The sequence below is a fragment of the Camellia sinensis genome, chromosome 3 (assembly GCF_055761805.1).
Source record: "Camellia sinensis isolate YWXY chromosome 3, ASM5576180v1, whole genome shotgun sequence".
NCBI classification, from domain to species: Eukaryota; Viridiplantae; Streptophyta; class Magnoliopsida; order Ericales; family Theaceae; genus Camellia; species Camellia sinensis.
The window spans coordinates 136,225,139-136,297,227 of NC_138963.1; the positions used below are offsets into that span (position 1 = coordinate 136,225,139).

General features: G+C 37.3%; 1 protein-coding gene across 7 annotated transcripts; it reads left to right on the forward strand.

Moving 5' to 3' along the window:
* Positions 1–27,089: 27,089 nt before the first annotated feature.
* Positions 27,090–57,370, forward strand: LOC114279193 (ARM repeat superfamily protein). Of its 7 annotated transcripts, none has more exons than XM_082920901.1 (8): positions 27,090–27,182; positions 28,350–29,163; positions 29,610–29,804; positions 29,895–29,997; positions 40,371–41,005; positions 45,617–46,318; positions 51,760–51,925; positions 56,288–56,708. In XM_082920901.1, exons 2-8 carry the CDS (start codon positions 28,513–28,515, stop codon positions 56,302–56,304), a joined length of 2,469 nt encoding a protein of 822 aa, XP_082777027.1. In that variant the 5' UTR covers positions 27,090–27,182; positions 28,350–28,512; the 3' UTR covers positions 56,305–56,708. The 7 variants fall into 7 exon arrangements, with proteins under 7 accessions (XP_082777027.1, XP_082777024.1, XP_082777026.1 ...); XM_082920898.1 differs by lacking the exon at positions 56,288–56,708 and adding an exon at positions 57,049–57,370 and having other exon boundaries at positions 27,095–27,182; XM_082920900.1 differs by lacking the exon at positions 56,288–56,708 and adding an exon at positions 57,049–57,215 and having other exon boundaries at positions 27,112–27,177.
* The last annotated feature ends 14,719 nt before the right edge of the window (positions 57,371–72,089 follow it).

The following is a 72,089-nucleotide window of genomic DNA, read 5'->3' on the forward strand; positions in this document are numbered from 1 at the left end:
CCGAACACGGGAACAATTTCTATGTTCATTCGGATAAAGTCGAAGAACTCTTGACCGAAATACACGAAGGTAGTTGTGGTGCCCATTTTGGTGGGCGTTCTTTAGCTCATCGAGCTGTAACACAGGGATATTACTGGCCAACCATGAGAGCTGATGCCGAGTGCTACGTCAAGAAATGTGAATAATGCCAGAAGTTTTCCCCTTTACCCATTTGCCCGCTGAGGAGTTGAGCTCAATCACCAGTCCTTGGTCGTTCGCTCAATGGGGGCTTGATATCATCAGACCATTTTCACGAGGCCCAGGTAACAAGCGATTGTTAATTGTCGGGACAGATTACTTCACAAAATGGGTCGAAGCAGAGGCACTAACATGCATCCGAGATTCTGATGTTAGGCATTTTGTATGGAAAAATATCATAGCACGATTCGGTATTCCAAGAGCACTCATTTTAGACAACGGCACCCAGTTTGATTGTGGCGTATACCGAGAATTGTGCAGCACGTATGGTATTTGGCCCTATTTCTCCACCCCAGCTTATCCACAGAGCAATGGTCAAGCTGAAGCCTCCAACAAAGCCATCTTGGACGGCATTAAGGAGAGGCTGGAGAAAGCTAAAGGCAAATGGGTCAAAAAATTGTCCAGTGTGTTGTGGGCTCATCGCACTACTCCGAGGCAATCCACTGGGGAAACGCTGTTTGCTTTATGCTTTGGAACCCAGGCAATCATCCCCCTAGAGATCGGCCTCCCAACCCTGAAATCGAAAGTTTTTGATATGGGCCAAAATGACAAGATGTTGGCCTTGGATTTGACTCTGATTGAAGAACGATGAGATTATGCCCTTGCATCCATGGCTCGGTACCAGCAACAGCTTGGTAAGTCGTATAATCAACGCGTTCAGCTACGCCGTTATACACCAGGAGAATTGTTCCTCAAGAAAGTACTTCCCGCTGCCAGGAATTCGGCTGACGGAAAATTGGGTCCTAACTGGGACAGCCCCTATCAGATTAATTGGATCGCAGGAACAGGGGCATATCGACTCAAAGACATAGATGGAAGGAGCTTGCCGCGCCTATGGAACTCTACACACTTGCGCAAGTTTTATCATTAACTTGTACGGCGTGACAGCCTGTTTTGATTTTACGTCGTATGTATCTTTATTCTTTTCAATATAATGTCCTCTTTCTCAATGAGTTCTAATTGTTTGAAAAAGCCTCCGAAATTGAACCGCCCTTCGTGAATGACACGTTTGGGCCGAATAAAGCCTCCGAAGTTGGAGCGCCCTTCGTGAATGACACGATCGGCCAACAAAAAAAGCCTCCGAATTTAGAGCACCCTTCGCAACACGAACGGCCAACACAAAAAGCCTCCGAATTCGAAGCGCCCTTCGTAAATGACACGTTTGGGCCGAATAAAGCCTCCGAATTCAGAGCGCCCTTCGTGAATGACACGATCGGCCAACACAAAAAGCCTCTGAATTCGAAGCGCCCTTTGTGAATAACACGTTTGGCCAATACAAAAAGCCTCCAAATTCGGAGCGCCCTTCGTGAATGATGCGATCGGCTAACACAAAAAGCCTCCGAATTCAGAGCGCCCTTCGTGAATGACACATTTGGGCCGTGTAAAGCCTCTGAATTCGAAACGCCCTGCGTGAATGACACGATCGGCCAACACAAAAAGCCTCTGAATTCAGAGCACCCTTGGTGAATGACACGATTGGCCAACACAAAAAGCCTCCGAATTTGGAGTGCCCTTCGTGAATGACGTGATCGGCCAACACAAAAAGCCTTTGAATTCGGAGCACCCTTCATGAATGACACATTTGGGCTGAATAAAGCCTCCGAATTCAGAGCGCCTTTCGGGAATGACATTCAGACCAAAAAAGTTACCGAATTCGGAGCGCCCTTCGCGAATGACGTTAGGGCCAACACAAAAAAGCCTCTGAATTCAGAGCACCCTACATGAATGACACATCTGGGCCGAATCCGAAGCGCCTTTTGTGGATACCGTGAACGACGTGAAGTAGTAAATCTGCAAGCATTAATCGAAATAACGTGTTTTATTCAACAGATCATAAGTACAAGCTTTACATTTAAAATAAATAAATAAATAAAAATAAAAATACATCAAAATTATTCGACGCCGCCCTCATCCTCAGTCTTCTCGGCTTCAAAAGCCTCGAACAGAAATGTGTAACTCTGATATAAGGGTGATGCCGGATCAAGACCCGCAGCCTAGAGTGCTTTTGTCCATCCTTGTTTAAATCTGCGATTTTCGCATCGATAGACCTCCTCGGCTAGCTTTTTCTTCGTCTTGTCTATTTCAATTTTGCGACCGTCATGGAAGCCTTTTTCGTTGGACCTAGCCTTCACCGATTCAATTGCGAACATGCTGGCCATGTCTCGGTCAGCGATCGCGCGATCCAAAATTCGACGATTTACTCGCTCCGCAACAATCGGATTCATTTTACTTGCCGAATGAGTCTCAGAGGTGCTAATCTTCTTCAACTCATTTTTGGCCCTCTCTGCGTGGGCTTGCAAGCTCTAAATGCAAGCATCTCTTTGCTCTATCTCTCTTCGCGCGGTACGTAGGCGCATGTCAATTTCATATGCAGTGTAAAGTCCCTTCACCACTCCATGGACGCCTTCCCGAAAAACTTCGAAATCAGGTCGCCCAACCATTGACTGCTGGACTTCCAGTGGAAAAATCTATTGGGCGAATTCCACTGCCACGTTTGGGTCGCGAATGATCGAATCCACCTCCGTCATCGATTTGTTCCCTACGAAGACTGAAAAGCTCAATGGGCGCGATGCCCTACTGGTCTCACTTCGCAATCAAGGGGAGTTCCCCCACTGTTGCCTTTCTTTCCTAGGTGAATTGCTTCGACGACGCGGAGAGTGGCGCCTTTTGCGCCCTCCCGACATCCTACTTCCCGTTCGCAATGATTCGCCACCTCGATTCATCGCTGAATCTAGTTCAGCTAGTGTCTTACCCTCTTATTTGCTATCAAAAAATAGCCTTCTAGACATCTAGTTCAAAAGCACTACTCTTCTCCCTCCTGTGATTTGCCAAATTTTGACACCAATATGGACCCTAAATGAACGCAGCCCCACCCATCTTATTAATCGCGGGTGCAGCGTTCCCAAAGCATTCCCTTCGAACGTAGCCCCCACCCATCTTATTAATCGCAGGTGCAACGTTCCCAAAGCATTCCCTTCAATGCCCTGCGCCACAAACTGACGTGGATAAGCAGTCTTGTTCATTAATTCGGCGGCCGTGTTTATCCGCTTACTGGCTAAAGGGCAGATTCATCAATTTATTCGGCCTAAATATCGGAGCTCCTAGCCGAATTGTCATGGTGCCCCAACAAATTCTTAAACTATCGTTTTCAGGCGGTCCTGTTCAATTTTGCCTAGGGTAGATTTATCAATCTATTCGGCCTAATTACCAGAGCTCCTAGCCGAATTGCCATTGTGCCCTAGCAAACTCCTGAACTGCCATTTTTAGGCGGTCATGTTCATTAACTTGTTGGGGCAAGGGCAGATTCATCAATCTATTCGACCTAAATATCGGAGCTCTGAGCCGAATTGTCATGGTGCCCCAGCAAATTCTTGAACTGTCGTTTTTAGGCGGTTCTATTCAATTTTGCTGAGGCAAGGGCAGATTTATCAATCTATTCGGCCTAGATATTAGTGTTATGCGTTAAGATGTTCCTATGCCCCAGAAAATCCTGAACTGCCGTTTTTCGGCGGTCTTGTTCATCAACTTGCTGAGGTAAGGGAATATTCACTAATATATTCGGCTAAGTTGCAGCATTAATTCAGTAGTTTGTTCTATTCATCACATTTCATGTTTTTACATCTTACTTAGCCGTTAACAAGCACATGCATCAGGCAGAATGGCAAAAGCAATTTTTATTCATAAATTGGGCACAAACAAAAGTCATTTTACAAATGAAAACTACCTTACGTTAGCTTCTGACAAAAATAAATAGTCAAAACTCTAACAAAATCTCACAAAATCTGTGGTTGCCTTTCATTAATATTTTCATTATATGTGTTGGGGGGGTTATTGGTTTATGCTGTGGTTGTCTTTTATTAATATTTTCATTATACCCCTAATTGTGAAGCTAAGTCAAGATGTATGTGTGCACATTTTCTGTATATTATTTATTTAGTGTAATGTTGTGATCTTGGCATGTTAGTAATAGCTCAATGGATGTTTTTCTATGTATTTCATATTATTGAACGCTTCCGTTCAGGTCCCGTATGATATGTATAACAGGTTTGGTGTCCATTTTCGATTGGGTCATGCCCAAACTTTTAGGGGGCGGGTTTGGGGGGTGACATTGGGTTTCTACCCTAAGTATGTTCATGGACTCCCTCAATGCCCCCGCCATTTCTCGGGCTAGGGCCCCCATTGCGGCTTCACCCGCTTGCCCCACTTGCTCGGCCATGTCAGCTTGACCTAAACCCTCTTCTTGCACCGGAGCCTCATGGACCGGTACCCCATGCAGGCCCTGGCGGCCCCTACCACGCTGTCTACCTCTACCTCCACCTCCACGAGTTTGAACCCTTCCTGACATCCTAATTAATGAACAAGATAAATAAATTAGCACATTATTCCAATTGTGCTCGCAACTTGCCTTACACGTTAAACAACATCAATCACTATATTCTACCACACAAACAATTCAATTCACTCCATATAAGCACTTAGTCACATAAACACATACGAATTACCCTTTAGTGATGAGATTCGTCCCATGAAAAACCAAGAATTCTTAGTAGAACAAGTATTGATCAAGTACCCTTCTAATAAGACCTCAAGGAATCTAATAGGCGCAAATAACCTCCCTAAAGTCTAATCCCATACCCATATAGTCACATAAGCATGCTATCACATAATCACAAATAAACAAAACATTTCCTAATTATGCAAAATGAACTCATTGGGGCATAAGAACTACTTCCCGCGAGCCCCAAGTATTCAAACTTGGTAGCTCTGATACCAAGTTGTAACGCCCCGAAATATCCAACATACATATAGTACATCAATCCACAATCACTAATAATAACCCCAATACACAAGAGATACCGAAAGGTCATAATCACCATATTCTATTACATAACTTCAAATGCTTATACAAAAGTAATCTCACATGCAATTATACATTCATTGAAAGCTAGAACATGAATCTATAGCATGTAAAATCATTTAACCAAAACGAATAAAAGCCCTCAAGGGCTTACAAATTTCAAGGCATGAGCCCGGTTACACCAAAATGATCCATCGGACCCATACACGTTAGCCCTTGGCTTTACAAAAATTTATAACAAAATAAAAAAGTAATGTACTCTTCACAAACATATCCACGCCCTCAGCTCGGCGGGATCACTACATCCTTACCTGCACCAATATCCCATAGGGGTGGGCACATAGCCTAGTAGAGAACCCTTCACAAAGTATATACATTTATGCAAGATCTTCAACGTCTAATGTAAATGCAAATGCCATGCAGTGCCATTTCGAAAATCACCATGTTTTCAATAATATTTTTCAGTCTCATCAATTCCAAACTTCTAATTTTAATCATTAGGGGCGATAAATACGACTCAGGTAATTCCCTAGGTTGGTGTCTGCAAGTAGGGTCAACAAGCACTACCAATAAACCCACTTTACCGGTTGCTAATCGGAAGGGAAGTGGTACCTCCTCTGCACGTGTTTTTCGTCTTTCACCCTTGGACACTCAGGCCAACTTATCAAATCCATCTACACCACCTAATCAGACTTACCAACGTATTTACCCCATAACATTTCCATGGTTTCATTCACAATATTACATTCTCAACGGGAGTCCAATTCTCAATCTAGTGTTCATGATATGCAAGGTTTTAGAAAGATCAATGCAATGATTATCAATATTATGTCATATTTCTCCACTTTCAACATGGTTTCAACAAGCATTATATGATGATCAAAACTCCCCTTTCTCCTTTCAATGTCATTCCACAATTAACCAAAAACTTACTACCATTTATCAATGACATAATAACATGTCCCCAATTCATGTACTTCCCTCATTTTCATCATTTCAAGTTTGTAATAACATTTTGGACAAACAATCTACAATCTCAACAATTCTCATGTAGGAATAAACTCATCATCAATATATATATACACATTTGTAACAAAACAAGAAAAAAACTCTACACTTCCTTTACTTATCACGACATACACTATGAATTCATGTATAAGTACATATATATGTGTATATATATATATATACACCACCCAAAAACCCTCATCTTTCTTTATTCAAGAAAAATTCTCCAAAATTCTAGGTTTTCACAAAAACCCTAACATTTTCCATCTCTTTTGTAAAACCTCATTGTGCACCTCAATCTCAACCCATGTTGTCCAATATTTCAAGAAAAATCCTTAGAAGAATAAAAGATAGAGTTTACTCTACAAGTCATCAATTTCATGAACCACAAACCCATTTTTGAAATAACAATGAAGAGCCCCTAAAATCAATTAGTTACTTACACAAACATATATATAACTCAAAGGAAACCATACCTCAAGCTTGATGAAGAGATTGAGGAAACCCTAGGATCAAGGATGAGAGATCTTTGGCTTTCACTACACAATGTGAAGCTCTAGCTTGATCTTCAAGATTTGTGAGACATGATGATGGATCTAGACCCAATGGATAGCAAGAATCAAGGATTTTTAGTGTTTGATGAGGGTTTTTAGAGAGAAGGGGTAGCAAAAGTGTTTTTAGAGAGAGAGAGAGAGATGCAAAAGAAATGAGATACATTCAGCCCTAAAAGAGAAAAAAAAAAAAAAACAGAGCCCTTTGACTGCCCAGATTGCCACATGTGCGGCGTCTATCCCCGCACGTGCTTAGCGCCTTCCCTGCACGTGCGGCCCTCACCTCCGCACGTGCGGTGGTCCTCCCGCACCTCAATCCGTACATGCCTTTTAGGCAGTGTGCAGCCCTCAGAACTCACCCCCTATCCGCACGTGCTGCCTCTCTCCCCCGCACGTACGGCCCCACCTCGCACGTGCTGCCTAGGGCCCCGCACGTGCAGCCCTGGTCCAACAGGGCAAAATTTCCTACTTCAATCCCCGGGCACTCCGGACCTGACCCCGTACTCTCCGAAACAAGTGAAGATCAATCACAAAAAGGACAAGAACAAGATTTTTGTTTAAGAACCGAAACTTTCGGATACCACAACCCAATGAGAAACAAAAGAGAACAGAGCGAATAATTATTCCCGGCCATCACACCCATTATGTGGATTGGCCATAAGGACTAGTAGTAATGCCAAAAAAGGAAAAAAACACAACAACAACAAGTGAGCTTGTCTCAAAATAATAATCTTAATGCCCGTATATATAAGTTTACTGAAGAAGACGGAGGTGATTTGAGGTTGTGTGATGATCTTTAACTTTTCAAGGTTTTGTGTGATCCTCCGTTGTGTGATCCCTCCCCCATTGTGTGATCTCCATTGTGGACCATATGAAAAAAGATGGTGTTTATGCCTCTATATTTAAGTTTACTGAAGAAGACGAAGGTGATTTAAGATTGTGTGATGATCTTAACTTTTCAAGGTCTTGTGTGATCCCTCATTGTGTGAGGATCATTACTGTTCATGGTCTTGAAATTTGTAAGATCCTCATCAAATGAATTATGTAATGTACCCTTTCTAAAATTTGTGGGATGAATTAAAACTGGTCAATCTCTTCCTCTTATTTTACTTTTCACATCCCACATTTTGTTGAAATTTTAAATAAACGGATAAATTAGAAATACAATCTCTAAAATTTATTTAAAATATGAATTATTTTTTACGATTTTAAAAATTATAAATATCATTCTCTTATTAGAATTTTTTATTTAATTAAATTAACCGAAAAAATAAATTTTTGGGCGAATTACACTAACAGTCCCTATAGTTTGGGACTAGTGTAACTTTGGTCTATAACTTTTAAATTATGACACATTTGACCTTAAATTTTAAATTTTGTTTCAAATAAGGATAATTGAAGATATCATTGCTCAATTTCAATGGTAAAGTTGTAAATTTGATAAAATATAAACTAATTTGACAAAAATAAATGTCAAAAAAATATTTTTGAATTTTTAAAAATAATTTGTACCCACTAAAGATAAAATTATGTCAAATTAATAAATCTTTTAGACATTTATTTATTTATTTATTTACCATATTAATTTTTATTATGTGTTTAGATGATGATCATGTAATGAGTGGTTGTAAGACTTTTAATGTGTAATCGATATATTTAATATATGAAATATTTTTAGTTTTGAATTTTTTGATTTAATAGATTGGTTTAATAATGATATCAAAATTGTCGTCATATTTGACTTTTGGAAAAATAGAAACAAATTTAATAAAAAGTCAAATATGAAAAAATGGAAATATCGATTCATGCGTAAAATCCATTACGACACACATGGAAATCAGGGGAAAATCATAGTATAGGAAAACATGAAAAAATGCATTACAGCACACAAGTAAAATTCACGCGTGAAATCCATTACGCCATACAAGGAAATACAGTACGACCACATGTAAATATCGATTCACACGTGAAATCCATTACTCTTCTATGGGACCAAAGTGACACAACACTCAAACTATGGAGACCGTTAGTGTAATTCGCCCTAAATTTTTATATACTCTCCTGTATAACAATAAAATTATTTGAATTGTTTTTTAGTACCTAGTTTCTATGCCAAGGGATAACATAGCCAAAAGAACTTTACTAACAGAGCTTTTGACCTTAGAAGGTTTAGATTTTTAGTACCTTTGAATTGTTTATTGTTAATTGAAATACATTTCTGATATTTTTAAAAATTATTAATTGATTTGATGATACATTAATAAAAAGAGTTATTTATTATATGATTAGAAACTTAAAGGAGTAAGATGTAATTTTCAAAATCATAAGGAACAATATGTAAGGAGATGTTGTTGTGACAAGATAAACATAGTTCGTTATGTTCACGTAATAGTGAATGTGAACGAGGTTGCTATTGTGTGAACCGGGTAAAATGAGATGGATAATCTAATGGCGGAGTTGGGGAAGACTGTGGTTGTTGCGGCGTTCTGTGGGAGGTTGTCACACATAAAATCCATAACGGCACATATGGAAATCGATTATGACAAACATGGAAAGCAAGAAAAAATGTATTACGGCACACAGGTAAAATCCATGCGTGAAATCCATTACGCCACACAAGGAAATACAGTACAACCTACATGTAAATATCGATTCACGGGTAAAATCCATTACGACACACATGGAAATCAGGGGAAAATCATAGTATAGGTAAACATCAGTACAAGAAAAGTGGGCTTAAAAGACGGAAGCATTTGCGACGACACACTTGCCGTCTCAAAAAGTGACTTGTTGATACGACACAACTTGCCATTGCAAAAAAAGTGAGTTTTTGCGACGACACAACTTGCCGTCGCGAAAAAGGTGAGTTTTTGCGATGGCACTATTTGTCGTCGCAGAAAAATAGAGTATTTGTGATGGCAGAAATTACTGTCGCAAAAAATGAGAGTATTTGCGACGGCAAAGATTGTTGTCGCAAAAAAATAGAGTTTTTGCGACGGCACCAACTACCGTCGCAAAAAAAAAAAGAAAAAAAAAAGAGGCTTTGAGACAACTTCATAAACATATAGTCATAAAATGGTTTGAATAAATTCAACGGTATTTTTCCGTCACAAAAAAATTAAAAAAAAACATCGTCGTCTTACTCTTTTGATATAACATTTCTCTTTTCACTCATTTTTCATCTTCATGTCTCTCTGTCTCTGTCTCTTCTCTTTCTCTCTTTCACTCATCACTCTTCTTTCTCTGTCTGTCTGTTTGTCTCTCTGTCTATCTCTCTGTCTCTGTGTCTTTCGCTCATCTCTCTTCTCTCTATCTCTCTCATCTGTCTTCTCTCTCTGTCTTTCTCGCTCATCTCTTTTCTCTTTATCTCTCTCATCTCTTTTCTCTCTCTGTCTCTCTCGCTAATCTTTTTATCTCTATCTCTCTATCTCTCTCACTCATCTCTCTCTTCTCGTTTATCTCTCTTCTCTATCTGTCTTTCTCGCTCGTCTCTCTTCTCTCTTTTTCTATGTCTCTCTCTCATTAATCTCTTTTCACTATCTTTCTCTATCTTTTTGTCTATCTCTCGCTCATCTCTTGTTTCTTTCTCTCTCTGTCTCTGTCTCTCATTCATCACTCTTCTTTCTCTCTTTCTCTCTCTGTCTGCTTGTCTATTTACTGTATGTTTGTCTCTCTCTTATTGTGTTCGTTTTGCTCACTCTCTCCCCTCTTCTCTTCTCTATTTACCGAGCTCCCTCTCTTTTTTTAATTCCTGCTCGGGTGCCCCTCTCCCCAATCTCTTGAACCAAAATCCCCAATCTCAAAAACCAAAACCCCCCTTCAACCCAAAATTCCTAATATCTTCTTACGACTCTCTTTCTCTCTTCGGTGAGCGGCGGCAGACGACGACAACGATCGACAGACGACGACGAATGGCAAACGACGGCGTCGAGCAGCCTCCTCGCCTTCCAAGTTCATACAAAATGTCACGGTGTCATCCGAATACGAGCAAGAAGAGGACCTATTGAGTGATGCAGAGGAACCCAGTTTCTCTCCTGCTCTCAAACTCTTCGTTAGAAACTTACCTTTCAATGTTGACAGTGCTACTCTTGCTGGGTTGTTCAAACGAGCTGGAAATGTGGAGATGGTTGAGGTATGAATTTACATTTTCATCTATCTATGAAATATATATATATATATATATATATATATATGGGTTTAGGGTTTAGTGAGATTTTAATTTTCTAGATAATGTTTTGTTTGATGTAAAATTTATGTTATTTGGTGTGAAGGGTTATTTTCATTTTCATATTTATTTATTTATTCTTGTGAACTTTTGTTAATTTTCAAGTTTTGCTTGTGAAAATTCTTTGACTGAAATATGAATTTCTGTGGGGTTCAGAATTGAGTTTCTGTGGGGTTCAAAATTCTTCAATGTGGGTTTCTTGGGTTATTGGTACTAGTCTTAACTATGCACTTTATGTGTTTGTTTAATTGACTGAATGGTGTGTTTGTTGGAATTACAAAATAAATTTGTCATTTAGTGGTTTAAATGTATTATAATACATATTTAGCAAGAAATGGCTGCTTAAAATTAATTATCCAATGCATTGCATGAGTCCAACACTAGTTTTTAAGACTCTACAAATTGTTCTTTTGGTGTGTTCCATAGATTTGTGATCAAATTAGGGAAAAAGAACATCTTTACACGTTTGTTTTGCATTGGCTCAAAGTGTGAAAGTGAGACAATGGTTTGACTTCATTTTTTTTGTTGTTTATACTATTTGCCAAATATGTACATTGTAGATTCCTTCCAGAGGGAAATATATACATATATATTGTAAGCTATAATGAATAATATCTAATTGTCATCAGTGTTAGATGCAATCACTTGGTATTTTCTGTTATTAAGGTTTAGGAGGTAGTATAAACTTATTGTAGTTCCTTGTTATATCACGGGAACCACTCCGTGCAAGGATGTGCAAAATCTTTTAAAACTGATCCTGAAAGCATTTTAAATATTTAGAACTGGTTTGAAGTTGTTATTGTTTGGTTTTTAAATTGTTAATGATTTCTCCTCAAATACCTTATTTCAATGTTTCAATTAAAAGGCATTTAATTGGGTTCCATTAGGTATACACAGAAGCGTGTGTTTTATGATTAAAGTCATGGGTTCATAAAATAATTCAATGAGTGAACAAGGCTGAAAAACCTGATGTTGATGAATTTTGTTTGAGTTTAAGTTGGCTGGTCTATGTTCCATTGGCACAATTGTTTCTCCCATCCAAGCCTCTTAATCAGTTTCTTACTCACTTGAAGATATTAGTCATTATTACTGGAACATGTTCACATAATTGTAATATTAACTATATACCATGAAATTTTGCTTCTGTAGTTCCTGAAAATAATTGGCATTCCTGCAATGTTATTAATTTATATGTCAGATGGCATCCATCATAATCATAACCAAAAATTAATTTCGACATTCTTGAACCTCATAAAAACATTTCAGCACATTCATGATAACTGCAAGTTGATGTGAAACTTTTTCTTTATTAACTTACCCCAATTTATGTCATCTTTAATATGTTGGTCAATCTTTCAAGGTTGTAGCCACTGCTGTTGCGTACATGAGACGTGTATGTACCAGGTATATCGAACAATTTCCTAACATGGGGAAAAAAATGCTCTATTAGTGGCCAAACACTACTAGCCTTTGCTTCATATTAACTTTTCTTGCATTTTGTCTCAGTTATTTGTGAATTTGTGATGCTTATATGTCATGCATGCATTTAATTGTTTCAGAACCCATGCTATGTAAACACGTACAAGTGGGAATTATCTTGAGATGGAAATGAAGATTTTGGAAGCACTTAACTATTATCTAGTTGTATTCTATCCTTATTGTGCATTACCTCAGCAAGTATTTCGTCATGTTGCAAGATTGCATTGCAACACTTTGCTTGACAAACATGTTACAAGCTTGCATTTGTTTAAAATGGTTTGACCATCCCCATTTTGATGTTTTCTCCCAAAATTTAACACTTCACTTAACGAAATAGCATGCTTGATTTCCCCACTTTGGTACATTCTAGTATTTATCACATATGGTTCCTACTCATTTCTTCTATAAGCATATGGATTCTTGAAACCCATAAGAGATGTTTTGGAAACACTTGAAACATTGTGTTGCTGTTATAATTTTTATGAATCTAGAAAAAAACGTTATGAAGTTGTTTATAAGGAGAAAAGACCTATCCCAATACATGAAGGCGGGTCTTAATTAGATTTGTTTATGAAAATGTGAGAGCAATGTTGATATCAATTAATGTCTCTTTGTCTATGGTCTTTAGTTATCCATATCTGATAAGATGTGGAGGAGAAGATTTTCTTATATATGCTAGGCACACACGGTTTGGGAGTTAGAGCCGGATTTCGATCTAGGCAAACTAGTTCCTTAAGAAATTTAGAATTCGAGGTGTTAACATCCCAAAATCACTAAACGATGTTGAATTAGCACGAAACTTGGCACACATGACCGCATAGGCACGAGAGACTTGTGGGAGAAGAAGGGACCCGAATCAGGTTCCTGGTTTGGGTGTTAGAGCCGGATTTCACTCTAGGCAAACTAATTCCTTAAGGAACTTAGAATTCGAGGTGTTAACATCCCAAAATCACCAAACGGCATCGGAATAGCACGAAACTTGGAACATACGACTGCCTAGGCACGAGTGACTTATGGGAGAAGACGAGAATCGAATTGGGTTCCCGGTTTGGGAGTTAGAATCGGATTTCACTCTAGACAAACTAGTTTCTTAAGAAACTTAGAATTCGTGGTGTTAATGCCCCAAAATCACCAAACGGCATCGGAGTAGCACGAAACTTGGCACACATGACTGGCTAGGCACGAGAGACTTGTGGGAGAAGACGGGACTTGAATCGAGTTTCCAGTTTGGGAGTTAAGAGTCGAATTTCACTCTAGACAAACTAGTTTCTTAAGAAACTTAGAATTCGTGGTGTAAACGGCCCAAAATCACCAAACAGCGTCGGAGTAGTACGAAACTTGGCACACATGACCACCTAGGCATGAAAGACTTGTGGGAGAAGATGGGACTCGAATTGGGTTCCCGGTTTGGGAGTTAGAGTTAGATTTCACTCTACACAAACTAGTTTCTTAAGAAATTTAGAATTTGAGGTGTTAACTCTCCAAAATCACCAAATGGTGTTGGAGTAGCACGAAACTTACACACACGACCGCCTAGGCACGGAAGACTTCTGGGATAAGACGGGACAGGAATCGGGTTCTTGGCTTGGGAGTTAAAGCTGGATTTCACTCTAGGCAAACTAGTTTCTTAAAAAACTTAGAATTCGAGGTGTTGACCCCCTAAAATCATCAAACGACGTTAGATTAGCACGAAACTTGGCACACACGATTGACTAGGCACGAGAGACTTGTGGGAGAAGATGAGACTCGAATCGGGCTCCCGATTTGGGAGTTAGAGTTGGATTTCGGTCTAGGCAAACTAGTTTCTTAAGAAATTTAGAATTCGAGGTGTTGACGCTCCAAAATCACCAATCGGCGTCAGATTAGCACGAAACTTGGCACACACGACCGCCTAGGCACGAGAGACTTGTGGGAGAAGATGGGACTTGAACCAGGTTCCCGGTTTGGGAGTTAGAGCTGGATTTCACTCTAGACAAACTAGTTCCTTAAGAAACTTAGAATTCGAGTTGTTGGCGCCCCAAAATCACCAAACAGTGTCGGATTAGCACGAAACTTGGCACACTCGACTACCTAGGCACGAGAGACTTGTGGGAGAAGACGAGACTCAAATTAGGTTCCCAGTTTGGGAGTTATAGCTGGATTTCACTCTTAAGAAACAAACTACTTTCTTAAGAAACTTAGAATTTGAGGTGTTAATGCCCCAAAATACCAAACGGCGTCGTAGTAGCACGAAACTTGGCACACACAACCGCCTAGGCACGAGAGACTTGTGGGAGAAGATGGGACTCAAATCGGGTTCTCGGTTTGGGAGTTAGGGCCGGATTTCACTTTAGGCAAACTAGTTTCTTAAGAAACATAAAATTCGAGGTGTTAATGCTCCAAAATCACCAAACGGCATCGGAGTAGCACAAAACTTGGCACATACGACCACCTAGGCACGAGAGACTTGTGGGAGAAGATGGGACTCGAATCGGATTTCCGGTTTGGGAGTTAGGGTCGATTGCACTCTAGACAAACTAGTTTCTTAAGAAATTTAGAATTCGAGGTGTTAACGCCCTAAAATCACCAAACGACGTCGAAGTAGCATGAAACTTGGCACACACGACCGCCTAGGCACGAGAGACTTGTGGGAGAAGACGGGACTCGAATCGGGTTCCCGATTTGGGAGTTAGAGCTGGATTTCGGTCTAGGCAAAATTATTTACTTAATTATCTTTGTAATTGTGTAGTAGTTAAATTTTTATGTTTTTTTGTAATTAACATATTAACACATAATTATATTGTCATTAATTATATTAATTTTTTGTTTTCAAATATTTCCCGAGTTGGAGTTTGCTTCTTGTGGAATGTATGTCTGTGAAGAATGCAACTAATTTTTGTTTTTGTTACCCACGGAGAATGATGAGCAAAACTTGTAATTTTGGTTTATGTTATATTGAATTATGAACAACAGTATGTATTTAAACATTATATATATATTATGGAACATTATGTAGTGGGGTAATTTTGTTGATGTGTAGTAATGAATGCAATAATATTTTTATTATGGACAAATTGTTTTTTTCTATACAGGAATTTTTATATTATTATGCAATTATTGGTTTCTTTTTCAATTATTTTTCATTTAATACGGGTAATTTTAATATTTTTAATTTTTTTTTGCGACGACACCACCACATTGTCTCAAAAAACAAGTAATTTTAATATTTTTAATAATTATATTGTAGTTTATTTATTTATTTATTTATTTTTGCGACGGCACCACACCGTCGCAAAAAACAGGTAATTTTAATATTCTTAATAATTATATTGCACTTTTTTTTTTGTGACGACACCATACCATCGCGACAAATATTAGAACTATTGGCGACAGTGTGCATGCCGTTACAAAAAAACAAAACCATTCGCGACAGCATTTTTTGCCGTCTAAAAAAAAAAAAACTTTTAGTGACGGTAAAATGGTGCTGTTGCAAAAGGTTTGACTTTTTTACATATTATATGCGATACTAAATTGCTGTCGCAAAAGGTAACAGTTGTTGTCGCTAAAAAAAGGCTCGCTAAAAGGTTTTTGCAATGCCCTCTGTTGTGACCTTCCATTTGCCGTCGCTAAAACTTTTTTAAGACGACATTAAGAGTATTAGCGACGGCACTGTGCCATCTCAAAAAACTGAAATTTTTGTAGTGCATAAAAAAATGCATTATGGCACACAAGTAAAATCCACGCGTGAAATCCATTACGCCACACAAGGAAATACAGTATGACCCACATGTAAATATCGATTCACGCGTGAAATCCATTACTCTCCTATGGGACCAAAGTGACACAACACTCAAATTATGGGGACTGTTAGTGTAATTCGCCCTAAATTTTTATTTACTCTCCTATATAACAATAAAATTATTTGAATTGTTTTTTAGTACCTAGTTTCTATGCCAAGGGATAACATGGCCAAAGGAACTTTGCTAACAGAGCCTTTGACCTTGGAAGGTTCAGAGTTTTAGTACCTTTGAATTGTTAATTGTTAATTGAAATACATTTATGATATTTTTAAAAACTATTAATTGATTTGATGATACATTAATAAAAAGAGTTATTTATTATATGATTAGGAACTTGAAGGAGTTGGATGTAATTTTCAAAATCATAAGGAACAATATGTAAGGAGATGTTGTTGTGACAAGATAAACATAGTCCGTTATGTTCACGTAATAGTGAATGTGAACGAGGTTGCTATTGTGTGAAAAGGGTAAAATGAGATGGATAATCCAATGGTGGAGTTGGGGAAGACTGTGGTTGTTGTGGTGTTCTGTGGGAGGTTGTCACACATAAAATTAGGGATGCAACTCGGGCGGGTTCGGTCGGGTTGAGAGGTTGTCCAAGCCCAGCCCAAGTTGTGCTGAGACCTGCCCAAGCCCGCCAAAACCCGAATTGTAACCCGAGGTTGTCTGCCCAAGCCCGACCCGAGCTAAACCCGAATTTCCCGAGTTGCCCGAATTATAAATGAATTTCAGTTTTTTTTTTAATTTTTTTAATTTTTTTATTATAGAAAATCATTAATACCATCAAAACAAATAATTTATATAATGTAAGAGAGATGCCACTATAGTAGTCCTTATAATTTATGAGTGAAAATAAAAAGAAAAAAAATAAGATTTTATATTATTTGTATATATAATATATATTCAATATGATTTAATAACATAAATTACTTTAATATCATGTAATGGCTAATAATTTATATTCATATTTATATTTAATATTTTTATATATCTATATATGTATAATTCGGGCTTCGGGTTGCTCGGGTTGTTTGACATCTTTGCCCATGCCCGTCCAAATTTAATTTGGGCTTCTGAATTTTTGCCCAAGCTCGTACCGAATTTGAAAATATTTTGTCCTAGCCCTAAAAAAATTCGGGCTGGGCTCGGGTTGCTCGGGTTGAGCCCGCCCAAGTTGCACCCCTACATAAAATCGATAACGACACATATGGAAATCGATTATGACAAACATGGAAAGTAGGAAAAAAATGCATTACGGGTAAAATCCACTCGTGAAATCCATTACGCCACAGAAGGAAATACAATACAACCTATATGTAAAGATTGATTCACGTATAAAATCCATTACGACACACATGGAAATCAGGGGAAAATCATAGCATAGGCAAACATGAAAAAATGCATTATGGCACACAAGTAAAATTCACGCGTGAAATCCATTACGCCACACAAGGAAATACAGTTACGACCCACATGTAAATATCGATTCATGCGTGAAATCCATTACTCTCCTATGGGACCAAAGTGACACAAGACTCAAACTATGGGGATCATTAGTGTAATTCACCCTAAATTTTTATTTACTCTCCTATATAACAATAAAATTATTTGAATTGTTTTTTAGTACCTAGTTTCTATGCCAAGGGATAGCATAGCCAAAGGAACTTTACTAACAGAGCTTTTGACCTTGGAAGGTTTAGATTTTTTGTACCTTTAAATTGTTAATTGTTAATTGAAATAAAGTTATGATATTTTTAAAAACTATTAATTGATTTGATGATACATTAATAAAAAGAGTTATTTATTATATGATTAGAAACTTGAAGGAGTAGGATGTAATTTTCAAAATCATAAGGAACAATATGTAAATTAAATAAATTTTAGAGATATATTTGTAGCTTAACCTAAATAAAATATATATTTGAAATACATTTATATTAAGTATTGGTTTTTATTCACTAGCTGGTCGAATTTAATCTTGTCTGACTAACACTTTCATCAATATCATTTATACGAGAGTTTTGATTGATTTAATTGAGACATCTTACTGAATGTTACAAATTGTTTGAGAATAGCTATTAAGCTTATCGGGAACACATTTATGGCATGTTTGTTTAGGATTGGACTATTAGTGAGGTTATACCTATAATGGACGAATTGTTTGGACAGCGAATAATGGACGAATTGATAGTCTAGAAGGATTAATAATCATTTACAGCATTCGGATTAACGTATGGAATTTAAGGATTTGTCCACGGATTGTTGGCGGAGAAGATATGAAATTGCATAAATGCCCCATTCTCTTTACCCTTTATCAAATCATCATCAGCATGAAATGAAAAAATGCAAGGGCAAGACACAAGACACCCCACCTGGGTTGTCTCCCATATTGATTTTTTTGTTATATATATATATATATATATATATTGTAATTATTCTAACATTGGTTAGGTTGAGGGGATTTATGTAATTTCATAATTATATACATACAAACAAACACTCTTTATCCTCTTCAAATTAATATCACCACATTACTAATCTCCTTATTCACTCACACCGTACTCATAATTTCATTCAACTTAATTCGCCAAACAAACATTGCCTTATATATTAGTACTTATGTTTTAGATGGAGATATCTGTAAGCATATCAACAATGAGTTTTCTTATTGTATTCCTCATCTTATCCCTCATTTTTTGTAATTAAAAAAAGAAATTATTTTGATAATGTAGACACCCCATTTTTGACCGTCCTCAAGATTTGGATGCTCTTGCAGGTACATCCAGTGACAAGTTTTGTGGCTCGTCGAGTACTCGAATTTCGCGGCGGAACGTCACAGGTTTGAGCTTTCCAAACCCTGTATCATTTCTACCCTATTTTTGGACCATGCTTTGGTCCCTCCAGAATGCTTCTCTTGGTGCACTGCCGGCCATGCACTTGGTCTGCCGGCCATCAATGAGCCCTTGCCGGCCATCACTGATGGCCGGCCAGCCACCAATGTTTCAACAGATATTTTTCTGATATTTTTGAGCTAGTTATTTGCAAGATGGACCATCTGCACCCACGTGGATGACTGGATCTCTTCAAGAGGATTTTGCATCCTCTATATATAAAGGCCCCCTCTTGCATGGAGGGGGTTACAAAATTTGTGAGCAAATTTTTCTCTCTCTCTCTCTAGAATTCTCTCTCTCTAAATATATTGCCTTGAAGCTTGAATTCTCTACACTTTTACTTGGGTGTTCTTGATCAAACTTGATCATCTTGGTGTGGAGGTTGCTTGAGATCTTGTTTGAGTTCTAGAAGAGAGTTTTAGCTTGGTTTTGGCCTGTCTTTGTTGCTGATTTGCTGCTGTGCTTCAAGGGTGAGAAGTTACCCCTTTTAAGCTTATTTTTGTACATTAGTTTGGGCACTCTTGCATGCTATTTTTGGCCTAGTTGTCAACTGCAAAAATCTCTATTTTTAAGTGTTGAAAATGGCAGTTTGAGGCCCTTTTGAGGTTAGGGGTGTTCCCCCCTTCTTTTGAGGCTTATTTTCTAAGCTTTGTGCCATCTTTTAAAGCCTTTAAAGCAATCTTCTTTTGGCCCTTTAACCACTAAATTCCTAAGGAATTTCAGTGGTAGAAACCTGATTTTGAGGTCTAAAATAGTAGGGGGTGGTCCCCCCTCTTTGTATCTTGTTTGCATGTGTTGATGGCCTACTAGTTGAGCATGTTTTTCTACCATCTCATGGCTTGATCTTAGCATGTTTTTGGGCTTATTTTAACATGTTATAACTCTGTTTTTGGCTGGTTAGGTCACCTCTTGCTTGCTTCTTACACTTGTAGTGTAATCATGCTTACTAGCTTAACTTGCTTAATGAGTTAGCCTATCATGTTAGCTTGTATTAGCTCCATTCTAGCATGTTTTTGCTCATGTTTAGTCATGCTTTAACTTTGTTTTGAGTGGTCTTGAGCATATGACGCTTGCTTTGTATAGCTATAGTGTAAATGGCCTTGACTAGCTTGGAGTTTCAAGGTCATTAACATGCCATGCTTGAGTTGTTTGCATGTCATAGCATCATTTCACACATGATTTCAGTGCATATACCTCTGTCATACTCTCACATACTTCACTTCTTCATTGCTTTTGAGGGTGATGTATTATGCCTTGTTTGTAAGCCAATGCATGAGCATGATTTTCTTGCTTTTCATGCTATCATCTCAGCACATTTTGGCCACTGTTTTGGCATGTTTGAGGTCTGTCCATAGCTGGTTTGGCAATTTGCATTTGATATTGCATGGTTCTAGTGTAAAGCTCTTCACTAGTTTTAATGCTTAAGCCTTCTAACATGGTGTACATGAGTTGTTTACATGTTAGAGTCTTGTTTTTCATGCCATATCAGCACTGAAATATCTGCCATCTCCCTCATTTCTTCACTTTTGATTTGTTTTGAGGGTTAGTTGGTCCTAAAGTTGTGTTTAAACTTGGGATTGAGGCTTATGCCTAAATGGCTTTAACCCTCTTTTGAGGGTTCCTCCTAGTCAAAGGCATGGTTTTTCTCATGGCTTAAATCATCTTTTTGATTGACCTCTTTCTCATTAGAGGACTTTCACATTGGACAAATTGGTTAATGAATGGCTTGGTAATGCTAAAATGAGTAATTAAAATGAACCAAGTAAAACATGCCAAGATAAGCATTGTTGTTTGCATTGCATTGTGTTCAATCGGACGTTATATTGAACACAAGGTGGATTGGCCCATTTCATACTCAAAGTGATGAAAATGAGCCAATTCCCATCGTCTCCATTGCCTTTGATCATCCATGATAAGGTAGTGGTCCTAGAGTCTTGTTTGTTTAGCATTTATTGAATATGTACAAGTTGGATCTTTGGCCATCATGCACTCAAAATACTTGATTGGTGGTCTTGGATTCAATGGTGCCTCTCCCTTGATGTTTTAAGCTGATAAGAAGTGGCATAGTACATACATATCCTTGGGAGATCCTCAATTTTTCTCTAGTTTGTGCTCTGTTACAGAATAGTGATGCAGCACACCAGTGGCCGGCATGCCTCACAGATGGCCGGCACTGCTTCATCCTTGGCCGGCAATGCACATCCTTGGCTGGCAGATGGCCGGTAGCATCTTTCCATGGCCAGCAAGCCACTGGTGCACTCCCCAGCAGCGGTTTGGTAAAATGGTGCAGAAAGTTCTTGGAGACACCCTGCAAACAGAGCCTCTCAAGAGCAAACCGGAAGGCTTTTCGGTGCGAGAAACTGAAAGCATGCATCTTCTAATTTCCAAGTAGAGCTAAGGCAGTGGAGTTAGCATTTTACATGTTTAGTTAGTATACATTGGTTTTGTAATTTAATTAGTGTGCTAATTAGTTAAGTGTTGTAATAATTAGGTGTCGTTTGGTAACACTTACGTTTTCAATTTATATTTACAAAAATTTAAAAAACTCAAATAAAAACTTGTTTGGTAAATTTTTGATTTATAAATCAGTGGTCTCAGTTTATGAATTTGGCCAAAAAATGTAAACTCAAAAAATGTGTTTCCGTTTTGAGTTTTGAGTTTTTTTTTTTTTACCACCCAACACTAGCTACTACCCGCCACCATTTTCCGCCACCATCTTCCGCCACCACCACCCACCACCCACCTCCCACCACCACTCACCACCCACCCACCTGCCATCACCACCCGCCTGCCACCACCACCCGCCACCACCACCACCACCACCATCACCACCCACCTGCCACCCACCCGCTACCACCACCCATCCCCCGCCACTACCACCACCATCCACCACCTACCACCCGCCACCGCTACCCACCATCATCACCCGCCACCACCACCACCCGCCATCCACCACCCACCTGCCACCACCATCCACCTACCCATCACCACTTTCCACCACCGTCTTCCGCAGCCACCACCCGCCACTTGCCACCACTTTCCAACACCGTCTTTCACCACCACCACCCACCCACCCGCCGCTTGCTATCACTTTCCACCACTGTCTTCTGCCACCATCACCCACCACCTGCCACCGTTTTCCACCACCGTCTTCCGCCATCACCACCCGTCATCATTTTCCACCACCGTCTTCCGCTGCCACCACTCGTCACCACCCACCACCCGCCACCCGCCACCACTTGCCATTGCTCACTCTTTTTTATATTTTTAATTTTTTTAAACATTTTGTTTAAACCAAACGCGTTTGTAGTTTATGTTTTTCTAAAAATAAACAAAAAATAAACAAAAACCAGTTTATAAAATTTTTGTAAATATAAACTGAAAACGTAAACGTTACCAAACAGGCCCTTAGTAAGTAGTTTATTAGTTATTCAATTTGTTGTGTAATAATTAGACTAATTAGTTTAATTAGATTAGTTAGGTTAGCTTAGCTTAGATTAGCTTAGCTCATTTATTCGGACTCTCCTTCGCGAGGGCGTATTGTTGTAATAAGTGTGCGTGTGCGTGTGCGTGTATGTGTGTGTGTGCATGTCTTCCAATCCCATTTCTTTCTCCCTTTTACTTAACCGCTTTTGATGGTTAGTTTTAGGATCATTTTCGATTAGCATACCTTATGCTTTGCATGCGTGCATCATTCATTTGTCTTGCATGCACTGGACTTGGCGCATCATTCAAACTGCATTGTATTTCAATATCTATTTGAATACGTGTATCAAACTGTTGCATTTATATACCATCTTAGATAGCTAAGCCTATTTAATTGCATTATTGCATGTGTTGCATTAGACATCTTAAACATAGTTAGGATCATACATTGTTTCTAACTAGTTTTCTGTTTTGGCTCAGAGTACACTATAAGTGTTACGCTTTAGCATACTTGCATGAGTATGAGTGTTGCCATGATAACATGCTTGTCATGAGGCTATTTGCTTAAATGCTAAACTACATGAATGCCCATGGGTGAAGGCTTGATTGCCTGAATTGGAACAACTTGATGATTGTGAGTTTTAAGCCCACTTTGTGAAGTGGCAAAATCATGTTTTTAAGCCCACTTGAGGGTAGCAAATCCGCGCTTTAGCCTACTTGCGAGTAGCACTTTCAAATTATTTTCAAAAACAAACATGAGTTGTTTTGTTTCAAAAACAAACATCGTGTTCAAGTCTATACTTGTATGCTGTGCGTATCACATAGTAAAGTTAACTAATAACCGGAATAAGACTGTATTGCCCTATATGTATGTAGTTGATTTTGAGGATCCTGTTTTGGATAAGAAGTCAAGCTAGAAGTCTTTTTATCTATTTATTTATTTTTCTACTTTTGGGAGCGAGCTTTTGGATGAGGATCTTATGTTAGAACTTTGCTTTTTGTCAGTTGTACACTTGTAAATATTGTCTTTCCCTTTTTGATGTAAAGTTGTAACAGGTAAAGATAAATAAATAAAGTTGCTTGTATGTTCGTGTGATCTAAGCACAGCTCTGGATGGACTCTTAGTAATTAATGGACTTTAGTTGATTTTCCGCTTAAGCCCCAATGTTTTTAGTCCAACCTCGTTCTGTCTTGCTAGGCCTTTGGTAGTAAAGCACTACTGGCTGGTCATGGCTACCATCGTGTTTGGGGTGGGATGGGGACATGACAGGTGTATCCAGGTGGATTTCTATTGTTCTATTTGAGAAAGAGAGGAGGAGCATGTCCTTCACTTAGCTGCTTCTTGTTCGTTGGCTGCATTGGTTTGGTTTGCTTCTCCCCCTCCAGGTTGATGTTTCATCATTAGACTAAAGTTGTTTTGTTCATTGGTAGCGGGCTGCGTCTAAGAGATGAGAGGGTCCAAATATGGAGGATTGTCAAGCACTGGCTATAGCTATTATTTCAGGATTGCGATAAAACTCATTTTTCAGAGGTTAAATGTGATCCGATTCATTTGCTAAATGTGGCGGTGAAGCGGGCATTTGATTTTCAGGATGCCAACAGTGCTAATCAGCGAGTTGCGGAGAGTGTTGGTTTAGAGTGTGCGGCTTCGGTTGTTAGGTGGCAGGTGTCATGCTTGGGGTGGATGAAGATAAACTTTGATAGGGCCTAGTTTGGATTGGGGGCAAGGAGTGAGCTGCAGTGGCGCATGCATTTGATGGGACTTTTATTGTGGCAAAATTGGTCAGTTTAGCATGTGTATCTTATGCACTTATGGCTGAGTGTTTGGCTCTTTGAGAGGCAATGGTATTTGCTTTAGAGTTAGGTTTAGAGTTGGGTTTCTTGCAAGTTATTTTCGAGGGAACACTTGTTAATTATTAATATGGTCTGGGGTGTCATGCTGTTGCAACATGTTGAAGTTCTTGTCCAAGATATTTTATTATTAGTTAGGGGCACTTCTTGTGTCCAATTTCTATTTGCGGGATGAGATGGGAATAAGAGAGCGCATGATTTGGTAAGGTATGCTTGTAGTGGGAATGGTTATTGTAAGTGGAACACAACACCTCCTGGTTGGATACGTTTTGTGTTAAGGGATGATGAATGCCGTTTTGTTTCTGAACTTTGTTGTTAACATTTCAATGAAATTTCTACAATTTTGAAAAAGAAAAGTTAAAAGAATATTTTGTCCGTATGTTAAATCTAACAATAAATTACACTAATTTTTTTTGAAATTTTAAAAAATACAATAAATTTTGTAGTTTCAACATATTAATATTGACTTTTTTTGTAAGGGTAAATAGATTGTAGGGCAAACTTCACTTTACCCCCTATGGTTTGGACCATGTGCGGATTACCCCTCTAACGTTCGAATATCACCACATAACCCCTTGTGGTTGATGGAGTAATGTGCACAGTTAGCTTTTCCATCTATTCTAACAGACCGTGCATGACACGCGCTTGATATGCAAATAGGCATGAAAATATGATTTTTCCTCCAAATTGAATGGCTAAAATGCCCTCATTTCCATCATCAATTTCCAAAACCTACCCTCATCTTTATCATCAATATCCAAATATTCATTTTTCAAAACACAACACATCTCTCTCTCAATTTCACATCTTCTTTCTCCAACTCAAGGCCAAGAACAATGAATAAAAATTATAGTACTTTTGAAAATCAAAACAACAAAAAGCTTCCAATCTCCATTGCAAGAGCTTCAGAAATCGAGGGGGAAAAATCAGATAAGGAATATATAGGGAAATTTGAAACTGATCAACCAATATATGCAAATACATAAATTATACATTGATACAAACAACATAAACATGTATATATATATATATATATAGAGAGAGAGAGAGAGAGAGAGAGAGAGAGAGAGAGAAAATAATGTTTTTGCAATGTTCATTTAGATTGGACTCAAGTGCTGATCGGAGGTTTCTGCGAGATTGAAGTTGATGTTGGACTGTCGATGACGACATGGATGGTCGGATCAAAGAAGGAAGAAAGAAAAACAAGTTCAAGTTAGTGCAGACAACAATCCAATGCGTTAAGGTTGATTTTCTTGATCATGTGTACATACATGTATATATATAGCTTTCTCTCTCTTATATCTCTATGTTAAAAGAAAATTCTTCATTTTTTTTTTGATTGAAAAGAATTGAAATTCCTCAATTTCAAGTCTTGAAATTCTTTAATTTTTTTTTTTATAATCATCGAATCAAAGATATATATGTGTGTTAGTTATTGCTTGAGCTACAACTTTGTAGCTCCATTAAGAAAAGGTAGCAAGATTTTTCAATGGACCTGAAGCAGTTCATCCAGGGATTATATTGATGACATGGGTAGACTGATCTTCGATTAACTTTTACAATGATGGCTGATTGCGAGACAAACAAAGATAAAAGCTTTGCTCTAATGAATTGCAATTTGTTTATCAAAAAAATTAAGGGTTGAACTTTAAACTTGAAGGCAAATTGAACATTAAATAAATTAATTAGAAATTATGTTGCTTAAATTAATTTGTTAAATCAAAACCCTAATTTCATATATTAAAACCCTAAGTTCTCTCTCTTGCTCTTCTCAAATGCACAACTGTTGAATAAGAAATGTTAAACAAATGTTATATATACAAAGACAAAATAGTCTTCTTACTTCTAATGTTAACAGGGTTAACTATGCACATTACTCCATTAACCACATGAGATTTTGTGGTGATATTCGAACGTTAGGGGGTAATCTGCACATGGTCCAAATAATAGGGTCAAAGTGAAGTTTGCCCTAAATTGTAATTAATGCAATGGTAGCACCTCTATGTCACATTTGAGAAATTATTTAATGCTCATAGAGTAAGTTTAGATAGTGTTTTAAATGAGTTGTTATTAGAGTAAGTGTAGATAGTGTTTTAAATGAGTTGTTATTAGTTTAAATTATGAGATTCATTTAGATAATAAAACATTAAGGCCTCTTTTGGAAAGAGGCTAAAAACTATAAATTACTTCTTTTAAGTCATATCATTTTTCTAATTTTTTATATATTTTTTCAAAAAAAATCAAATAAAGTTAAAAGACTAACATACTTTTCAAAATAACCTTGAGTGTCAATCTACAAATATAATAGAATATTGTTCTAACAGTAAATTAATGATTCATATATCAAATTTGTTTAACTTGAATTCATTCGAATGAATCTCTTCTCCGGAAAAGACTCATGTGCGTAAGTCTTTTTTTTTAAAAAAATTCATATCTCTTCTAAAAAAGAAAAAAAAAGCATTTAAGTGAAATCAAACTAAATAGATTTATGCCTGTTTTGGTAAGTTGGTTAAAAATTAATTTTTTTTATTTTTTCTTTAAAAAAACATATAAAAAAAAAAAAAAAAATATAATCTAAAATAAATTAAAACTCAAAATTTAGGTTTTGGTATTGCCAATGCCAAGTGTATTGAATAATTTCTAACCACATTCACCGTCTTAGTGCCACCTCGATACGCTCCCACTGTGTCTCAATCAATTCGAAACCAAAGAGAAAGCGCGAAAACTGAGGAAACACTTTTTGAAATGACAAAAACATTAATAATTAATAAATTAAATTAAATTAATTCAAATCAATTGATGGAGTAACTTGAAACTCCCCCCAAGAACACACACACTCTCTCTCACCTCACCTCACCTCAGCTTTTTCCTTGTACTGTGAGATTCGTTCCTTTCAAGCATTTCTTAATATTTCAAATTTCGCTTTGGTTTCGTTGATTTCGGAGTAAATAATAGTAACACTTAAAGCAATTTGAACTTTACGCTTCCTTCAAACTTCTCTCATTTTCTCGAGAAAATTCAATATAATGTCGTTTGCATCACCTGTTCTGGTTCTAGGGTTTCGTCTGAGTTCGTAGCGGTCCATTTTCATCGTGTTAGTACTACCATTACTTGCTTCAATAGTTTTTTGTTCGTTTTTTCCTTTACTCTCTGTTTGTTTGCCAAGAAAATAGAGCAATAGAGAATAACGTGTCTAGAGCTTCGATGTTATTGTTTTATGTTTTTCGGTTACGTTTTCTCACTAACCCAAACAGAGTAGTTTTCTCATTTTATTACTCTGGTTGATTGTATGTTACAATTTTTAGCCTAATTTGTATTTTTTTTTCTGTTAAAAAATTATTATTGTGCTGTGGAATATCCTCACAAACTGTTCTTCTTCTTCTTCTTCTTCTTCTTCTTCTTCTTCTTCTTCTGTGATTTACTGCAGAAGTCTAAATGTGTGATCTTTGAGTGAACTGAACTCTCAAATCTGGAACCCTTTGTGACCACTACTATTGTCATGTTGCTGCTTTCAGTTATATGTTTATAATCACCTCGAAAATAATGCTGCGTTCATTGCTTATGCCTTTTATGCATCCATTCTCAGATTAGATTCATGTTGTCTCTTGGTGCCTCGTTTTTCACCTATTTCTCCACTAATTTGTTCAACACAGTTGTTTGGTTGGTGAGAATATTGATAGGAAACCTTTGTTTGGTTGGTAAGCAAATTGATAGGAAAGAACATGTAATTTTGATTACCATGAAAACTTTGATTACCCAAAAAGAGATAATAAAATAAATCAACTTAGAAAAGAAAAGTGCAGTAGTTGTCTAAGGTTAAGCAGATAGGATTTTTTATTCCTAATTTAACCGAGTGCCTACAAACTACTCAGCTAAAGATTTTTTTAGAAATCAAATGGGCCAACATTTCTTTTTAAGGGTTTTGATTCTTATATTATTTCTTTATATGTGAATGTTTACTGCTATAGCCAACTTTAGCTATTGCCATTTATGGGATTTTAATATTGCCTCAAAACAAAATTTTGACAATTTCGTTATTGCCAGACATGATTTGAGCGTCATTGCTTCAACCATGCAGTCATTGGTTGCCATACAGAGGTTTGATGTGCACAATCTTTACGTATTGAATGTACTTTTTTTGGATGGAAGTTCAGAATTTAGGACATAAGATTCCACGATATTCAGGGTTAGTATAAGGGTACATAAGATGAAGACACATGCATATTTAAAAGCAAAAGGAACTACTAGGGTTAACCATCAGCAGGAGATGTTTGAGCTTAAACAGCGAGTGGTCTTTGCTCTAAACAAGCTTGCAGACAGGGACACACACCAGATTGGGGTTGAGGAGCTTGAAAAAACAATCGAATGTTTAAATCCAGATGGGGTTGCACCATTCCTGTCTTGCATATTAGATACTGATTCTGAGCAGAAGAGTGCAGTTCGTAAGGAATGTATTAGGCTGATGGGTTTAGTAGTTGCATTTCATGAGGGCCATATTGCTCCACACCTTGGAAAGATGATTGCTAGCATCGTCAAACGACTCAAGGATCCAGATTCTGTTGTGAGGGACGCATGTGTGGAAACGGTTGGTGTTTTGGCTTCTAAATTGAGCAATGGTCAGGGTGAAAATGATGGAGCTTTTGTTGCAATAGTGAAGCCTCTTTTTGAAGCCTTGGGTGAACAAAATAAGCAGGTGCAATCTGGTGCTGGGTTGTGCTTAGCTCGGGCCATTGACAGTACCAACGATCCGCCAGTGTCAATTTTGCAGAGGATGTTGACCAGAACCATTAAGTTGCTTAAGAATCCACACTTCATGGCAAAACCTGCAGTCATTGAACTGAATAGAAGTATTATTCAGGTCAGTTTGTCCCTGTTGCAAAGCAGTGCTGTCTGATTTGCCTGCATTTTCCATGTTTTTGTATTTTGCTCACTGAGTGTTATGGTAAGTTCAGCCTAGTCAATTATGTCGTGAAATAAATAAAGAACTCTTTTGATATATTTGCTCTGAAGTTGCTAGATCCATAATATAAGTTAACGAACTGACTACATTATAAAATGTAAGTTTCTATTCACTGCATGTTAAAGTGTGATCTGCAGCATTTGAAATAAAAATGGAAAAAAAAGAGAGAAAAGTTTTGGACATTGGATCTTTGCTGAATAGTTAGTATAGATTCTGAAAGCAATTAACAGGTAAATTTACTTATTTAGTAATTTCAAACTTTAATTCCTGCTTGGTGTAGATGGCAAAATGTTAATTTCTTCTCTAGTTATTCAGTCAAGAAATAAACCTCTTGATTGTTTCAGGCAGGGGGTGCCCCAACACAATGTACTTTATCTGCTGCAATCAGCAGCATCCAAGAAGCTCTCAAGAATAGTGATTGGTCAACACGCAAAGCTGCTTCTTTATCATTAGGTGAAATCGCTTCAAGTGGTGGATCTGTCTTTAGTTTTTTCAAGGCTTCCTGCATCCGTTGTCTTGAATCATGTCGGTTTGACAAGGTTGGTGTTACTCAGTATAAAAATCTGTGATATTTCTTTCCTTGTGAATGCTTAAGTTGGATCCATTGGGTGCTTTTGTATTTAATATAGGTGAAACCAGTTAGGGACACAGTTCTGCAGGCTTTACATCTTTGGAGAAGGCTTCCAGGGCCTGATACACCTGAACCTTCTGAAGCTGGATCTTCTATTAAAGGTTTGGTAGCTGGTCCTCTATTGCTAATGTTCCAAATTAGTTCGTCAAATTCGCTAACGTAATTTGTCTTCCTTGATGCTTGTTTTATTTCTGAACTTTGTACGTCTGTTACCAATGAAATTCTGTGCATCATTCAGTTTTTTGACATGGCGCTTAACTTATATGCGGCGGTAGTTCTTTTTGACCAGTCAAAATTATTATATTGCTTGTATTACCCTTGGGATTATTTGATGGGACCAGAAACCTAAAAATTGATTAATTGGGTTCTAGACATTATAGGATGTATCTTGATACTGTGTGATGCCAAGGTTCAAGTCCCATCACCAATCTAAAATAATAAATAAATAAATACTATTAACTAATGTATGCAGCTAATCACAATGAATATAATGGTATGGGAAATTTGAGGTAATGTATCAAAGGCAATAGACAGTTTGAGGTAGGTGATAATAACCAAACCAAATCGAGTCTTGTGTCCCAATTAATTGGGGTCGGCTATATGAATCATTTTTCACCATTCCACTTTGTCAAAGGCTATATGCTTATCTAATTTGAGTAAATTGATATCTCTTTAACTACATATCAGTCCAGTTTAGGTTTTCTCCTCCCTTAACATTTTTACTTGTAGTGATTATATCACTCTACCTCCCCATGTCATTTATATACTCGATTAAATTAGATAAAGGTCTGTTGGATTAATAGGGGATGGGATCTAGCAAGGTCAAAGACTAAAGAGGCTTATGGTTAGTGGAAACGGTATTGAAGCTGAAAGGTATCTAAATTCTTTGGTATTTAATCACACTATCTTTTGAGAGGTGTCTTCCATTTAAGTAGTTTTGGCTTCTAAATGTTTATTTATTTTTTATTTTTAATTTTTTTTTTACCTGTTTGATTCTGTAAATAGCTTGAAATGATGATTTGGAGTTCCTTACATGCCTACTGAAAGGGCTAGGTTGCGCTATTTGGTGATTGAATTGAACAACTTGGCAAACTCAATCCAACAATTCTTTGTCCCAATTATTTGGGGTCAGCTATGTGGATCCATTTTTGTCACTTGATCCATTTGGGGTTGGCTCAATCCAAGTTCTCCTTGGAGCATTTATCTATTTTATTTAATTTTTTTGATCACGGTCCTCATAGATCAAATAAATCCTTCTTACATGTATGCTAAGTGGTCTGCGATGCACATGACCATATCTTGAGAATTGACTTTCTCTCATCTTAATATCTTATCTTCAATTAGTGTCACTCATAAATCATTTGTTTATTTTTATATTTTCTTTTTACTGTTGAGATGAAAAATAAAGAGATTAGAAGAATGAGATGGCTTAAACCTTAGGGTTACCTCATCTAACTATTTAAATTAAATAAATGCAACATTTCATTGACAACAGATTCATTGGATGATGATGCTTAGACCCAAGGTTTTTCTAACTTATGCTTTAATCAAATCAACTCACAAGTAGTATATACCATAGTTCTATATTCAGACTCGACATTTGATTGGGCCAACAATTTATTTCTTACTCTTCCATGACACCAAATGATTGCCAACAAATACACAATACAAGTGGTTGACCTCCTATTACATGGAGATCTAGCACAATTGGCATCAGTATAACCTTGGATTTGAATGTGACCATGATTCTGGATTACTAAACCACAGCCAGACACACTTTTGAGATATCTCAAAACCCTCAACATCCCAATGACAGGTTCAAGGAGCATCTAAAAATTGACTTACCGTACTTGCTGCAAAAGTGATGTATGTCCCTGTAACAGCAAAATAATTTTGCCAACCAATTGTTTATATTGCCCTGATTTGCCATCTTCTAACAACTTACCCTTATTTTCCATAAACGTGGTGTTGGGGTTCATAGGAAAGTCTAGGTTTAGAGCCGAACATCTCACTTATCCTTATTTTCCATATTTCACTTAAGAAAACAAGAACATATGTTTGAGACAAAGAGGTTCCATGACATGACCTGCCACTTCAATGCTCAAGAAATATCTCAGTTGTCCTAAATCTTTGGTATGAAATTTATTCTATAGAAAGAACTTAATGCCTGAATAACATCACAATCATCACCGTTAATCACAATATCATCCACATATACAATCAACAATATCTTTCCAACTGCACTCTGTAATGATGTACCACATGTCTAAAAACCAAAGTAAATCACATCACTAACTATTCCATGCCAAGTAGGGATGTAATCGGTTCGGGACAGTCGGTGTTTAGGTGAAATTTTGCACCGAACCGATAATGTCGGTTTTTTTTATATTGAAAATTAATACAGACCAAATTTTTTATCAAACCTTACCAAATCACACTGATTCAAACGGTTCGGCTCAATGCGATTTAATCGGTTTAACTGCTTTCAAAATTGAGTCATTTTTTAAATTTGTAGTATAATAAATAATTTATATAAAAATATTAAATTAGTCATTTGTACACAATTTTAACCATATCTAATCTAACCATCCACAAAAATACAAACAAAAAAATTAATAAATTCTAAGGCTTGAAGCTTTTACTGAATTAGGATTAGAAACAAAATATAATCTAAAAGAACCAAAGTCTTGACATCAAAACAAAACCAAAACTTAAAACAATCATCCCATAAGTCTAAACCAAAAGTCTATCAAATAGAGTAAAAAAAAAAAAAAAATGAAGGCATTGTAGTAGCAAAAGTTGACTCAAACACATCAGTGGCAAACCAGCAGCTTATCACATTGTCAATGTCTATTGTTAAACCTGAAATATTTAAGAAAAAAAGAAACAATTAGCTGAATCAACTAAAAGTGAAACTAAGTCAAGAGAAAAATAAATTAAATATGTTATTAACAATTAAAAATTAAGTCAAGAGAAAAATAAATTAACTTCACATGTCATAAGACCATCTCCAACGGTGAACCAAACCTGGCATCAAATTTAAAATTTGGTGAAAAAGCCACTTTTTTAAGCTCCAACGTTTTCACCAAAACGATATCAAATCCAGAATTCAGCAAAAATGGTACCAAACTGAGTGCAGGCGAAGCATTTCACCAAATCACTGTTCTTAACCGTTGGGATGAGACGAACGGGTCGACCATCCGGTTGACCAACCGGTTAACCAACCGGTCGCCCCGGAGAAAGTTCAGACAGTTCACAAAAAGGTTGAAACCAGTCAAAAAAAAAAAAAAAAAAAAAATTTTGCCTAGGTGGTCGACCACCCGGTCGACCACCAAAAGTTCAAAAAGTTCAAAAAAAAAGGTTCAAACCGGTAAAAAAAAAAAAAAAAAAAATATTTTGCCGTTACCGGTTGACCGGCCGGTCGACCGGCCGGTCAACCAACCGGTTGCCCAGCGCAAATTTGATGAAACGGATTTGATGTTGAACCGTTGGAGCGCGAAGTATCAAATTAAGGAAATGACCCGTTTCTGACTCAGATTTGGTGAAACATTTGGTACACCGTTGGAGATGCTCTAAGTACCTAATTCAATATTTTCATCTTCTTCCACAAAATCCATAGAATCTCGAAGGCTAATAGAAGTAGATGAGGAACGAAGCCAATTTTATGTACAAATCAAAGCCTTCACCATGGTTGGAGACATATAACTGCGAAAAGGATCAAGAACACGACCTCCAGTGCTAAATGTAGATTCTGAAGCTACAGTAGACACAAGAATCGCAAGAACAATTCGTGCAACTTGGGAAATAATCGGATATCTAGTAGCATTATTCTTCCACCAAAGCAATGCATTAAAATTCTCACTGTCAGCTTAAAAGCTCTTAGCCAATTTTTTATCAACCTCTGATTTACGTGCCATACCATCTTTCTCCTCTAAGTGTTTCTTAAGTTGAAATTTCAACATAGCACGAACATCTTGCCCCTCTCTCAGATTCATTTCATTTGGTGCACTACCAATCTGATATTGTACAATATTACTTGCCTCATTAACAACATGCCAATCATACAACTTAACCAATGCATCCTTCACTTTTTTGGACATTTCTTTTGCCATAACAGGATCAAACATTTGGCCAAACCAATACTTAAGAGATTTCAACTTATAACGAGGATCAAGAACCACTGCAACAAACAACATTTTCATCTTATCAAGGTTTCTGCAATATTTATCAAATTTTAATTTCATGTCCACCGCCATTGAACTTGGAAATGAATCTTCCTTTGCACATAATTGATCAATGCTGTTTTTAATTAAAACAAACTTCATAAAGAAAGCATTAGAAGTAATATGCAAAGAACCAGAAAATCGCATGGTTGCATCATAAAAGATTTTTAAGAAATTCACAAATAACCTGATTTTGTTCCAATCATCGTCAAGTGCAGTACCCCAAACCTTTCTTTTCCCATTCACTTTCCCATTATTGTCGTCCCAATCCCCAATCCTGTCCTCATTACCAATCTCTCCCAAACTAGTGACAAAACTCAAATCTTCATCTTCTACCCTTTCAAAAGCTTTTTGAAAATTTTCAGCCCTTTCCAACATCATGTAAGTGGAATTCCCCCTCGTAGGGACATCTAAGCAAAGTAAACTTTTACTCACAATTCCTTCTTTCTTGGCACATAGCTTAAATGTTGCAAACCGAGATGGAGAGGATTTGACATACCTCACAGCAATGCGCACTTTCACAATTGACTTATCTAAGTCACGCAAACCATCACACACTATAAGATTCAAAATATGACCACAACATCTCATGTAAAATAGTAGTCTTTCTATTCTTAGTCTTCTTTTTCAAAAACTGAATCAAACCACTATTAGAACTTGCATTATCTACTGTCATGGTTAGTATCTTATCAATGCCCCAATCAAGCAGACACATTTCAATCTTCCCACCAAGTGTTTCACCCTTGTGATTTTCCACTAAACAAAAATTCAGAATTCTTTTATGTAGTTTCCAATCATTGTCAATAAAGTGAGCTGTGAGACACATGTAGTTTAGATTTTGCAATGATGTCCATGCATTTGTTGTTAAGCAAATGCGTTGACCTCTTAGAGCACTTTTTAACTTACTCTTTTCATTCACGAAAATTTTGAAACAATCTTTTGCAATTGTAACACGGCATGGGATTTTCGGTCACCTAGGTTGAACAACATGCATAAAATGACAAAACCCTTCACCCTCCACAAATCTAAATGGTAACTCATCAATAATCAACATTTTAGCTAAAGCAGTTCTACAAGCATCAACACTGAACTTAACAGTAACAAGTTGTCTACTAGTTTCCCCATCCCCTGTGTTCTGTGTAGATTGGAAAGCTAATGTTTTTTTGGGTATTATCCTGTAGCCTAAGTGGATATTTCTTGCATTGTGATTCCAAATGAGTTAACATAGATCTAGTTCCATTCTATTTGGGGTCACATGCATAAGTAATTTGACAGTAATTACATTCAGCTCTAGGCTTTCCATCCTTGGTTTTTATCTCAGTAAAATGGCCCCAAACCATTGACCTTTTCCTGGAGCCACGAGTTCCAACATTAAACTTCTCACATGCCTTGGGTGGTCTTGCTGAGGAATGGACTATTGCTTCTCCAATGGGAGTCCCATCAATAGTTTGGGTGTGGGGATGGGATTCAGAGGCTAAATCAATAATGACAGCATCTACACAAGCCATAGAAAAAAGAAAAAAAAAAGAGTTAGGATTCTAAAAACACAATTAAATTAGGGGAGGGCAGTAAAACATATACTGAAAAAAAAAGAGAGAAACATACATAGAGATAGAGAAGAAGAAAATACAAAGAGATCACAAACCTTCTATGACATCCTTCGATTAGGAGAGATGAAGAGTCTCATAGAGAGGAGAGTGCTTCACAAAAAGAAAGATAAGAACTGATTTTTTTTGTTGTTGTCGTGAAGAATAGTGATAAGTTTAAGATTGGGATGGTAAGGTTAATAAAGGGTTTTGGTGATTGGTGCATAGTGTTATAGTGTTATGAAAATGTGTGTGATAGTTGACAATGCTATCACACGATTCCTTTGGGGATACCAACAGCTAGTTCTTGGAAGTGTATGAGATCTTGAAAAAGTTTAATTGACATGTATGTTTTCTATTCCATTAGGGAGTGGCAGTCTGGCATATACACTTTGAGAAGTGTAATGGTTGATGTTTTATTTCCTTAGCTATGTCAATGGTGCAAGACTTGTGTGATGACTACACCCTTTGGTGGCAGTAAATATCTTTTCATGGGGAAGACAAATTGGCAGTGTTATTCATTATATATTTAATATATATTATATGTATATATATTTGGTCGGTTTCGGTACAAATCGGTGTATAGTATATCAAACCTAGTACCGAACCGAAAACTGGAAAAAATTAATTTCCAAAACCGAATAGATCAATTCTTATTAAAAAACCGACCAAATATGACCGGTTTGATCCAGTTCAATCGGTTTAGTCAATGTTTTTGGTTTTTCTTACATCCCTAATACCAAGCGTGAGGAGATTGAGTCCATAAAATGACTTTTCCAAATAACACACTAACACTAACTCTTCTAAGCAACAAACTTGAGAGGTTGTTCTATATAAACCTCATGGAGATTACCATGTAAGAATGCATTCTTCACATCCAATAGATGTAAAGTCCAATGAAATGTGGCAACAAGGGAGATAAAAAGAAGAACAAGAGCAATCTTCACCACAAGTGAGAAAGTCTCAAAGTAGTCAAGATCGTAAACTGGTTGACCGTATCACTAGGATGGATTTTGACCTCATACACCCATTGACATCCTACAATTGATTTGCCTAGAGGACGAGGCATTAAGTCTCAAGTATCATTTTGTTTCAAGACTAGCATTCCATCTTCCATGGCTTTCTTCCAACCAGAATTAGATAGACTCTCTGTGACAGAGTTAGAAATAGGAATAGAAGATATTGTGGCAACAAACAAGGAAAAAGAAGGGGGATAAATGTGGACATACAGAACAAAAGAAGATTAGAAGAATGAGAAAGCTTAAACCTTTTGGTTAGTTCCCATAACTATTTAAAATAAATAAATGCAACATTACATTGACATAAATACCCTCAACAGTAATATTGGCCATCTATCTCAATAAGCTCATTTAAGCTGCATTCATTTTTTGAACTTGTTTTTATTAGCCACCCAACATTAAGTACCATAAATCATAGCATGTCTTAAAGCAGGCAATTAAAAATTGCAACACACAGTGCTTTTGATGCACTCCATCTTTTTTTTATCCTTCCCTAATTTTGTGGGCCATGTTTTCGCGAATCTCTGTCTTTATGAATAATTGACCAGAAATATCGAAAATGATCACTCTTAGGTATCTCATATCCATCAAGTTTTGCTCTACCTACATTCCTGTTTCTAGTTTGCTAATGATAACTCCAACTATTCTTAGTCCTTTGTCCTACTTAGCCTAAACCCTTTAGGCCCCGTTTGTTTTGGGAGATAGAATGGAGGGGATTGATAGTGAGGGGATTAATAGTGAGGGGATTGTTAGTGAGGGGATTGATACTGAGGAGTTGTTAAATTATTTTTATATAAAATAATAAAACAAATAAAAAAATATAAAAAAATAAACATTATATTTAAAAAAAAATTTCCAATATATAAAAAATAAAAAAAATAAAAAAATTTCTAATCCCCTCACTATTTTTCTAATACCATTTCTACCTCCTCCTTATCAATCCCCCTTCCTCATCCTTACTAATACCAAGGGATTACTAGTCCCCTCCCTATCTCTCAAAACAAACACTCCATTCTCAATCCCCTCCTCACTATCAAACCCAATCCCCTCCCCATAACCCCAAACAAACGGGGCCTTAGATTCTAAAGTATCTCTCCACAACTCTAATTTAAAGTTTACTACTATTATTTGGTGGACTAAAGTTATGTCATCTACAAATAGCGTACACTAGGGATATCCTCTTGAATGTTCATCATAAGTTAATCTAAAAATAATGCTTAAAAGTTCGCACTGAGTTTTTTTTTTAACATAAACCTATTGTCATTGGAAATTTACTTGTTTCTCCCTAACAATGCATTTTATAAGTCAATAAACACCTTTGAATGTAAGGTCAACAATCACCGGTGACTGGTTGTACCAGCCTTAGAGCTCGGAGTTTGTGATGTTATACCACAGACCGAAGCCACTCAATTCCCTTGATCTTTATGAATACCCAATCTTTTAATTTTTGAACAATCAACATCACATGTGAAACACTAGTTTTCAGTCTGAAAGAGCAACAAGCTTTAATAGACTAAAGTGCTCACGTTTTATGGACCAATCTTGTACACAGTTGTTAGTCATTTGAATTTTAGCTCAAAATAATGTAATGTCTTTTATTTGTTTTTTGACTTGGAGTTTCATTTTTAATGGATAACAAAAACTTATAAAAGGAAAAATCGAGGTAGAATAAGGTTTCTCTACACGAGGACTTCAAGGAAAAGATGCTAAATTGCAGACCAAAGCATGCATAGTTGTTAATTCGGGACATGTATTGAGTATCGTTTTTCTGAATCATGTATCGTATTGTATCATGTATCATAATATTTTTTTAGTATCTTTAAAAGTAGGTAGGAAAATAAATGTAGCTATTTAAAAAAAAAAAAAAAAAAAACTTGCGTAAACAAAACACTAAACAATGTATAATTCTTAAAATTACAAAAAAGGTTGAAGAAGATATGAATGCATCGATACTTGATGCATACAAAATGTTATCCTCAAATCAATTTTACCCTCAATTTTTTCTCATTCTTAGTAATTGTGTGTATTATATTTTTCATATTGTCTTCACTCACCATTTAAGTTTTAATAGTTAGTTTACAATTTTTAAGTTCTCAAATAGCTTATCTATAGTAGAAAGTTTTATGCTTTAACGGGCGTAAGTAGGCATAAATCAATAGCACAAGATACTTAATACCATCCAAGTACATATTTGTCAAAAAAGTAGAACCCCCCAACCCCCCCCCCCCCCCCCCCCCCCCCCCCAAAAAAAAAAAAAAAAAAAAAAATCGCCCCTTCTCATTGCAAAAATATTAATTTTTAATGTCAATGAAAATTTCTAAAAATATTAATTTATATAAAGTTAAGTGTGTGTTTGGTTTCAGTTTTATGAATTCAGTTATTTGAAAATTGAGTTTTTGTTTTTCGTATTTTTTTGTTTTTAGTGAATATTTTTAAATTGTTAAGCATTTTTTTTTTTTTTTTACTTTTTTAGATACACCTTACTTAGATGTATCTAAAAAATAAATTATTTGTGAAAAAATATTTTGAAAAATTAATAAATACACAAAAATATAAAAAATGTATTGAATTTTCGTATATATATATATTTTTTTGTATTTAGTGAATTTTTTAAAGATTTTTTTTTCACGAAAATTATACTTTTTAAGTGTATTTATGTTAGGTGTGTCTAAAAATTTTAAAAATTGCTTAAAATATTTAAAAAATTCAGTAAAAACAAAAAAATACGGAAAACAAGAGAGTATAATTTTTTGAAAAGTGTTTTCAAAAAACTTGAAACAAACATGGTTTTTTTTTTTTTTTTTTAATTTGTTTTTTAAAATTGCTAAAGAAATTGAAGTATTCATGTATCCTATGTATTGTAAGATACATTTAACTTAAGATATGCATTGGTGATATGTATCGATTTGTCTTTGAAAATAACAAATCGTAAGTTATGTATCGTGAATTGTAAGATACTGACAACACTTGTACATGACTTAAGTTTTTGTAATCACAACATTGTCTTTAAACCTGAACTTTCCAGTTATTCAACTTTGCATGGGTTCAAACCTGTCAAACCCTTAACAGTTATATGTATTCACCATCAATGTTATGCTATTTTGCAACTTTAAGGAACTGCATCTTCTTCAGATTGAAGTGCAGGAAGACTACTTCAATCAATCATTTTCTTTGTTTTGTTCTGTTTTCCAAATTTATTTATGCCTTCCAGTACTGTCAGCTATGGTGCACAAAGTTTTCAATGAAGGTGTGGGAAACTGGATTACGAGTTTTTCTCTCCCCCCTCTTTTTTTGCAGTTTTGAGCTCCTTAAGTATATTTAGGAATGTGCTGGTCTGAACTTCCTGAGACAATTTGTGAAATTAATTAAAGAGTTTTCATTTTGTTGGTTTCTTTTTCAGTTTGAAATAAAATTCCTTAGGTAATTTCTGTGATAGAAAACCTTCTAGTCATGTCAAAATGAAAAACCTTCTAGTTCTTGTACCAAAATGAAAAAGAAAAATCTTCTAGTGCTTTGCAAGTTCCTTCTTCTATTATGTGGGCATATTCGCTGATTTGTACCTTCCAACCTTTTTTTAATTGCATGGTATTTTAAGTTTCTTTGTTTGATGGTGTTATCTTTATCTAATCATATATATATCCTGCAGAAAATTTTTGTGGAGGTGATAATTGTAGTGCAAATGAGTCTGGATGGAAGGATGCCTTGCTTACAAAAGTGGGTACCAGCTCAATTAAGAAAAGACTTCCTCTCTCTGTGAGAAAAACATGCCAAAGCTATGTGGATAATCCACAACATTCTAAAGCAAATGATTGGCATATAGAAATTGCAGTTCCAAAAACTCCCAATGTTTCTTTAGCAGATGTTCAAAATGACGAATCTGAGGGTAGTTCTGTTACTAAGACATTTGAAAGAGTGAGTGCTGATATCACAATTGGTCAAGACATTGGATATGAATATGTATCAATGGATGACAGACAGGATTGTTCTTCTGTGTCTAACATTATTACCGATAACTTTGAAACCAAATTTGTGACGAAGGAAGTTGGTTTGGTGAAGCAAATGGCAACAAATCAGAGGTTTGCAGCTGAAGAAATTAGTAGTGAAGAACAAAGGTACTCAGTTAAGATGCAGGATCGCAGGAGTCTTGATTCCACAGTCTCAGAATCGAATTCCCAGGCCATGCGTCAATGTTGTTCGCAAACAGTGAATGAAATGGCTTCCATTCAAAAGCAGCTTTTGGAGATTGAAAATAAACAGTCAAACTTAATGGATCTGTTAAAGGTAATTACTCTGGGTCCCTTGAATATTTATAGGTTGAAAACTTCTTCATTAAGTAGACTTTTGCACACATACTGATGCACATTATGAGATCTGTCTAGTCTCATTCACCCCAAACAAAGGCAGGGTAGTGATCGGCCAGTAGTTATAGGCTACCAATGGCCTAACTACACAATTCCGTAATACTACTCCCATAGAAAATTGGGGGTAAAATCATTATATATAGCGGAAGTTTTAAAATTCTTACCCTCCTTAATCTCACAACATCCATTTAGAACCATGGTTGTTAAAATCGCGATCTGGATCGTACGATCCTACGATCCTATTTTGCTAAAACGATCCAGATCGTTGTAGGATCGATGTTATAATAGGATCGCAAGTAGGATCGTGTAGGATTGCATGGGATCGTGTAGAATCGCATGGGATCGTAGGTAGGATCGCAAGTAGGATCGTAAATTTTTTGATTTTTCACCTTATTTTTAATATGTATCATTTTAATTTTAATTTTTATCTTTTTTTTTTAATAGAAAGTAGGATCTTACGATCCTCGATCCGATCCACCAGACCCTCTCACCGATCCTACTTAGGATCCCGATTTTAACAACCTTGATTCTTGTATTACAAAAACATAATTGAATATACAGAAACATTCAGAAATCTTACATGATATTCGAGCCAAGTGCGAAACCCTAGTAGAAATCGCAACTGGTTCTCTGGTTCTGAGCTTTAGTTCGATCAAAGTTCTCTTTGATTCTGTTCTGGTTCTGTTCTCTAGATTTTATTGATTCCACGACCTATTTAGTTCACCACCCATCATTATGATCGAGTTCACCTTTTGCTCTTGTGCGACTCATCTGAGTTCAAACCACAACCTGTCATCTCACGACCCACCTGATTCACTTCATGACTTTGCATCATAGCCCATTTGGTTCGACCCTCCTTGTTCCCTCTAACTCATGACTCATTTGGTTTGCATCGCAAAGTTCTCTGGTTTGAAGTTCTACTTGTTCGACACCTTTTTGTGGTCTCGGAGTCGCAATTGACATCGCGATCAGCATTTGCCTTCGTTGTATCGAAACCTACCTAGTTCGCGACTTGTTTCCTTTGTTGCTGACTTGGTTCTGGACGTGTGACGCTCGCTCGATCTCTCTCACTTTGATTTGTCTTCATCTGGTTCTGGACATACGAAGCACATTGAGATTAATTATCACTTTGGTCGTTAGAATTTGTAGTCTGGCTCTATCTCGCTTCCTTTCGTCTCTTCGACTCTGCAATTTGCTGACTTCTTTACCAAGACTCACACCACTGTTCGGTTTCAGTTTCTTCTTGGCAAACTCTCAGTGTTATTTGCTAAAACACCTTGAGTTTGAGCGAAGGTGTGAGAATATACTTAGAAAATATGAGGAAGAAGAACTCCGAAAATATGAGGAAGAAGGAATATATTTCTGTTATATTCAAAACTTCTTATTTTACAAGACCAAATGACACTCCTTATATAGGAGATATTACAAACATCATTATAACCCATTATATGCCACTTACATATTATATATTACCACTATCTACCACTATCATATTATATACATGCCACTATCTACCACCAACACCACTATCATATTCTATACATGCCGCTATCTACCACCAACACCACTATCATATTCTATACATGCCACTATCTACCACCAACACCACTATCATATGCCACTATCTTATTATATGCATTAACACAAATTTCCAGCACTCCCCCTCAAGCTGGTTTGAAGATATCTTCCATAGCCAGCTTGCTAGTCAGCTTATCAAATTGCTTCTTGTGTAGTCCCTTCGTTAGCACATCAGCTAATTGTTCACCTGTTGGAAGGTAGGTCATACAGATTATGCCAGCATTGATTTTCTCCTTGATGAAATGTTTATCCACTTCTATATGTTTTGTGCGATCATGTAGAACTGGATTATGAGCTATAGATATAGCTGCTTTGTTGTCACAATAGACCTTCATAGGTGTCGGGTGAGAAAGCTTTAATTCTTCAAGAATTCTTTTAATCCACATTACTTCACAGATTCCATGGGCAACAGCTCTGAACTCTGCTTCTGCACTACTTCTAGCTACCACATTCTGTTTTTTACTCCGCCATGTAACTAGGTTCCCACCTACAAAGGAGCAGTATCCGGATGTTGATCTCCTGTCTGTAACACTTCCTGCCCAGTCTGCATTTGTGTATACTTCAACTTGAAGATGTCCATGTTTCTTGAACAGTAAGCCTCTCTCTGGAGTTCCTTTCAAATATCTTAAGATCTTATAAACGGCCTCAAAGTGCTCTGCCCCTGGTGAGTGCATGAACTGACTTACCATGCTGACTGCAAAGGCAATATCAGGCCGCGTATGAGACAAGTAAATCAATTTCCCGACAAGTCGCTGATATTGTTCCCTCTCTTTGACTTCTTCAGCCTTAGCAGCTTGTAACTTCAAGTTAGGCTCGATCGGAGTCTCCACCATCTTACAACCAAGCATACCTGTTTCTCCAAGGAGATCAAGAACATATTTTCTCTGATTAACGAATATACGTTCCTTGGATCTTGCAAATTCCATTCCGAGGAAATACTTGAGGGCTCCCAGATCCTTAATGTGAAATTCTTTTGCGAGTTTCTCTTTGAGGGCTGCTAACTCTGCTTCATCATTACCAGTTAAAATGATGTCATCAACATAAACAATCAAAATTGCAATTTTACTGTTTTTTGAATGTTTATAAAATATTGTGTGATCTGCTTGACTCTGCGAGAAGCCACAACTGATAACTGCCTTCCCAAAGCGTTCAAACCATGCTCTTGGTGATTGTTTGAGTCCGTATAATGACTTGTTCAATCTGCATACTCTGTCGCTTCCAAGTCTCTGCTCAAATCCCGGCGGTAGGCTCATGAACACCTCCTCTTCAAGATCACCATTGAGAAATGCATTTTTAATGTCAAGTTGATGTAGAGGCCAATCTGAATTTACTGCAAGAGATAACAGTACTCTGATGGAATTTATTTTAGCAACAGGAGCAAACGTCTCCTGATAGTCGATCCCATAAGTTTGAGTGAAGCCTTTAGCCACCAGTCTCGCCTTGTATCTCTCAACGCTTCCATCTGCGTTACATTTTATCGTAAACACCCATTTACACCCAACTGTTTTCTTGTCTTTGGGTAGATCAACTATCTCCCAAGTACCACTTCTCCTTAAAGCATTCATCTCCTCCATGACTGCTAATTTCCAATTCGGATCATCCAATGCTTCCTGTATATTCCTTGGAACAAACAAGTGTGAAATCCTAGATGTGAAAGCTCTATGGTTTTTAGACAGTCTTTGATAGGAGAGGTAATTTGCAATAGGATGTTTAATGCAATTTCGGACACCTTTCCTAATTGCTATAGGAACATCAAGGTCGGAAATAGAAGGAATAGGATTACCTCTTGAGATTTGCTTAAAATACGGATTGCTCCTTGTAGTTTTGGAAATTACATTCTACCCCTTCAAGTTTCTAGTTGTATGACAAATGTCTCTTTTTATTAATATTTCATCAAGTCAATTAACATTTTTTTAATGATGTTAGAAATATATTTTAATTAACAATTCAAATAATTTAAGTTAGAAATATTAAGTTGTTTATTAGAGGACAGTTAGAACATAGAAGATAGAATAAGCATGATTAAGTTATTTATTATCTTTCTTTGTTACTGCAAAGTACTTTTTTTTGTAAAGATTATCATTGTTATTTTTTTCTTTTACGTTTCTATCCTTACTACTAGAATTTTGAATATTTAATGTTTTTTCATACATCATTGAATGGACCCATTTGAGAACTCAATCTAAAACTACCAGCTGTAAGAACCTTCTAATAAACTTTCTGCTTCCTGATTCTTTTTAATGGAAATTAAAAATGGTGCATGTTTCTTGTATTGAGAAAAATTCAAAAGAAAAGTATTTATATTTTTGACTGGCATGCAATAAGAGTTGAATCCTTCTTCTTATCCTCCCTTTTAGATGGATTGCCAGCACTTTCATCATTGTGCTGCAACCACTTTGGTTCAAAATAATTTATAATCTATCATAATGTATGTACATGCATACATATGTAATTGATATACTAGACTCCTTAGGAATATTTATTAGTGCTCTGAACATACTCTTGGCTAAAGATATTTTCACATCTTATGCTCCCACTTCCTATCTTACTCTAGCTCTGACATGATTTGTTGAAAACAAATAACTTGGCAACAAGATGCTAATATCTCAGATAATAGTTAACTTTGACATTTGAGTTGATTGTTTTCTTTGAAAACATGAACTGTTTGGATTTATCAAAAAAAAAAAATAAAAAAATAAATAAAAAATAAAACAAGACTTGTTTAGTATACTTATCTTGGCTGTGGCTATATACCCCATTCCTTCCAAATTATCATTGTAGAGCAACCAACTTCTCATTGTATAGCATTCAAGTTCCTGGATTTTCTGTGCTCTTTCATTTTAAAATATTGTTTCTTGCACGAGGGTACTTAAAGCGATATGCATTTTTCATCTCAAGCTTTCCTAGATTATAACCATAAAATATCTAGCTGTTTCTTATTAATGCATTTCAGGTGTTTACAACAAGCACAATAGATAGCTTGTCTTCGATACAGTTGAAGGTCTCAGATCTGGAACATGCTGTTGATCGAATAGCTCAAGCTGTTGTTTATGGAGGGAGATATTCTGATCTAGCTACTGCAAAACTTCTGAAGAAGAGCCCAAGTGCTGCTTCTCCTAGACTCTCTACATGCACTCCCCGACCATCCGAAGGGATACGTAATAGACAGCCGTCATTATTGTGTATGAAAAATACAGAGATTTGGGAGGAACAAGCATTTTCTAGGAGCAGATCAAATAGCTCTGCTACACGAGGCATCGACATGTGGTCAGATGCCACAGACAAAATAAGAAGAAAGCCAATAGGGAAGGGTAGTCATAGAAGCTCTGGACAGGGAACACATTTTGGTCCAACAAAAAAAACTGATGCTGCCTGTGCTACAGGTTATACCACTTGTGCTAGACAAAACAGTTCAGGAATGAAAAATAATCTGTGGACACTTGTAAAAGGTTATCTATCAGAGGGGGACCTCGATTCTGCATATGCAGAAGCTCTGTGTTCAGGTGACGAACTTGTCTTGATTGAACTTCTTGACAGAACAGGTCCAGTTCTGGAAAGTTTATCAAACAAGACTTCCAGTAATGTTCTTGGCACTTTAGCATCGTACTTCCTGGAGCAAAGATTTATAAATTCCATAATCCCTTGGTTGCAACAGGCATGTTACTTTCCTACATTTCTTCTTACATTTGGTTCAAATGTTTGTCATTATTGTATTGTGTACTAGCTTCTCTTTTGTTCACTATGTGGAGCGCTGGACGAGAGCCTTTTATTTTATTTTTTTCCTGTGTGTTTGGAGGTACATAATGTGAACATGACTAGTGTTCGTAGCCAGTTTCTTTAACATAATATTTCTGGTAAAAGAAAAGGAAAAAAAACCTGCATTGGCAAGAGTGGTAGCCCGCCTTGCCTCCTAGCCAATTGTCTAATGATAGAGCCTAGGTGATAAGGTCCCTTGTCATTGTTGTCTGGGCACTTCCCATGTATTTTGAGTACCTCTGCTTGGTTTCTAGTTTCAACCAGGTGGTTATTGAGTTTTTAATATCATAGGAAATGACTAGATTAAATATTGTAGAAAATTTAATGTATAAAGAGAAATAGAGAATTGTATAGATATTGATTGTATTATTGATAGATATTAATGTTATATTTATTACAATGATTCATGATTCCTATATATAGAAGAGGGTGAGTGTGTAGTAGGTAAGGAGTAGGTGAAGTGGAGGTGGTAGTGGTGTAGTGGGTTAGGTTTAGTGGAGTAGGTGAGGTGGTAGTGGTGTAGTGGGTTAGGTTTAGTGGAGTAGGTTTAAGTGGGTGAAGTAGGTGATAGGTTTTAACAGCCCCCCGCAAACTCAAGGGGATAGGAACTAGCCAACTTGAGTTTGGAGAGAGTAACAAAACAAGAAAATAGACGAATACATAAAAGAAAAGAGGATAGGAGACACTGTATGGTCGTGTCAGACCATTGGTGAAGACACTGTATGGTGGTGTCATAACGTTGTAGAGGACACTGGATGGTTGTGTCAGACCGATGTAGAAGACAGTTTATGGGGTCATGTCGGACCGTTGTAGCAGGCAATGTTGTGATAGTTGTTGTGACAGTTTACGGAGTCTTGCTGGACCCTTGTAGAAACTAACCGGAATCAATGTCGGGACAGTTTACAGAGTCTTGTCGGACCCATGAAGGAGCTAACCGGAATCAATGTCGGGACAGTTTACAGAGTCTTGTCGGACCCATAAAGGAGCTAACCGGAATCAATGTCGGGACAGTTTACAGAGTCTTGTCGGACCCATGAAGGAGCTAACCGGAATCAATGTCGGGACAGTTTACAGAGTCTTGTCGGACCCATGTAGAAGACAGTTTATGGGGTTATGTCGGACCGCTGTAGAAGACTGTTTACGGGGTCATGTCGGACCGATGTAGAAGACAGTTTATGGGATCATGTCGGACCGGTGTAGAAGACACTGTATGAGTGTGTATATAGGCTGCCCAAAAGATATACATGTAGATATATATATCGAGCCCGCAAAAGTCGCGCCCTCAAAAGGCGCGCCCACTTTATCAAAAGATGTGCCCGACAGAAATCATCGAGCGGCGAGCCATCAAAAGGCGCGCCAGACACGCGGCGATGCACGTGACCGACAGAACGCGTGTCGGCCTCTTCGTCAGGGTCTTTATAAACCGAAGCGGAGGCTGAGGCTTGGAAGCATAATAAACCAGTTGAAACCTCTGCATTCTCAGAGAGCTTGTCTCGAAGAGCTGCAAATCTTGAAACACTCTGTAACCAACCCTGTCTGACAGTACCAATCGGTAATCGCTGCTTCTCTGAAACACTTAGCAACCCAAAAACATGGCCTCTTCTTCCCGTCCAGCTACCCAGAACATGGCCTCTTCTTCCCGTGGTCTGCTTACTCTCTTTCCCGACCTCAACGAGTCCACAAGAGAGATAACCGGTGCGGTTGCCCTTGAACCTCAACCAAACGCCCCTGAGTTTGCTCCGTTGACCTTTCCTATGCGGTCTGTGGAGCAAAGAATGGCAGCGCAATCAGATATTGAGGCGAATCAGTATACTTTGAAGTCATGTGTGGAAACCATGACTGCGGTCACAAACTTGTCGCACCGGCTGCAGAGTAGGACAAATGAGGTGCAGCAGTTAAACGCCCAACTGGCTCTGCTCCAACGCATGTATAAGGATGCGCGAGCAGAGATAAGTGTGCTAAAGGCGGAAAATAAGGAACTGAAGCGGAAGGCCACCGTTATGTTCCGATTTGGAGGTCCGCCATATGCTGCAGTGGAGGAGCAGGGAGTAGTGATCGTGCCCAGTGGAGTGGGTGCGGGAAACACAGAGGCAGCACCGGCAAGGGCCGCCCAGGACGGAGGCAAGAAAAAGCGACCCGCAGCAGAGTAGAGAAGCAAAATCCCGCCTGTGGATGTGGTTGTTTTGTGTGTGTGTTTTTTTTTTTGTTTTTTTGTTTTTTTTTTTTTGGTGTAAAATGCTGATCGGGGTTGATCCCCGGCATGAAGAAATGACAAGTTTGTAAAATGTTTTTTTTTTTTTTTTTTTTTTTTTTTTGGGAGTGTTGTGTTGAAAAAATAAAAATAAAATGAAAGAAAACAAGGGAGAAAGAAAATAGATAAAAAAATATGTATAGATGGATTATATGAAAAATATCAGGGTGATTGTTTCAAAAATAAAGTGGGGGTATGTAAAAAGGAGGAAAAGTGATTTGGAAAAAATAAATAAAAAATAAGTGATTTTAAAATCAAATGGAGGAGAGTTTGAGTAATAGAATATAATAAAAAGAGATATATATATATATATATATATATAAAGTAAAGAAGGTGGGGAACAACATGATAAGGGTGTATTTTAAAATGATAAATAAAAGAAAGTTGAAGACAACATGATACCGGTGTGTATGGATGTGATAATGAGAGTGAAACAAACTTGGTGAGTGTGATTAAATAAATAAAAGAAGAATGGGTGTGCTTTCCTTAGTGCTCCTCTCTCTGCCTTCAAAGTCGAGATTGGTCTCTCCAAACGAAGGCTCAACATTCAAATCATTGTAGTCCTCTGAAAAGGTTCTAACCATGTGCCACAAAATTGGCCCCACCATTATTTGCCTGATAGATAGATGGCTGGAAGCCCTTGACAACACCAGCACCACATATGGACAAATGCATACACACACAATCACAGCGCTGGCACCACCGATGAGTATGGTGGATAGCCTCCTGTGGGCCATCTCTAACACCTCATCATCTCTATAACCAGATACTGATATTAAACAGAATGTTAATATAAATATCAGCAGCCCATAATCGTATCTTGCTTTCATTCTTGGAAAAACTCTTATGAATGTCACTACTGCAGCTAGTATGAAGACGAAAAGCCCAAGTAGTATGGGCTCACATATTTCTCCAGAAAAACTAGCAATTCGATGAGCTCCAACGCCAAGAGTACCAGCAAGCAGTGTTGCAAAACCCCTATTTACACCCCTTCCAAGTGTTGCACCCACAGAGAAGTCAAAGACAACAACAATAGTAAGAACAGCCCACATTGCAGAGACACCAAAACCATCATAGAGAGGGTCACAGTAGTAGAACTAAAAGGTTGAGAAGGTGGTGTAGAGAGAAACCGAAGAGAGAGTTGCCGAGAGAGAGAGGTTGGCCTCTTCATCTCAGAGAGAGATGAGAATGGTTGATCTTTGTATGTAGAGAAGTCGCCTCTGGTGGCGGCGAACTGGAAGCTATATGTATTGATAGAGATGACAGCGGAATAGGTTGAGGTCCGGCGGGCGGCTAAGGTGAGGTTGCCGCCCGCCGGGGAAGCGAAAATACTAGGTTCTAAACCTGCTCTGATACCATGTAGAAAATTTAATGTATAAAGAGAAATAGAGAATTGTATAGATATTGATTGTATTATTGATAGATATTAATGTTATATTTATTACAATGATTCATGATTCCTATATATAGAAGAGGGTGAGTGTGTAGTAGGTAAGGAGTAGGTGAAGTGGAGGTGGTAGTGGTGTAGTGGGTTAGGTTTAGTGGAGTAGGTGAGGTGGTAGTGGTGTAGTGGGTTAGGTTTAGTGGAGTAGGTTTAAGTGGGTGAAGTAGGTGATAGGTTTTAACAAATATATATATATATATATATATATGGCATTAGGTACCTTGACCTTGGACAAAGGATATTGTAATAAAATTTCATACAGTCTTTAAACCAAAACTCTCTCGTGCAATAAATATTCAACAGGTCCGGCCAATATTCTCTGTGGTCTGCCCTTTCAGGTGAATTGGGTCATGTAACTAGTTTCTCCTACTTCTATATTTTAGACACAATGATTGTGTCCCCTTGTTATAAAGCTGGGTACAGTCGCCTGGTAGGTTGGACCTACCAGATAACTTCTCTCTTGTGAGTGTACACACACATAAAGAGACAAACACTGATTGATGTCTTTTGTGTTTTTGTGCCTATGTAAGAACTTTCAATCTGCAGTTGCATGGGAATTTCTTTTTTAAGCTTTTTAGAGTAGCAGTTACTGTTACACTACCTGGTTGCAGATGATAAAAGATTGCCGATATTTTACCATTTTATAGCAACTCCCCAACCCAAAAATGGAAAAGGCAAAAAACTTAAACAGAAAATTGACAATGAATTCATTTTATCTTCATGTTTTTCTTGTCAAGAGAGCTTTTATTATCCGCAATCAATGATGGTCAAGTTATATCCACCACTTTCATTATAATTTGGAAGCCATATTTGGAGGTCCCACGACCTTAAAGTTTCTCATCACACGTGGGCTTTTTGTGGAAATCTCTTATTTCATAGAAATGATGGTCGAAAGAATTATCTTAGTAACTTTAAACTGATGCTGTCAATAACTATTGTTGTAGCTAGCTATTTTTAATGGGTCCCATTTTGTTATTGGACAAATGACAGGACAGGATTTACTAAATGGCCGCATTAGTGGCCATGTAATCTTCTTACCTTTAAATGCCACGTAATACTATATGGAAAGTTAGAGGTAATATGTGCATTGGATGATTTGCTGAGCTACTAGCAAGACAGTTGCCTGGTGACTTCACAACTACTCCTAACTATGTCACATAGAATAGTAGGCTAAAAGAATGAAATGAGTACTTTCAGAATTAGTTGTTTGAGAAAGCCTTCTTTCCCCATAATTGGTGTATTGATGTTTTGAATGGTTATTTACAATGTGAATTTAATTAAACTTCAATGGGGAATAGGGATTTTCCAAGAACAGGGAAAGAAGATGAGCCTTTTGGCTTACTGATTCTCCCCCTTCATAAAGTCATGAGTTTCCTGACTCTTATTTATCACGAGTCTCATGATTGTGATAAATGACTCACTGAGGTTTTCATAAATTCATGTACTTTTATTCGTTCCTAATGAAATTATAAAACATTTAATTAACTTGAAGTCTTCAATGTGAGTTAGATAATTAGCACTGTGCTCTTCTTTTATTGTCTAGTGTTCAATTTCCTTGTGTTTCCACTTAACTAAGTAATTTGTTTGAGAGTGATTTGAGACTGGAGAAAAACTCTTATCACAGAATGATATCCATTATTTTTAGGTGGTGGACCTGAGTGCTATCCATGGACCAAATTACCTTGGTCTCTCAGCAAAAGCAAGGCAAGAATTTTTATCGGCAATTCGGGAAGCTGCCAACCAGGGCTATTCTAATCTTGCAGAGAGAAGTTTTGTCACACAGCTAGCAGTGAAATTGCATCAAATCTGGGGTGAGTAATCTTATGCATATTTAAATTAGTTTAGTTCTCATGTGACATGAACACAATGTTTGAATTCGGTCTTAGTCACTAATCTCAACCCATTTAGAATATGAAGGAATCTTGACTATCAGCAAAGTTTTAAACTTTCCCAATGGAAGTGGCAGAAATTTCAGAAGTCTCGAAATTGGATGGAAGTGATTCAAAATTTGAAATTTTGTCATATTTGTAAATCTTTGCATGACCTTGATTCTTGTGTGAGGATCTTCCTTTTAAGTGTTGGAAATAAAAGTTAAAATGAGGAGTCTTCTCTTTAGGGAAAATGTTATTTTATCAAGAGAATGAAATTTATCTTTTCTTTTTGCCAACTATATTTATTTATTTTCTACGCATCTAAACAAGGTTTGATTGCATGACTAATTCTCCTACACTCCTGGTAAATACCGAAGTGTGAAAAATTATGTTCTCATAGTTAAGTGTCAGCAAGTTACCAATACTGCTCTTCTCTCTCTCTCTCTCTCTCTCTCTCTCTCTCAAATGTGTCATGTCATGTATAGTAAGTGTTACTTGATAGTGTTAGTAGATTTGAGTGTTAGAGGTAACTATAATGTTAGTAATCTACATCAATTGGTGCTGTTTAGCTAATTCTCATTTGGAAATCATATAAGTTACCAATACTTCCCTTCTCTTAAATATGTTGTGTCATGTAAAATTTTACATTTTCCCTACACCTCTTTTTCTAGGGGGTACTTTTAATATGTCTCTTGCATAAACTGTCAGGTATCAATTACATTACTGTAGTAGTTGTAAGACCATGATATGCACCATGCAGCATGGACTTTGCAAAAATCTTTAATTGTATTCTTTAGTGACTAGGATGTCCTTGAGAATATACCTAATTTGCAATTTTTATGTCAGATATAATTTTTTTATCATTAAAAACCATGGTGGCATGAGGGAAAATTTTATTAATCACTCAAAAAAGAAATAGGTACAAGGAGAGGGGGACATAAAAGCCCAACCTCTCGAACAGTACCAAGCACACCTAACTTCAAAAGATCTCTAATATGCTTAGGAAAGAGATTTAGATCAGCGAAAATAGAGTCAGAAAAATCACAACCCCAATTTGCCACACTGGTGGCTTCCTATAACAACGAGAGAACCAAAAAGAAACCCCAAATGCAGCTTCTTCATTCTAGCAACTGAACATTACTGAACACCATTCATGGTGTCCACCAAAACCTTATGTCCATCCCAATCTCAATAAATCTTTTCTCTGCACAACTCAATACCCTGAGCACATGCCAGCGTCTCTGCCATCATATTAGAACCAATGCCATAAGACACAGAAACCAAAGAAAGAACCCTTTTCATTCCAGTAATATCCGGGTTCTCCCTCTGCTGCAACCATCACTATTGAGCTTGATTAAAGGAGGGTTAGGATTAACCCACTGTATCAAAAAAAAAAAAAAAAAAACTCTCGGCAATTGCAGCATAAATGGGGAAATTCAACACCTGCAAAATCAAAGGATCTTGAAAAGAAGCTGGAGACACAAAAAGAACCTACCTGGCTTAAGGCAATCAAGAAGAAGAAGAAAAAGCTATGAGCAATCTGGAGACGATCAGCGATATTTGCTCCTCGCTTTTCATTACTCTCGACAAATCACACGAGGAGCTACTTGTCTTATCAACTTAATGACATCATAATCTGCACCAGCAAACCACCAAGAGTTAAGTCTCAGGTGATGAAGGGGAGAATATATATATATATATATATATATATATGTAAGTCTGAAAATTTCCCTCATAGAAAAGAAGCTGCCTCACTCAGAAAATAAATGTAATACTAATTCTGAACCACGAGATGGAAAACAGCAGCAACACCGAGAAACTATATGAACACCATTGCTCTGAACAGTCTCAACAATAGGTAAAATGTTATTAAACAGCTTCCACATAAAAACTGAAATATTAAGGATGCCATAGCGATGAAAAAGAAAACATATGCCGTTTTACCTTTCAAACCATATCCCAAGCTGAGGACACAGAAAACACCATCAGAATTGGGCTACTGAAAACACCATCAGAATTAGGATTCCAAATAGTGCTATCAGAATCTGGATTATATACAAAGTTCAATTTTTCAAATTCTGAACACAACTCACCAAATGAGGAAGAAGCTGGTTCAACAGCTGGCAATTCCATGAATCATTAACCCAAACATCTCAAACACAAAATTGCTGCTCAAAGGACAGAACAGCAGCCCAAAAAGGGCCCTCCAGAAGCTAACAGTCCCACCATAAATCACATAACACATTATTAAGCTGCCAGAAAATGTTATGTTTAGTCTCCCGAAAAAACACCATTCTCTTCCACCAGAGCTTAATGCTAAATGCAGCAAACATATCAGAAAGCTTGCAAGTTACAACCTATTCCACCTTACTCAGTTGGAAAGCACAAGGAATCCCACATCTTCCAATGAGTTTTAGGACCATGTCATCTGAACCTTCAAAAATGGCAAAATTTCTCAATATCGTCCAACACATATTTGGGAGGGTCCATAGTCATTAACATAAAGATAGGCATGCTTTTGAATTTGAAGAACATGCCTCAACAAAATGAGCTGACCTCCCATAGAACGCTGCCCTTCTCCTAATTTTATTAGCCAACATAAAGAGGACAGCCCAAATAAATAATGGGCAGTCTTTTGTGCCTAAAACTAGTAACCAAAGAAGCAATATTCTCACGAGCAGGAAGGGCCTTCTCTGAAAGAATAAAGCAATTAATTTCCTTGTTAACATGTCAACCAGAAATTCTCTCATACTCGTACAGAAAAAAACATTTAATTTCTGAATAGCTCTCTTGTAACCATTAGTAAAAATGACAATATCATCTACAAATGCTAAATGTCTAACAAGGGGGCAATCCAGAGGCTGTGAAAAACTCAAATGACTTGACCTTCTTGAAACAAGTTATTTAAACCTCTACTGAGAGCTTCTGTCAAAGTTAAATAGAGGCAGAGGAAGGGGATCAACTTGACATAACCCTCAAGAAGAATGAAAATAACCTGAAACCTGACCATTAACAAGCAAAGTGAACGAACAATTTAATATGCATCTCCATGCCATATCAATCCTCATTTTATTGAAACCAAAGTGGCTGAGTACTGTTAGTAAGAAAGAGCCAAGAAACTCTATCCTAGTCACCATTTGTGGTTATAATGCAACTTTATAATTGGAAACCTTATGGTTCAACTGCTGAACATCTCCCGTGCAAGCAACACATTATCCATGTCATTTCTTTCTTGCACAAAACCCCTATGCTGTTGAGAAATATTTTTTGGAAAAAGAAATGCCAATTTAATAGCCAACGATTTGGTAATAACTTAATAAAGTTTACATACAAAGAGAAGGATTATTAAAACTGTCAGGCAAGGAGTTACCAGCAAAAGAACTGAGGACCACATCATAAACATCCTTATTCACAATCTCCAAGCCATGGGTGAAAAACAAATCAGAAAACCCATCTGGACCCGCCACACTGTCTTCATTCAAGTCAAATATTGATTTTTAACCTCATCCAAAGAAGGAACAATAGTTAAATGGGCATTATCCTCTTCAGAAACTATACAAAGAATCACATCCAGCAATACCAAATCCACATACTCCAAACCCCCTAACGAGTGCTCTTGGGAAAAATTAATAGAAGTTCACTTAACCCCTCCAGTGTCCCCCGCGCAGAACCTCCTTAGACTTTATGTAATGAACCCAAAATGTTTTACTTTTAGTCATTGTGGATTGATAAAACAAATTCGTGTTACAATCCCATTTCTTGAGCTATTTAATTCTTGAGTTTTGCTTCTAAAAATTCTTCTATCGGAATATCCCAGTTTTGCTGCACTGCATTCTGAAAATCATGATGTCTGCATATGTTTTGAAACCTAAAAGGTTTAGGATCAGAATCAGCGTGAGATTGAAGCAATGAATAATAAACTAGTCTAGTACTTAAACATACAACTGATTGAAGAATTGGTTGCTTTGGAAAAGTCCAATGTTGCTTTGATGATATAGCTGGCCTTAGACAAAATCAAAATAAATATTGAATGAGCCATCCTTTATATTGCTCCAAATCTACCTGTCACTTGGAATATGCATTCTGTGATTTGCTGGTGTCCATGAATTTTTGTTGTTCATTGTTGTGTTGGGTTATTGACCAAATAGGAATATACCGACTTAGAGTGCCTACTAGATAAAACAATTGGTTTTCTTAGACATTAAATAAAGCCATTTGACATTTAATCTGTAAGGCTTCTTCCTTTTTTTTTTTTTTGAATCACAAAAAGACTACTAAATTTCATTCTTTCCTTTAATGTAGGAGGAGAATACGCTTGAGAAGAAAGCTAATCACAAGAATTGGTGCTCATGCTAAAGGATTTGCTAATCTGAAGTAACCATTTGTGTCCAATGCTTAAAATTCAGTCCCCCCCCCCCCCCCCCCCCCCCCCCCCCCCGGCGCATAGAAAAACGTCGCACTAGGAAAGATCGTTTCATGTAAATATTTGAGAAGCTTGGTTTGTTAGCATGCTTTTTTTTTTTTGGTTAAATTTCGTTTCCTCATCTACTATTCTTTATAAAGCCGATAAACCTGAATAGAGAAATTTGGCCAACAACTCTTCGTTGGGCCCCTTTTTTTTTGTGAAATGGACAGTCCATATTCTCCCATAATGCAGGAGGAGAATATGCCTAAGAAGAAAGCTAATCAAAAGAATTGGTGCTCATGCGAGAGGATTTGCTAATCTGAAGTAACCATTAGTGTCCAAATCGTCAAAATTCAAATTTTAAAATTATTTATTTATTTATTTTTAAAATTCAATTTTTTTAAATTATTTAAATTTTGTTTCCTCATCTACTATTCTTTATAATGCTGATAAATCCGAATAGAGAAATTTGGCCAAAAACTCTTCATTGCGCCCTTTTTTGTGAAAAGGACCATCCATAATTTTTTGCTTCATAAACCCCTTGAGTAGCAGCTGTGTCCTCCATGAAGGATACTAATTTTTATTTATTTTTTTGGGGGATAATCTTACCCATGGACATATATCAACTTACGCTGTAGCATAAATTTTATTGTGGAAGGGTCGACCATACCGAAGCCAAGGATCTCTGATAGCAACTTGATGGAATGAGATCCTTGGATTGAGTGGAAAAATCTGGCATCAGATCATTGTCGAAGGGAATGCCCCAAGGTTGCAGATGTCTACAAGAAGATAATGAAGGAGTTGGGAGTCAAGAAACGTGGTGGTTGTGGGTTGAGACTGAGTTATGATCTTTTTGACATGGTGGAAAGTGGTGATGGCGAGGCTCCAAAGAACTTCATAGAGCATGCCTCTTAGGACAAGCATATTTTACTAGTGTGTATGAAACCTACAAAAACTCCATTTCCACGAAGCGCTCTTTGCTAAAGATACTAAGCATATTAATATGCATATATCATTTAATTTTTTTTAATAAGATGAAATCAAAAATCCAAAGTATTACACTTTAGTATTCATTTTTAATCATTTATTTCTCATCTTACATCTTTCAACTTTCATTAATTATAAATCACTATCCATAACACATTATATTATATATAATTTTTTATTAATATTTAGATTTTTTGGGTTATAAAACTAATCCATCACAAGCCTCGTTCCCACACTGCCTCCGACACTAAACTGATATTCCTTGCCCGCAATATGATATGTGATAGGGGTTGGAGAATATAAATTTACTCCAAGCACAACTCATAATCATCCCTAGATGTTAGAAATGGTTATGTGAAAACCATCATTTTAACTAACTTTGACTTAAATTTAAGGTGAGACCTGTTCACTATTTTAGGTGGGTTTTTATGTCATGTAGTTGATTTGACAAAAACCATTTACGAATGAATTGGAAATTGAGACTCCAAAGAGAGCTTCGTGGAAATGGACTTTTTGTAGGTTTCATACACAATGGTAAAATAGGCTTGTCCCATGTAACAGAGACAAGGGAATTTATGTGTATGTTTCAAGTTTGAGATTTGGGTTTGGGTGTCCACATTTCTGAAGTAGAGAAGTTATGGACAAAGTAGAGTTGGGCCAAAATTACCATAGATGTGCACTGCCGCTCTGCACTAAACCAAGCCTAGGTTGGGCTGCGTGGGTGCAAAGTTGTGGGTAGGAAGGATGGGCAAGCATTCACTCGATTTGTCAAAACCAAATAGCCTAAACCAATCTGTTACAAAATGGATGGTTTCAATAGTTTTAGTAGACGAATACGGATGCATTTTTTTTAATCCAACTAAATTTGGACAAATGGCAGATATGAGACCACTTGACCCAATCTAATCCTCCAACACTCCTAGGAAAATGAAGTTTTGTTTTTATGGTTTATATGTTAAAAAAATTGACATTTTATTTAGTAATTATATTTGTTGTTTATGAAATATGAAAGTTGAGCTTTTATTTTTATTATAAAAAAGGAACAATAAAAAATTTGGGTACAAAATAGTAAATAATTACTGAAAAATATTTTGAAAAAAGGCCCAAAACAGTGAAGATCAAACCAATCTGCATCTGCTAACTAAGCAAATGAATGCAGATTGATTTTTTTCAATCTACCTTAGTTTGGACAGATGGCGAATGAAAGGTCACTTGACCCAACCCGATCTACGAGCACCCTTAATGTGTAGGGTCTGTCCATATTATATTTTCCAAACAAAATTCATTTAAATTTTTTCAAAACTTTTTGGGTGGAAACAAAATTCAATCTATTTATTAATTTTGCGCTACATTTGAAATTAATTTTTTTGAATTTTCTGTCTCTTCGGTTCAGTCACCTCTGATCTGACCAGCTGCGTATTTCAGTCGCATCTTTCCAGCCAGTTCTGAATTGGTATGAAATCATCTTCGAACAACCACTAAGCATGCTATAAATAGCCCCTCCTCATTCTAGAATTTATTCATTCCGTAAATAGTTTTATTTCTTCTTCCTTTGCTCTTTGCTTCTGGTTACTATGTATAAAATAATGATTATGATTTATGAGAGAAAAAGAGTTTCAACATTTATTTGGTTCTCCAAACTTGAAGTTCTTGTGTTGCATCTTCAAGTTGTAAGTCATTGCATATTGGCCATGTTTGATTCACAACACTAATAGTGAGGTATTAATAATCCTATCAAATTAATGTGGTATTAACTATCCCACTCCTACCTCATTATTAATAATCCTACAAATTTGTTGGATTAATTATCCATTGGATTAATAATCCTAAACCAAAATATCAAAACAAACATAGGATAATTGGGCCCACGGACTAATAATCCCAATCCCATGCTTTAATCCTTCCAATCAAACATGCCCATTGGGAAATAGACGCTGGACAAACTTGAAGCTGGACAAACTTTCCATATTGTGTTACTGAAAAATATACTATAGCAATGTAAGAATTTTGTTTACTGATTTGTTTATTTATTTAAAATAATTGTGTATTTTATTTTGAATTTCTAGTTATTATTTTATACAATTTTGTTCACACACATTGAGACCTGTCAGGTTCTAATAGCTAAAAGGGTGAAAACTAGTTGAAAAATAGCAAGTGACATGATTCAATCTACTCGAGCGGACCTTCCACATTGCACAAACGGTTCGCTTACGGACCCAAAACTGCTTTGAGTCAATTTGCTTGAGCGAACATGTAGGCTGTACTAGCAAATTTGCCCTGATTCGTGTGTGTGTGTGTGTCACGACCCGAACCTGCCCCTATGGGTTAAGGCCATAACCGGCCAGTAATCACGAGATTACCTACGGCCTCAAACCAAATAAGAAAAAACTCATCAGAGTAAAGGGGCCAAACGGAAGCAAATTTAAAACTTTGTCCATAGAGCCGTGCTTATATGCACATCATAACATTTCATACATACATATGTTAATAACTCACAACAGAAAGTATAATAACATAGAGTTCTATATAGATAGGATCATTCAAATCTAAGTCAGCCAAAACAAAGCTATATACAGACGTACACCAAAGTCCTCGCCAACATGACAAAATAACATAGAATGGCAGAAGGGCGAAGACGTGTCTCGTGCGTGAGACGTAAGGGCTGACTCTTCAAAACCTTAGTTGTTCCATACAGACTTCACCGGGGCTGGGTTTGGACTTCTCTTGGCTCACCTACAAATACATGAATGAGCGTGAGCGAAAGCTCAGTGAATAATATCAAATAAAGAATACACATTGGAACAATATACACCAAACGGCCTTGGGCCCAATTTACAATTCTACTAATACATACATATATAGACATATGTAAGTTAAGTAACTGCAGTTCCAAACACATCATACGGCTTTGGGCCCAATCCATTAGTGTCATACTGTTATTCGTGTCAACTGGCCTTTGGCCCTTTCAAACTTCCATATCAAACTGGCCTTTAGGCCTCTCAAACTTTCATATCAAACTAGCCTTTAGGCCTTTCGAACTTTCACTCATGTCAATCTGGCCTCTGGCCCATTCATGCATGTCAAACTTTCATTTGTGTCAAAACGGCCTTTGGCCCAACCATTTATGTCAATCGGCCTTCGGCTCAATCATTCATGTCAATTGGCCTTCGGCCCACAATCATTTATTCTTGTCAAAACGGCCTTCGGCCCAATCATTCGTGTCAATCGGCCTTCGGCCCAATCATTCATATCCATCGGCCTTCGGCCCAATCATTTATATCAATCGGCCTTCGGCCTAATTATTTATATCAATCGGCCTTTGGCCCAATCATTTATATCAATCGGCCTTCGGCCTAATCATTTATATCAATCGGTTGTTTATAATTCAAACTAGCAAACTTACAAAGAAATAAGTAATTGGACAATTGACAAACTTCAGAACATCGATATTACTCACAGTGATCGGCTCGTGGATTTGCCCTGGAGCTTGACCCTACACATCATATAACACATATGGGTCACAAACGATTCAATTCGTTCTTTAATTCACATATTCCTCTTTAATGCCTGCCTAAGAGTGCTTGCAAGTGAAAGAGAATGGAAAACAAAACACAGAACAATCACACAGAATTTTCAGAAACAGGGTCCTCGCTCGAGCGTGAACTTACCCGCTCGAGCGGACCCATGAGGTTTGCAAAAGTACTGGTTATGTCATTTTTATGCTCGAGCGTAGAACTTGGACGCTCGAGCGGAAGTCCATATTACATAGCTCTCCGCTCGAGCGTGGACTTTACCGCTCGAGCGGATATCATGGTCTGCAGAAAATATTGGGAGCACGAAATTCACGCTCGAGCGGTGGTTTCCCCGCTCGAGCGAACATCAAATTTCTGGGTTTTCCAGAATGTGTTCTTGAGCTCAAATTCGACATTCCAACCACATTTCTTGCATATTATGGCTCCAATTTCACATATACTTGTATTAACATGGTACCAACACTAAAACACATCAACATGGAGCTCAATTTCATGACTCAACCACATGCATGGCTCATTTTCCACCAAACTCATTACCAATATAACAATTTCATGTATTCAACACTTACACCCTTGTAATTTGCACATGCATGTGGTATATTATTCTCATTCTCAACTTATATGATGAAGAGGTGGTCAAGAACATAATCTTCAACTAAAAACTCACATAGATCATGCATTTGGTGCTCAAATACACAAATTCAAAGCAACTGCATACATGCATGCAACATTGACCTTCAATTCAACATGATCAACCCAATTTCATTTCAATTCTTGTTCTTGACCATTAATCAACTTTGAACACACAAGATTACACATTACACTCATGAATTCAAGAATCAATTGCTTACCTAGTGGCTCAATTTTTCCAATCAATATCAAATTCTTGAATAACCTTCAAGATCACCAAGCTTTGAGCTAAATTGCACAATTCTCTCCCTTTCTCTCTCTCTACAGCCGACTCTCCCTCCCTCTCTTGGAGCCAAAATCAGCCAAATGATAAGAATGAGGGATTTGAGTGTATAGTGCTTTTTTACAACACTCTCCACTAATTTCATTATAATAATAATAACAATTGGGCACTAATTCATTAATTTAATCAACTTAATCTGGACTAAATCAATTTTTCAATTAAACTTCACCGGAGGCTCCAAAAATTATGTCAACCATAATGGCGTAATCAATTTCGGGTTCTGTGACCGATAAGGCCTTCAATTTAATTCCCAAAGCAAATAAGCAAACAGATATTCCTACGGTGAACAGATAGAAATTCAAAATCACACATTTTCACATAATGACACACAAAATCATATTAAACATATAATCAAACTCATAATAAGGACCAATTAGTTAATTACGGAACAGGGTTATCACAGTGTGTGTGACCTAAATGACAAGAATAAGCTGGGGAGTATAATGTGAGGCTCCAAATTTGAAAATAGGGCTCCGAACGTTGTAAAGAAGACAACTAGCTACCAGAGAGGTGATTTTACACGCTTTTCATGCCGTTCTCATCAATAATGGTGGATTCTCTTTTCTCCATGAGCAGCTAGGTACATTCCTTAGGGTTGAGATAAAAACCTAGTCTAGTAACTAGGATTAATGTATTGTAGCTCTTAGTTTTGACTTGATTTTGTTATATTGTATGACTTTTGAGAGTTTTATTCAATAATGTTTTATTCTAAATATGTGTTCGATTTATGTGATTGAGAATGTATATTATATAATTGTTATCTTTGTGTGTTTATTGAAAATATAAGATGAATCGTGTCACAACTCTAGTTTAGTGTGGATAATTTGTGCCAACTGAAGATGATTCGTGTCCATGGTTTGGATACACAAATCCTTTTGTGAACATTTTTGGACTTGTAGTTACAATTCGTTCAAAACAATGATTTTCTATAACTCAATACACAAATCCTAGTGATGTAACTAGTGGTAGATTCGATTCCCTAAGAATCTCTTTCGATTAATCGAATTTAATTTAGGAATTGTCATTCAATGTAATTCAATTGAATCCATTAGTATCTGTGGATCGATATTTGAACTTGCCACTATTTTATGGAATAGAGATCTAATTTAGTTATTTAATCTTCCAAACTAAAAATTCATCAAAATTGACTTTGATTCTTTAATGAACCAATATCTTTCTCACAAATGATGGACTCTTGTTGCAATCAACAAAGACATTAGAATTTTTCGTTGTAACATCAGAGCATGCTTTTGTCACCATTGGAAATTGTTGGCCCAATCTACTATATAGAACAAGAACATGGAATCTATCTATGGACATTGGACTGAAATTTAAGGAATTCATCAAGAAAATTAACTTTTTCACCATTATTTTCTTTTATAATTTCTTCAATTGGTTCTTTATCGAAAATTGGCGGTTTACTCCAATCCACACTTAGATCTAGACTACTTGTTAATATGAAAGGCCAGTCTAGGAAATTTTCTAGTGTTGAATCTCCTTGGAACTCAGGCAAGTTGATCTCCAAACCGAACTCCCATCGTCAAGAATCACATTTATTAACCATGACTCCGTTGTCCATTTTCCTCGATTGATGGTCAGTAAAAGGGTTAGTGGGAAATTGTGATCCAAAACCTTTTTCTCCATAGGACGTCAATTTGGATAGAGGTTGCGATGGAATTTTTCAAAATTCTAGGCATTGAACTGCTATATTGTTTATGCAATTGCTTCATTGATTTGCAACAACATATCCTTTATTTGAGCAACTCGTACAACGTCAATTCACTTATTTGACAATCACATATCGAACACCTCGTCTTCTACCAATAACTCCTCCACATGCCATGGTTAGGACTTAAGCGTAAACTTTGATACCAACTAATGGAGGGAGACTGTAGACACCCCATTTTTAATTACCCTTCAAACTTGGGGGCTTTCCAAAAAGTTCTCGACGATGAAAGCAGAGATTAACTGAAGTTCAAGCCGTTGATAAAGAAAATCGACCATTCCTACACCCATTTTGGCCGAAAAGTTTAGACCTTCAAAACCCATTTTCAAAAGATTTTCTAAAAGGCTAGAGAGGCCTTCTTAAGCATTTCAACAATTTCTAACTTTGTGATATTAAAAAATGTTGATCTATTTCAAAGGAAACAATCATAGAAAGCTTGAATGAATGAGGGAGTGGGAAAACCTCTTGGAAAGAGTGGTTTTGGACCTTATAGTGCTTGACCAGACAGTTTCAAGCACACCTGGACTGTTTTGTCCCGCCATATCACTTGGAGAAAGTGATCGACGAACATGTTTGGTTCACCTAACATCTTGGAATACGCCATCAGGATCTGTGGACGTCTAAATGCAATATTTCAAGCACCTTGAACCTATTAAAGCACCCCCTTGTGGAGAGAGAGAGGGTTGGTGATTATTGGTAATGGTTAGTGAATTTTGAAACTTTGGTTGGTTGGTTGGTCATTCTAGGAATCCTAGAGTAATCACTCTCTTACTACTAATCACACACTCATACACTTGGGGCTTTCTTCATCTTCTTGGCTTGAAGATTTGAAGAGTTCGAGTAAGAGTTGATCATCTACTTGAGGGAGCTTGGACTAGAGTTGTGACCAGCTTGGCCCCCATCTCTACTAGTTTTTGAGGTAATCCCTACTTCCATATCATTTTCTCTCATCTTCTATTATTGAGGTAATCCCTTCTTCCATATCATTTTCTCTCATCTTCTTTCACTTTCTCTTTATCCTAACGCTTATGTTGTTGTTGGGTTGTTGTTGATTAGTTAGTTGAATTCTTGCTCTCTTTCTCCATTTTCTGTAGTAATTTAAGGCTTGTATATAGACTACGACCAAGCCCAAATTGATTTTCTTAATTTCTTATGGGATAGAAGCCCTGGCACTATTTCCTCTATTGAGAACGAATTGAACCTCCCCTCTCGTTACTTTTTTTTTCTTCATGAATTTGGGCAATTTATGCCCTCTTCCATGTGTTTGAGGGGTATAATCTCTCCATCCTCCCTAGAGTTTGCGCCATCTTGCTTGTTTTGTTGATTTTGTTAAAAGCCCAGACAGGACTTCCTCCATGAGAATAGATTCAATCTCCCATCTTATTACTCTTTTTCATGGAGTTGGGTAGTTTGTAGATTTTTCCATGTGTTTGAGAGGTACAATCTTTCTATCCTTATCGGAGTCTTTATTATTTTTGTTATTCTGTTGATTTTGCTGCTTTAGAAGCCCATGCACGACTTTCTTCATGAAATAGGTTGGATCTATCCTCTCAAATCTCTTTTTCATGGACTCGAGTAGTTTGTACTCATTTCCATGAGCATGAGGGTTAGAACCTCCCCATTCTCATTGGAGTTCTTGTAGTAGTTATTTTAGATGATTAGATGATATAGTTGTTATGTGTGTTGGAATGGCTCTCTTTTCTCCCTTTCCTTACTCTCTCTCTCTCTCTCTCTTTAACTTAGTTTTATTCACTTTACTTAGATTCAGTATTATCATCATGACATTCATATGATTAGGTTAGGATCATGCATCTGAGCCTAAAGTACCATGTTCTAGTAGATATTGTTGTTATTGTGTATTGTGCACCTCTTGATGATTCACATGCCATCTTTAGTAGCAATCTAGCTTGTATGATTTATTTCATGTGTGTTTTTGCATTATGTAGAATTTTGCATATATGATCATGCATCTTTTCTAACTTTTTCTCTTCTGTTACACTTGGCTGGAGTACTTGGTGAGTGTTCCTTCTATTCTTTTGCATAGCATAGCTTAGATTATTGCATCTAGGACCATGCATAGCTTTCTAACACATTGTGCCACCCTATGCTGAGTCTGAAGCAGAAAAAAAGGGGAACACATTGAGGGCCGGCCGTGGTTATTAAAGGCCGACCGTGCCTTAGTAGCGAGAAACACTGTTCTGGGCGGCAGCCCACCACTGTCCATTTTTGAAGATATTTATGACCATTCTTGCTCAAATTCTATAAAAACGACCATATATCTCTGTTTTGAGGGTTGAAGAATTTCTACAAAGTCTCTACACCATCTTGAGAGCTCCTTCTTCTCCTTCTTCTTGTGCAAGCAACCCTTTGAGCAAGCCTATCACCTTAACTCTATATCCATACACCATATACACCTTCACACCGTAGCCTAGGAACCTTGGTTGAGCCTTGAACACCATAATTCAAGCTTGAGAGTGTGTTGGGACTTAGTTTGATTCACAAACAAAGCGCTACCTTTGTCAAGAGGTATAAGCTTGCTATTTACTTTCTTGCTTCATTTCTATCATTTACTATCTAGTTCTTGTAGTTTTGTGTTGTTATGATCTCCCTTCAAGTGTCTAAGTTTGGGTTTGGAGAGCTACCAAAAGGGTAGAGAGAGCTTACACTCTTTTTACACCTTTACCTATAGTTCAAACCCTTGCTTTTACACACTTTTTCTTTGCTCTCTAAATTGATTTTCAAAGTTAAAAAAGGGATAAAAATCATGCTTTGAGGTTTCAAAAGTGGAGGGGTTAGCCACCCCTCATTGTTCTTGTTTACTAGTCTTGTTTTCTCTCTTTGTTGATTAACTTTTTTGGGCTCTTTTCATGCAGTTTGAGCCACTGTTTTTTATCTCTTAAGGCCGTTTTGGGGCTGTTCTAGGTTGTTTAAATAGTTCATGCTTTGATTAGCTTGGCTGTTGTCTCATAAGTTTACCTACATAGCTTGGTCTATATTGTTCTTAGCTTTTCTTTAAGTAACTTCCATATATAAGAACCTCATTTTAATAATCAACTTGCTATTCATTTGAGAATTATTTCAATCGGTTGACGGTTATTCAAAATGTGAACTAGCGATTTATGCTTAATGGCTTAATCTCTGTGGAGGTTCATTGCCAATGGTGTAATCTCTTTTTCATGTTGAGAATCACCTCCCATTTGACATATTTCTCATTTAGTGGACATAATCTCTAGTGGATGTAACAATCATCTTGGACTTAATGGATTAAAGGATGGTAAAGACTAATGAATTTGGCTTAAAATGAACCAACCCACATAGAGAAAATGAGTTATATTGCTTAGGGTTCGGCCGAACGTTATGCCGAATCCATTGTGTCAAGGGTTGTCTCACATCAATTCATGATCTTTTGATGAATCTTGAAGTGTCTCTATCTCCCTCTTTAAGTTCACTCTATGATAGGAGGGAGGGGTGATTATAGTTCCTTTCATTTATTGATTTTTGTCCAAATTGTACCCGAAATCATCAAGCAATCAACTTTCTCATTGATGGTTTTGGAAACAATTCCAACCTTCTCTCAAGGTTTTCCAATGACAGAGAAGTGTGAGAGGGACAAACAGAGTTTAGAACACTCTTCTGCACTGTTTTCACTTCAGAGCACAAAATAGAATTTTGCATGAAATTGAGGCACGAGCAACTTTCTTTTGGCCCAGCCGGGCTTCATTGAGGGCCGGCCAGTCATCAATATTTGGTCAGCAGTGTATTTTACAGAAAATAGAGGGCAGTGGCTGATGGTGAAACAGAGCAAGCCTAGACAGACAGAGCTATTCTTGGACATTGTGCATACAACCCTTGTGCATCCTTGCTTACATCAGTGTTGTAGATTGATGCTCCTTGCATTGTTGTAATTAATTAATTAATTTATTAGTGTTATAATTAGTCTTTCTAATTATTAGTGTTGTAATTATTATTATTGTTTATTTGTAATTGTTATAGCTAGTTTAGCTTAAATAGTTAGTTTACTTATCATGATTATCCTTGTCGTAATAGAGTAGCTAGCTAGTTAATTCTTCGCTTATTTATTCATTCGATTTTGTAACAATTAGTTTAATTCGGATTTTCGGACTTTAATTCGCACCCTCTTGCACGAGGGCCATTATGAAATAAGTTGTATGTCTTTTAACCTCACGTCTTTCTCCCTTTTACTTACTTGCTTACGATGGTTAGTATATGACATCATTTTTCAAATTAGTATTTTTATGCTTTGCATCCATTGTCTTGCATGTATCCAAGGCTCGGCTCATCTATTTTGTATTTTTATAGGCTCGGCTATGAACATGACATATAATTTCATTCAAGACATGCGGTAAAGCACGTATTCAAGCAATGAATTTAAACATTGATATTGGGTTAGTATGATGAGCCTATTAAAATACAAAATGTATGCGTTGTATTAGTCATATTGCATTAATTAGGAGTATGCATATTTTTTCTAATTATTATGCTTTGTGTTGGCTTAGAGTACTAGGTGAGTAATTTTATGTTTTAGCATCTTGCATTGGATGTTTGTGTTATCATGTCAAAGCATACTTCTTATGAGGCTAAGTACTTAATTATATAATTGTTTGAATACTTGTGGATGAAGGCTAATTGCTTGAATTGGGATATTTTGATTAAATGTCCATTTTAATCCCACTTTTTCAAGTGGCAAATTAACAAAATGATTTCAAATAAAACACGAAATTAAATGTTTCAATTCTTGCAAATTAGTCTATACCTTGTGTGCATCACATAGTAAGTTAGCCCAATAATTCGAACAAGAGCATATAATGTAAATAAAAACAGCATCATGATTAGTAAAGGCCGATCTTTGATCGGACGAGTGGGGTGCTCAATTCATAACTTTCCCCTCTCGTACCTAAGTTCCCGAGCTGAGACACTTTGGTGATGATGGACTAATGGGCTTTGGCGTGAGTCTCGGGTTTCCTAAATTTTTCAAAAATATTTAGGTGGCGACTCTGAAATTTGGCAAAGTAGTCCATTTTTGGCATTTGATTCAAACATCGATTTTCCAAAAGAATTGCCGGATTTGGACTCTTTTTGTGTTTTCACTATTTCACATTGCACTTGTGAAATTAAATTCAGAACCACGGGAGTCCAAACTGTAGGGCTATTCGTCTTCTGAAAGGAGCACGAAAAGTCGAGTTATAGTTTCTGGCGACTCTGTAGGGATTTAGAGAACTTGACTTGAAACTTATGATGTAAAATTTTATCTACACTTATATGTTCTTTGCATTGCATTTGCATGGTTACTTTAAGTCACTGTGTTTTCCATATGCTATTCTTGGACAATTTGCCGGAGGCTTGCCCAAAAGGCTTGCCAAAAGGCTGACCGGCCATGGGCTCTGCCTTGTTGGAAACACAACCCTTAGATCTGGATTACTGCTGTATCGCTTGATCCACCTTTCACTTCTCGGTGTTAGGTGTGAGAGGTATATTAGGTAATCTTGTTGAGGTACCCTTTTAACCATTTGATTTAGTTGCATATAGTGAAGCTATAGTGACTATTCTAACTTAGGATAGGATGCCACCCATTTGCAGGATGTTGTGAAACTCGTTGTATGAAATAGTGCAACCTAGATCATGCCAAAAATCTAAGACAGGGTAACCCTACCCCCCTTATAGAGGTGTTTTGGTTCTTTTACTTGGTATGTGCTTTTACAGTGAGACTATACAGGATGGTTCATATCTATATGAGTTTGAGAACAGAGTTCAGTGGGGATTACAATTCAACTATGTGTTATGACTATTGTGAATCGAGGCCGAAGTGTTGTCCGATTTTGATTTTATTTTTCTTTATTTCTTTTTGCTAGATAGTTTACCATCATAGTTTCAGAAAGACCCGATATTTCCTAAGTTATGTGGACTCGTTTTGGTAGGCTTTGCAAAGCTCAAGACCTTGTTGGTGGTTAGCCTGTGTTAGTCTCGCTTCCGCCAATCATCCGACGAAGAAGGAACAGACAGTTAGTAGCATCAGTATAAAGCACTCTGCAAACACCTATCTGTTCTTACTCAATCAGTTCACCAGCATCTACTTCACCTAGACCAGTAATGACACAAAATACAACACAAAACGCGGAGGAATTTGCTGCTATGATGGCAGTTTTCCAAAGAACCATGGACACTGTCAACCAAAGGATGGCTGCACAAGATGAAATTATTGCCGATCTACGACGTATATCTGGGGCATCTGCATCAACCATGCATCTGATCCCAGCTGCTTAGCCAAACCTGGATATACCCCTTCCGGTTGAAAATCTACCAGTCCTGGATCCTCAGGACATGTTTCCCCCAGCTCCGGCTTATCGGCCTCCAGTTCAATCCCTCGCAAGAATCTTTCCTTTTGATATCAATGAAATTGATCTGGCCTTGGTCAAGATTGCTAGATTGGAGAAAGCATTGAGGAAATCCCAGGGATTCTACTCCATTCTAGATATTGAAGACGGGTACACTGAGGTTTCGGTCAAATTACCAGAGAAATTTAAGATGCTCCACATCGACAGATTCGATGGGAGTGGGGATTCGATTGTGCATGTTCGGTTATTTTCAGACGTATTGAGGCTTATGGGTTTGTCTAGGGTACATAAGCTTTCCTTGTTTAGGAGAACCCTGTCTGATGTAGCGGCCATCTGGTGTGCTAAATTAGAGGACTTAATAAAGCGAAATTGGGAGGAGCTATTTGAGGCGTTTGTCAATCAGTACTCATATAACACCCAGATAGAAGTAACCATTAGTGAGCTGGAGGCTACTTCCAAGAACCCCAAAGAATCGTTCATTGATTTTGTCACCCGGTGGAGAGCCAAGGCAGCCTGAATGACAAATAGGCCTGCCGAAAGAGAACAAGTCCGACTAGTGGTCCAGATATGCTGCAGAGAATGATAGTGGTACCATTGTCCACATTTGCTTCCTTACATGAGCTGGGGGTCCAAATTGAGAGTGCATTAAAAAAGGGTATCATTCACAGAACAAGTGAACCCGCAAGAAGGCCATTCTCTCAGAATACCAATGCTAGTAGCAGCACTATTCTACAGCCTGCGGATGTCAATACTATCATTTCAACAACTAAGATGGCTGATCCTTTTGCTACTGCCACAACCTCACAACCTTCACAAAGTACCGGCCCATCCCGAAATCGAAGAGTTTTTACTCCCCTCCATATGAGCCTAACCCATGCCCTCAAGCTATTAATGCAAAAGGGGCATCTCAAGCCTCTCGAGCCTCGCCCACTTCCAGACCCATTGCCACCCAAACATGACCCTACCCAGTATTGTATCTTCCACCAACAACATGGCCATCCCATGGACATGTGCTCCGTTTACATCATGAGATCCAAGATCTCATTGACAACAAAGTCATTGCCCCATCCGCTAAAGCAAACGTAATAACCAACCCACTTCCTGCACACAACCAAGTCTCCTCGTTCAGAAACATTAACTACATCCATACTCTACCACCCACCTTCAACCCTAGCACATACATTACCTCACCCCACCTACCAAAACTGGAGGTGGTCATTCCAGAAGGCACAGACACGTGCATGATGGATCTAACACCACAAACCCAATCCAGGCTCGTGGTAGTAGAAATGGAGAAAGAGAAGAATGTACTAAAGACAGGGTCGTCTGATACTCATGTCATAGAGAAGGGGGTCTCGTTTGCAGAGGAGTACGATCCCAGCTTATAGCCATCGATCAGTCGAAGCTAGTGGTCATACTGCCGGACTTTCTCAGCATCAATATTATCGGGGAAGGCCAGTTAGGGCAACATCAGAACGATTGGCTCGAACAAGGCCTAAATGACTTGGCTGCCTTAGAAGAGGATTTGGTTGATCTGGAGGAGGATTTGAAGGATTTGTACTTCTTCGAAGAGGAGGATACAAGTAGTCTTTAGGTGGGATGGTAGGACCTGAGCCAGCCAGAAACAAGCAATGGATGGTTGAGTGAGGAAGAGTCAGATATGGAAGAATAGATAGGAGAGACTAGGACAGAAGATAAAATTGCTGTTAGGGGCAAGGCTGAGGCTACACCTCTTACTGAGAAAGAACAAGCACTGGAGCAATTTCAAAGGGAAAGGATAGAGGAGATCCAGATGAAGATAGCTCTGGAGTAGGGCAAAGGAAAAAGGAAAGAAGAACCCGAGACAACAGAGGATGATGCCCAAACTACTAAAAAGGTCGAATGGGAGCCCAGTGACCAGAAAAGGATGTTGAGGAAGCTCAGAAAATATCGGGATTCAGAAACCAAGATTGTGTTGGAGGAAGAATGGTATGATGATGGGGCGTGTGATGTCAACATGCTCCAGATAGAACCTGATGCCAGCCCGGCCATGACTGCGAGAGAGTGGTGGAAAGACAGCGACCTAAGTTATGCATACACTGACAAAGGTTGGAAAGTTGATACCCTAAATGACACTTGGTATACTAA

Bases quoted from the DNA above. Each gene is read 5' to 3' on its own strand.
- LOC114279193 (XM_082920898.1), top strand. From the start codon at position 28,513: ATGAAGACACATGCATATTTAAAAGCAAAAGGAACTACTAGGGTTAAC. The intron at 29,164-29,609 runs GTCAGTTTGTCC...TGATTGTTTCAG, and splicing joins TGAATAGAAGTATTATTCAG to GCAGGGGGTGCCCCAACACA. The intron at 46,319-51,759 runs GCATGTTACTTT...CATTATTTTTAG, and splicing joins TAATCCCTTGGTTGCAACAG to GTGGTGGACCTGAGTGCTAT.